Source organism: Taurulus bubalis (genome assembly GCF_910589615.1).
Source record: "Taurulus bubalis genome assembly, chromosome: 3".
In the NCBI taxonomy this organism is placed as follows: Eukaryota; Metazoa; Chordata; class Actinopteri; order Perciformes; family Cottidae; genus Taurulus; species Taurulus bubalis.
In genome coordinates, this window is record NC_136591.1 from 36957019 (window position 1) to 37029107 (window position 72089).

The 72089-nt window shown below is 40.8% G+C and overlaps 5 protein-coding genes across 5 annotated transcripts in view; 2 read left to right on the forward strand and 3 right to left on the reverse strand.

The window, feature by feature from the left end:
* Positions 1–792: 792 nt before the first annotated feature.
* On the reverse strand, positions 793–4152 carry LOC306733700 (E3 ubiquitin-protein ligase TRIM21-like; the record flags this gene model as incomplete). Its single annotated transcript, XM_079214981.1, has 9 exons — positions 793–1605; positions 1835–1951; positions 2239–2303; positions 2412–2438; positions 2544–2691; positions 2787–3020; positions 3109–3204; positions 3440–3815; positions 3923–4152. The coding sequence occupies 9 exons, from the start codon at positions 4150–4152 to the stop codon at positions 1204–1206; spliced, it is 1695 nt and encodes a 564-aa protein (XP_079071107.1). The 3' UTR covers positions 793–1203.
* A 14247-nt stretch (positions 4153–18399) lies between these two features.
* LOC306733702 (E3 ubiquitin-protein ligase TRIM21-like) lies at positions 18400–23470 on the reverse strand (the record flags this gene model as incomplete). Its single annotated transcript, XM_079214983.1, has 9 exons — positions 18400–19986; positions 20633–20755; positions 20854–20918; positions 21334–21360; positions 21474–21621; positions 21778–22011; positions 22472–22567; positions 22746–23133; positions 23244–23470. 9 exons carry the CDS (start codon positions 23468–23470, stop codon positions 19633–19635), a joined length of 1662 nt encoding a protein of 553 aa, XP_079071109.1. The 3' UTR covers positions 18400–19632.
* A 12523-nt stretch (positions 23471–35993) lies between these two features.
* LOC306733701 (E3 ubiquitin-protein ligase TRIM21-like) lies at positions 35994–43077 on the reverse strand. The gene is made up of 10 exons (XM_079214982.1): positions 43043–43077; positions 41086–41316; positions 40599–40986; positions 40328–40423; positions 39280–39513; positions 38983–39130; positions 38843–38869; positions 38363–38427; positions 38145–38267; positions 35994–37157 (listed from the first exon to the last, which is right to left on the reverse strand). The coding sequence occupies exons 2-10, from the start codon at positions 41310–41312 to the stop codon at positions 36795–36797; spliced, it is 1671 nt and encodes a 556-aa protein (XP_079071108.1). The 5' UTR covers positions 41313–41316; positions 43043–43077; the 3' UTR covers positions 35994–36794.
* Positions 43078–56402: 13325 nt separating this feature from the next.
* Positions 56403–62604, forward strand: LOC306733703 (E3 ubiquitin-protein ligase TRIM38-like). Its single transcript, XM_079214984.1, has 8 exons — positions 56403–56465; positions 57939–58520; positions 59531–59626; positions 59827–60060; positions 60318–60465; positions 60620–60646; positions 61615–61790; positions 61871–62604. Exons 2-8 carry the CDS (start codon positions 57942–57944, stop codon positions 62237–62239), a joined length of 1629 nt encoding a protein of 542 aa, XP_079071110.1. The 5' UTR covers positions 56403–56465; positions 57939–57941; the 3' UTR covers positions 62240–62604.
* A 6476-nt stretch (positions 62605–69080) lies between these two features.
* The window catches only part of LOC306734026 (type I phosphatidylinositol 4,5-bisphosphate 4-phosphatase-A-like), a gene marked incomplete at its 5' end in the record, with an annotated part of 6886 nt that continues 3877 nt past the window's right edge, over positions 69081–72089 (forward strand). Inside the window, 2 exons of the mRNA XM_079215352.1 lie at positions 69081–69177; positions 71223–71404. Of these exons, the coding sequence (XP_079071478.1) occupies positions 69081–69177; positions 71223–71404 (279 nt within the window). The remainder of the gene's footprint in view (positions 69178–71222; positions 71405–72089) is intronic.

The window sequence follows — 72089 nt, forward strand, 5'->3', positions numbered from 1 at the left end:
CAGTCACCACATGCAAGAGTAGGCTTAAGACTTTCCTCTTTGATATCACTTATAGTTAGGGCTGGCTCAGGTTTGCTTTGGTCCAGGCCCTAGATATGTTGTATATTACTAACTCTACTTCTTTCCCAGAGTCTTTGAGCTTTCTCTCCTCACAAGTTTACATGGATCGTTGTCCTGCCTGACACCTACTCCTATTAAGATAACTATTTTTTATTAGTTGCTTTACTATTTCAGATACCATTACTGCTTCTATTATCAATAGTATTATTATTAGTTGAATTGCAATTATTATTGCCAATACCATTACTGCTTTTAAAAACATTATTATTCTACTATATCTACTGTTGCTGTTAATTTTTGGTAGTTGTAACTTTTTCATCATGCCTACTACTCTCATTATATGAATAATTTCTGTCATCTGTATCGAATGTGCTGTAACTCTGTTATGTTGTTCATTATGTACACATTACTGTACTACTGTACTACTCTACTGTCCATCCTGATACATGGATCCTCCTCTTTTGCTCTCCTGAAGGTTTGTTGAAGGAGTTTTCCCCGATCCGATGTGAGGTCCCAGGACGGAGGATGTCATATGTGTACAGATTGTAAAGCCCTTTGAGGCAAATTTGTGATTTGGGGCTATACTAAATAAATTTAATAAGAAAACTACCGTGATTGAACCATATATTAATATTAAGGCGCAACCTTTACAAATTGCAAAATAAAAAAAATGAAATCAGAAGTAAAACGACAAATGAATTGATCTTAAATAGATAGTTTGACAATTTTAGATATTTCAAAATATAACTTTTATTCACAGATAAACAATTTGTATCCCAAGTGATACATTGCCCATTTAGGCTAGTAAAGTGTCATAGCTTATGCAACATTTTATGAATTTTTACAGACATATATTTACATTTATATGCCCATGAGTCTGGTATCATTTGAATGATAGAACTGTAAGAAATTTGAGAGAAGAAAACAATTCATGTTTTCAGAAAATAGTGTAAACAGCAGCCATCTTTTTGGCAGTGAAAGCGTGTGCAGCATGTGTCATTAAAAACAAAGGCGACTCATGACATTGAGCTTGTTTCATGCCAGTGTTGGTTAAATACTAGTCCAGTACAAAAAATATAATATTGAGTACATTATTTAAACTTAAAAATTAATACACTTAGCACCATAATTTCTCATGACACATCACATCACTGACTCGATGGTTATGTCCTGTCCTTTGCTGACTCTTTCCTCAAGAGGACAGATGATCAGCGGGGCGGTGTTCCTCCCATCATCTTGAACACAGGGGTTGAAGTACGGTTTGAGGGGCTCGTTGAAGTCACAGCCGCTGAAAGTGTAAATGTGGGTCTTTGCCTCTGCGTCGTAGAAGGACACCGTTCCTTCCTCGTAGTCCAGGAACACGCCCACTTTCTGGGGTGTTTCCTGGAGGTGGAGGGTGACAGAGGGGCCGGCACAGGCGCTCAGTTTGCCGCCTCTCCGCCGACAGATCGCCCAGTAACCGTTATCAGGACGCACCATGATGGCCCCCTTCCTGTTGATGGACTCCCTGGTCACGCCCAGATCCCAGTCGGCTTTGTTTCCAACCTGAACCACAATTTACGAAATACAGTCAGACATGAACGCTTGCATTAAATGAAATGCTTTCTCACAATAAAAATGCATTTGTGATTCACTTTAGGCCGATTATGTTTGAATATACATGTAGAACTTGCTAGAATCAGAGGGTGTATTATATTAATTGTGTGCAGTCTTATATTCACCTTGAAGTGCACTGTGAGCTTAAAGTTTGTGTTCCTGTTTCTGAGCTCCTTACCTCAATCACCCAATAGCGTCTTCCAGATGCAAAGCTTTGTTTCCCCAAAACGCAGACGCAGGAGTCAAACCGCTGAGGATTGTCTGGGAGTACATTTTTCCTCTGGCTGACGGTCACCTGTGGATCAAAATTATCTTCGTTACGATCATTATTTTCATCACATTAAACAATAGCCTAATTACAACAATCAGTAGCCTAGCCTTATTATTTTCCAGATCAAAGCCCCTTTGAGCCCCTTTGCATCGGATACGTCACAATACTTCAACATCTATTAAAGTAAATGCAGCACAGCATGGGATGTTTGATAGTGGAGGCTCAATCATTTTAATAAGCTCAAACTACTGTGTCTGAACAAAAGTCTTTCCAGTCCAAAAAAGTGAGAACTATTCCAAAGAAGTATTTACCTTCTTTGTGTCTGGAGACAGGACGAGCCAGCCTGAAGCAGTCTCAGGGTCCAGAGTGACATTGACTGCAGAAACAAAGAAGAAGAACAGTGAGTCAGGTCATAAGAAGAAGAACAAGGTTAAACTAGGTTATTGAAATAAGCAATGAATGTCTGATTGCACAGGTAACATACCTGCATATTGATTCAGCTTGTGTGCTTCTGCAAAAGAGAGAAGAAAAAGGTTATTTTCATGCACTGAATTTCACAACAATCTTTGGTAGTTCAATGAAGTAGATCTTATTTCTTTTCCAAAAGACTACTGACCATCTGCAGACAGTTTGTCCGAAATATCCTGGCAGATGTCGACTAGCTTGGAGAAGGCTCTCGTCACCGTCCCCATGCAGTTATCAGACTGGAATGCGACCTCAGACCACTCTCTAGTGGATGGGAGTCGACTTAGAGACGGGAAAGTCTGAAGTGGGGAAGAACGCACGGGTTTGTCATGATTACAGTTGTTGAAACGCTGACGCTGCACAGAAAGGATGAAATTCCCTTCAGGTTTCTCACCTGCAGGAGGTGAACAGGGCTCTGATCTTGCTCTAGCTGCCTCAGCTCGATGCCTCTCGCCTGCAGCTCACGGATTTCCTGCACCAGCTCCTCAGAAAGCTCCCTGGCTCTCCTCTCAGCTTCTAGCTGATTCTCCTCCAGCTCCTTCACGAGCCTGGCCTGGTTCCTCTCGATGGCGGTTATCAGCAAGCCGCAGACCTGAGCACTGCCCTGTATCTCCCTCTCTGTGATTTGCTGTCGAATGCAACGATATAAACGGTTACTTTTACAGATAAAAACAGACAAACGTGGCAGTAAGACCTTTTATTTAATAGGAACTTACTTTGCTTTGATCCACTGAACTTTTTATCTGCTCCATTTTTCCTCGTCTGGCATGGATCATCTGTTTAATGCTGGTCTTTGTGTCCCTCAAAGAAGTCTGCAAATGAAAAAAAAAAGATAAATTAAAAATCTTTTAATTTTAATGTAAATTGTTTTGATGCAGCTGAGAGAAAAGGGTTCAAAAGCTTCTATGGAAAATGTATTAGTTCATTTAGTTTATTTTTTCTCATTTAAGAGATTCAAAATAAAAAAAGAAGAGGAAAGCAAGTAAAACGACTGATTCTTTAAAATAAAATAAAAAGAGTTGAAGACTAAAAGAACAGTTTTCTCACCTTGACCCTCTTCTTCTCGTTCTCGATGGGAACTATGTTGTGGTGTCTGTGTTCCCTGTCTGTGCATTTCACACAAACAGGCTTCTGGTCACTCTGGCAGAACATCGTCAGCGGCTTCTTGTGTGTTCTGCAGTGGTGACTGACGATGAAACTGGTCGGATCCGTCCGCTGGTGTTCCTGCAGCGCTGGATCCCTCAGGTGTGGTGTGAGGTGCAGTTCACAATAAGAAGCCATGCACTTCAGACACGACTGGACCGATGGGGATTTTTCTCCGCAGCAGATGTCACAGGGAACTTCGTCAGCCACTAAAAATTGGATGAGGGAATTTTTCCTGGTTCCCGGCGGCACCACAACGTCTGCATTCTCCTCTTGAGACCTTTTGATTTGAATCAAATTCTGTTAATTCTCAATTTAATAATGAAAAAAAAATTGGTTGCTTTTGATTGCTTAAAAAAGTAAAAGAAGAAGTATTAAATAACAAACCTTTTAAAGATGGCAATGATTTCAGCATATCCAAGGTTAATCCTGAGTTTTGGGCGCACTCTGAATGTCTCTTTGCACAGCGGACACTCGTGCTTCCTCTTCGTATCCCAGAAGCCCTCGATGCAGTGGAGGCAAAAGTTGTGACCACATGGGATGGAGGTCGGGTCGGTGAAGATGTCCAGACAGATGCAGCACTTGAACTGATCCTCAACTGGCACAGCAAGGGCCATATTCACAGCTGTAAAACAAAAGAAAAGCAGTGAGTATTTGGGAATAAATAGTAGTTAAACTGTCCTTCTTGACTTTTCTTTGAGGCTTTTGGGACAAAGTATTGACTCACCTTTTTGGGTTGTCATGTTGAGCGTTCTGATCGTCCTTCTTCAGGCGCAGACTTTATATACTCGCAGACACACCTAGTTTGCAGAAGAATAGGTTGCTGTCTGTTCAGAGTTAAGCTCCTCCCCGTGACACCTTGTCAAGTTTCCTAATCAGACATTCTGGTAGGTCTGGTTCCCTTTGACTTCGACTGATTACAAACAAGATGCAACGGATCGTGCAGAAAAAAACGTCAGCTTTGCGGAGGAAGACAAACCTGTTTTGCAAAGTTCCATCTTTTCTTCCAGAAGAATAAACAAAACAAACCACACATGAAGAACAGTCACACATTAGAAGGAAAGTTTGTTTTTCAATCCATTGCTTTTTTAAATGATCGTCTTCCTAATACACAACAGATGAGATTTTGATCGCCTTGTTGTGGCGGAGAAAAACTCAGATCCTTTACTTAAGAATATATACCCAGTACAGTAAATTATATCATAGTAAAAGTACAAGCATTAATCGTAGAGTATATTTAAAGTAGCAGAAGTAAAATGTCTGACAATTCAGAAAAATGTCCTCCTGTAAGCATCCCACTATGACACATTAATATATTTTAATTTTGCATGTTAGACACATCTTTATGTTGTAAGTTTTAAGTATTTTATATAGTGCACAGAATATATGCATTATTGTTATGTATTGTTATATGTAAGTATATGTGTAGTAATGCATCCTATTTTATTTATTAGCTGATCATTTGTTTTGAAAGCAAATTCTCTTTCTAACAGTTAGTAGTGTACATTGGAGTTTTGTAGCTTTTTCTACTGAAAACTGTGCCAATGTGAGTGGGCCGACCAGCTTATGAACAATGAGCTGAAACTCTGATACCTTAGGCTACAAACCACTTGAAGAAAACATCCTAATTGGGCTTGAAAATAGTATGTGAGCTAAGTAAAATACGTAAACACCAGCATAACTTCACAACAAGTCCTGTGTTTGTTCATTTTTAAGATACTACAACCATGTAATGCGCTGCTGTTAAGAGGTCGTGGTCATTTCACATATTTCTGAGCGATCATGCTGAACTTGCTATGAACTCTCTATGAGACTCATATTTCATTAAACGCACACACACACACACACACACACACACACACACACACACACACACACCGCACGTACAGTACCTTCTGTTCGGTGTACTGTCATAAGGCATTTACCAGAAGTTTAACCCTAAGCCAATACCGTAACCCGTAACCTAACCCTAACCACGAATCCAATCAATTTTTTTTTCTCAAAATTGGAGTCATGTCTTTTGTCCCCGATTACACAAGAAGTCCCTAGTTAATTGTTCTTTAGTCTAAAATGGCTCTCTGGAAGTAGCCTAAATTTAGAGCATGCACCGTAAAAGATAGACAGACATATTCATTATATGTTACCGGAATCTTATTGTAGTCATGCTCACACGTACACACCTCTTCAAACTAACAAGTAGACTATGTGTCATCGACAATAACATCCATCTTTCTGCAAATTCAAATAATTGTAATGGCAAGAAAAACAAAAGTACGATATTCGATATAAGTGGAAAGTATGGGAATCCTTAAAATGTAATTTACGTAAAATGTTCTGTGATCTGAAATGTTTTCTTTTCTCACACTATCAATTAGTTCAAGAAAAAAAACCTGAATCACTTGGCACACGCGACTGCCCCATTAGGACACTTTTTCCGTGGTTAATGAAGTGACAGCTCATCCAAACAACATGAGCTCACTGACTAGACCAGCTGACATGTCATCACTTCTGATTCATCGTGCCGGAAGCGATTTCACCATACGTTCCATTTAGATATTGCCACATTTTCAACTAATAATGCTTCCTAACTGTCAACTGCTCAGCTATATCTTAACCCTTTAATAACAGTGTGCGAAAATCCCCCTGCGCCTATTATCAGACAAAAAACAACAACATATTATTTCCGGAACCACATCGTTGTTTAACTTCATTTAAATTGCTACAATACCGCAACCCTTGTGAGAAGATACATCTGGTGTAAAACATAATTCAAGTAACCGTTAAGTTTCAGTATTTACGTAAACTCAATTTTTGAACCGAACGACACAGTTGTTTGACTGAAACTCCTTTGAACACCCAAATGCTGTGTTCTATTATGATTTGTGTTGAGGATTCCGATTCTTTAGGTCCTAATCTTTCCAAAAAGGTGTCTTATCAGTATGTGGGCTGTTGTTAGGGCACCATAATACAGTTTGAAAAACTCTGTGAGATTTTTGAGAAATCTTGCTGATATCGTGCTGGATGTTCATAGTTATGACTTTTGCAGATATACTTTTTTCCCCAAGACTTTGCTGAACAAATACATACAATAAACACAAGTATTGGAATTAATTTGGGGTTCCTACGACAACTCAAACACAGGGAAAAAGAAAAAAAGGTCCAAAATTGCCAACATTGGCTCCAGGGTGTTTAAAGTTAACAAAGCAACACAGCAAACACTCTTGTCTACCACATCACATTTGGCAAACAGTATGTCTGATGATGCTATCTGAGCGACCATATAACCAAACAATCTTCTACAGCGTCCCAATGTTGACCATTAAAGCAAACTAATGGTATACTGGTGGTGTAAGACCATAAGCCAACAACATGGTGGTCGTCTACAACCCCTTGTGCGTATTAAGGTTTCACATTAGCAGTTTTTTTATGCTCAGACTTTCGGTCATACCAGCGATACATTTCACCTTGGCGATGCCTTGGCGATGCCAAATCACCTTGGCGATGGCTTGGCGATGCCAAATCCCCGGCCCGGATTCGGCAGGTGAACCGGAAACACCTGCAGTCACCTGTATTATCCTATTAAAAAGAGCAGTAACTTTTCGTAGGAAATCGTAAAAAATGTATGAGGATGCTGGGCTGGACCCTTCCATCTCAAATCAAATTTGGTTTGCACTTTTCCAACCAGAGTGTTGTAACCGGTTCTGACAAGTAAAGCAAATAGGGATATATCTTAAACCTGCATTCTTTTTAAAGGCCATCAGGGGGCGACTCCTCTGGTTGTATAGAAGTCTATGAGAAAATGACTCTACTTCTCTCTTGATTTATTCCCTCAGTAAACATTGTAAACATGAGTTTATGTCTCAATCTCTAGTTTCAAGTCTCCTTCAATACAGCATGATGTTCATTTTGGATATGATGGTCCATTTAGAGTTAAATAGACCATGAAGCAGGGTATGCTTTAGGGCGGGTCTACAAGGTACCACTACCAGGTGACTCTTAAATGGTAATTCTTCAAACAGACATTTTAAAACCAGTGTGTTCAGAGAACGTGGCGATTATTAAAATTGGCAATATGAATCTCCACTAAGAGACCAAGCACACATCTTTTGAGCAAACGTACAATACTTAAATCTGAAATGAAGGCACATAACAATAAACGAACCAAGAGCCTATGATCAGAATCCTAACACATAAATTCACTGTTCATCAATGAGAATCTGAAACGAGTGGTTTCCATAACCACAGATGAAGTCTCTGTGCACAAGTTACTCCAATTAGAAGATGAGAATACTATACCGTGGGCAGTGTTGGGGGTAGTGAGTTACAAAGTAACGGATTACAGTAACGATATTACTATTATAGGTAACGAAGTAAAGTAACGTATTACACTCAAAATATTGGTAACTACACTACTTTACTAGACCTCAGTAACGCGCTTTCCTGCGCTACCCAAGCCATTTTTACCAGTCCGAAAAGTTCTCTTTTAGTGGCGCGCGAGTCACACGACACTTCCTGCATGAACAATAGCAACAAGCTGCTAGCTAGCGCGGCTGCTGCTACTGCCCGCGACCCCTCTGCCCAAGTCGGGTGTCGAGCCTGGTCCCGCTATCTTCGGTGGTTTTTGGGGAGCTAGCGGAAGTTAACGGGGAGGTAGCGGAAGTAGGATGACGGGGCAGGAGCCCCAGCCGGCTACAGCGGGGAGCTAACGGGGACTCCGAAGGTAGTAGCGGCTCGTAACCCGACGTTTACGGTAGATTGTTCATGCAGGAAGTGTCGTGTGACTCGCGCGATTATTATTATTGGAAATTATATTAATTAATAATAATACATTATTATTGAAAATGTATCTTTGCAGTTAATTTGGACATTTGCTTAAAAAAATGGAAAGTAAAGTAACTAGTAGTGAAGTTACTTTTCAAATGCAGTAACTAGTAAAGTAATCTAGTTACAATTTTCAGAAGTAACTAGTAACGTGTAACTAGTTACTTTTTCTGAGTAACTACCCCAACACTGACCGTGGGTCTTTTGGGTGACATCACTTCACACCTGGATGAACTGAATTCAAAGCTGCAAGGCAATTCAGTTCAATTCAAACTACACACAGACGTTGATAGAACTGCTACTTCGATATATGGGACAGAATCAAGTTCGACATTAGTGTGATAGGAAATTCTCTCTATCTGGCCAGTGTTTAAACCAGCAACACGAGTTACAGAAACCTCAACAAAAAAACCTGGAGCAAACCCAAACAGATACATTTTTACCTTCATACAATTTAAAAAACAAACATTTTACACTTGGGCAAGTTTTTACTAAGTAATTGACATTTTTTATGACATTAGATTGTGCTCATATATATCTTGTACATGGTGGCCTGCCTTAAAGTCTAGCAGGCTAGTTGGAATGAGGCCAGAAAGACGCCTTGAACAAGTCATTGTATGGATGTGTAGGAAGATGCCTTTGTTTAGGAAAGCTAGGAAATATTATTTTAAATATGATGGACATTGTTGCCTTCTAAGTCTCATTTTTATATGATTGAATATCAAGAACTTCACTTTAATTAAGTTATTTATTTACAACAACATAAACTACCAGAGCTGTATACGGCGTCTCGGGAGTTTGTGGGGGAATATCTTCACCTGCGGATTAAGACACATTTGGTTCACTAGCGTTTGTTTAAAGCATCAGGCTATTGTGGATTCAATATGAACTACAGTGCTCATGTTCTACACATTTTGTTTTTAAAGACAAACAGATAACAATCAAGGAATCTCTGTAGCACGTAACACCAAAATATGATGACGATGAACTGCATGTTGACTTTGACAGAAGTAACCAGGTATTTATTCATCCAACTAAATAACATGACATGAATGAGAAACAGTAGACGTAAGCAGTGCAGTAACCAAATAAAAGATCTTTTTCCATTTTTGTCAGAAAAAAAGCAATGCTAAATCTTGGCTTTGTCTCAGTGTAAACTCCTCTAACCAGCGAATTATCTCACCTTGCTTCAAGTGATCATTTTGCATGATTATTCTGATCTGGATGGACCAAACCAGAGGCAAGTTATTTATTCATCTATTTATTATCTTGTCATTTGAGACCATAAAGTCCACTAAAATGAAAGCATGTGGTGAACCTGTATCGAGTGTCAGACGCCTCTCTGACAATAAAGAACGTATTGTACTCTAGATCGTAATCTAGCTGTCGGAAGTACAGTTCAGACTGTGTGACAGGGATCTCTTTAACATTTCACAATAACGTATCTGAATGATTTTATGCTTGTTGTAAAAAAGCTTCAACAGTTTGTTCGCCTGTTTTTAAGAAAAGCTGGAACATCATGTATCACTGATGAAAGTTTCAGGTGGAGCCACGATATAAAAACAGTTTTCTGTGAGTATTTTGGCTGCTTCAACTACACAATAATCCAAACAATTCATAAAGACAGTAGGGAATGGATGAGAGAAAAAAAATCTCATGCAAGTGATTAACCTCTGCAGGGTGAACCAATCAGAGTTGCAGACACTACATCATACTTTAGAAGATGTGTTGTGTGCTTTCCACCACTGGAATTTATGTAACCTCAAGTTTCATGCTTGTAATTGACACCAATCATCTTCTACTTGACAGGTTTATGGCTAAGTTTCTGTTGAGGCATACGTGCGCACGCACACAGACACACACAGACCTGCAATAACTTCACATTATTACAAAGGTGCTTTGTGTTCATGTTCAAAAAGTGAGGCAACTTTTTTTAAATGTCTTTAAATGTTGATGATTATCAAAACACTGCAATTGCGAAACAGGCACTATTGTAATCCGCCCACACCTGGTACCGAGCTCCTCGTGACAAAGCACCTCAGTTACTCTGTTGTGAAATGTTAAAGAGATCCCTGTCACAGTCTGAACTGTACATTCCAACAGATTGATTACAATCGAGAGTACAGTATGTTCCTTATTCTCAGGGAAGCGACTGACACTCGATAGAGTTCACCACATGCTTTCATTACAGTGGACTTTAGGGTTAGAAATGAGCAGATCCCTGTCACACAGTCTGAACTGTACTTCCGACAGCTAGATTACGATCTAGAGTACAATACGTTCTTTATTGCCAGAGAAGCGTCTGACACTCGATACAGGTTCACCACATGCTTTCATTACAGTGGACTTTATGCTCAGAAATTATATACACAAGTTAAAACATAAAGAAATAAATAACTTGCCTGTGGTTTTGTCGATCCAATCCAGCGGCAGTTACAGATGTAACTTGCAATTATGTACTTTTGATACAATTGGCTGCAATTCATGATAAAATAACCATTATGGAAAATGATCACTCGAAGCAAGGTGAGATAAGATAATGGTTAAAGGTGTTTATACTCTGCGACGAAGCCAAGATTTAGCATCGCTTTTTTTGTGACAAAAATGGAAAAAAGATATTTAAGAAACTTAAATGTTGTGTTTCTGTAGAACTCTTCTTTCATGCACAGATTAAGTTGGTTGCTGCACTGCTTACGTCTACTGTTTCTCTTTCATGTCATGTTATTTAGTTGGATAAATATATATATATATCTGATTACTTATATATTCTTTGTACTTTTGACTAGTATTGTCAAAGTCAGCATGCAGTTCATCGTGATCATATTTTGGTGTTACGTGCAACCGAGCTTGTCTGTTTGATTGTTATCTGTTTGCCTTCAAAAACAAAATGTGTTGACCATGAGCATTGTAGTTCATTTTTAATCCACACAAGCCTGATGCTTTAAACACACGCTAGTGCACCAAATGTGTCTTAATCTGCAGGTGAAGATAGTCCCCCATTAATGCACTATTTACTTCTCTTTGAGTAAGTAAAACAAACACATCTGTGCCCAGCTGTCTCAAAGTACGTACTGTTGTCTGCAGTAAGGGGACATACGTCACAACCATAGATTTAAGAAGGGGACATAATCATTGTGCTGTCACCCATAGCTTTGTGGACTGCAGATTATAGCCTCCAGTTTGACAAGTTGGCCCGAAGCCATCTTTGCTTTTTTGCAGAGCTGACCATATTTGGACGCGCAGAGGAGTGACGAAGAGACACCGTATATGGCTCTGGTTGTACAGCGACCTGTCAATCACAGCATACTCCGCTTTTTGGTGGACTTACTTTAGATGCACCATAATTTACTAAATTAACATCCTGCTCTATTGAAGAAGACTTAAAACTAGCGATTGAGATCATGCACTAATGTTTATTATGTTTACTGAGGTGATACATCAAGTGAGAAGTAGAGTCATTTCCTCCATTACATCTTGAACTTTGACCCTCTTGCTCATATGTCTGCTGCAGAGGATTGTGGGTCAGAATAGCCAGAAAAGCATGGTGGCTTGCATTGGACATAATATGTTTTGAGACATAGTAAATCTTTTTTTCTGGCAAGCAGTATGGTAGTATGGGTATTCAAATGTTGTTCAAAAATGAAACTTTGTCTCATCAGTAGGAATAAATTAACCAAAAACAAGGTAGGAAGGTCTGAAAGCATTGAGAGACAGATTAGTTACAATTAGATACAAATTAGTTGGTTTTAGTCTTGTGGTTTTGGACAGAGCTGAAGAAAAGCACCAGCCTAATCCTTTATATGGACTTTGTGTTGATTTCTGTTTGTTGATGCAATTTGTAATTATGTACTTATGATACAATTGGCTGCAGTTCATGATCAAATTAAAAATAAGATTTGCCAAGATTTAGCATTGCTTTTTTTTCTGATGAAAACGGAAAAAGATATTTAAGAAACTTAAATGTTTGTGTAGAACTGCTCTTTTATTCACAGATTAAGTTGGTTGCTGCACTGCTTACGTCTTCTGTTTCTCATTCATGTCATGTTATTTAGTTGGATGAATAAATACCTGGTTACTTCTGTCAAAGTCAACATGCAGTTCATCGTCATCATATTTTGGTGTTACGTGCTACAGAGATTCCTTGATTGTTATCTGTTTGCCTTCAAAAACAAAATGTGTTGACCATGAGCACTGTAGTTCATTTTTAATCCACACAAGTCTGATGCTTTAAAAACACGCTAGTGAACCAAATGTGTCTTAATCTTCAGATAAACTATAAACTGATAGTTTATATAAAATAACTTAATTTAAGTGAGTTCTTGATATTCAATCAGATGAAAAAAAGACACATAAGGCAACAATGTCGATGTTATTTAAAAGCATATTCACGAACAACACATAAGACATATTAAACACAACAGAAAGGAGCCAAGCAGACTCAAAGATTAATGAGTAGCCAACATACACATAGTTTGCAATATTTATTGCAAGATGCAAACAATGTACGCTACTTATAATGTTCTCTGCAAAAAAAAGAATGCTTTCGACGGTGGTGACACGTCATCAACATGGGACACACGTTTACCGATGGAAAACAAAGTGGAAAGGGTGCATGGCACCCAGGTGATGGGAGGCGATGTCCGTCAGTGGCACGAGTGGTGAGTATGTTTCTTAGTTTGCTGGCATGTACACATTATTGATTATGAGGATCTAGCTATCACCTGGATTGGTTTACCCACAACTGAGGTGACACGGTGGCGCATGCCTGTCTCAGGACCGAGTTAGTGACTAGCTTGCTAGCTGGCTAGCTCGATACTCATAATGTTCCAGAGTTTTTTTACATCGTTGCTCCACCTGAAGCTGTCATCAGTGGTACATGATGTTCTAGCTTTACTAAACAAAAGCATCATCACTCTCTGTTCCTACACATCCATACAATGACTTGTTCAAGGCGTCTTTCTGGCATCATTCCAACTAGCCTTTAAGGCGGGCCACATTGTGAAAGATATTATGAAGTGAAGAACACAATCTTATGTGATAAAACATAATCCCACTTTCAGGCTCTCATGAGGCCTTTCCTAGTTCAAAGGCTACTTTTGTCCAAATTGACCACGACCGGTGCGTCAGTTCTCACAATCTGCAGCATGCCAGACATTTATTAACAGATGAGTCAACTCATTAGGTCAAGAAATGACGAATAAGCACTTGATGTTGGCACCAAATTGGTTGAAATCATTGGTAAAATATAAGTTCACACATCACTCGAGAAATGCAGCCGCACTGGAGGATGAATACAATGAACTGACACATCCCAGATCAACTTACCATGGGAACCAAAAAAATTGTCAAAGGAGTGCAGTCAACATGAAACTAAGAACAATTAAAAATGAAACCCAACGTGCTGTTCAAGGTAAAGAATGTGGCAAGAGAGCAATGTCACTAATGTGTGAAGTTTCACACATTAGGCGTCTGAATACACATTCCTATGGTTCGTGGGTGTCACACCCAGGCAAACACGCACAAGCGTGTTTCTATGCACCCGTTTTTAAAACACATGATGAAGTATTGCATTCGAAAATCTGCACGGAGTCGAAAAAATAAAATCTTTTTTTTTTTTGAGAGAGAAAAAATAAAACCATATGCTTGCTTAAGATGTTTTTTGTTTTTGTTGAAAAAGAGTTGATGTGCTCAATTGGTTTGCCGAGTGAATTCTGACCGAAGTTTTTAACTCAAGCAACTGATCAGCTGTTTCAGCTGCTGGTGTTTTCTCAGATATAAATATTTATATTAACATTAAATATGGCCAATCCTAACTAATTAAAAAAAACAGTTAAACAGTTAAAATCTGCCCAATTTAAAATCAACTCTTAAGACGACTCTCCATTTTCTTCTAGTAGATGGCTAAAGCAACTTGTTGGTTTTCCGGTTCGCTCCCTCTACTTCTACTGTTGACTTCCATCATCTGACCCAATTACGCTGCAGCCAAATTGTTTTGCTCCACACCAGAGGACGAAAGCACATTGCATTTCCTAACCTATTTGTAAGTCAAAGACAAACTTAATCAGGGTGATAATATGCTTCCCTTGAAACCATTCAGTTGTGTTGGATGGAAACCAGACCATTCTACTTTTGTCCAAATTTACCACGACCGGTGTGCCCGTTCTCACAATCTACGCATGCCAGACGTTTATTGAGAAATGAAACCGCACTGGAGGATGAATACAATGAACTGACACATCCCAGATCAACCGACCATGGGAACCAAAAAAAGCTATGTGCTGTGCAAAGTGAAGAGTTGGCAAGAGAGCATTGTGTTGACTGGAGCGCTTTGTCTATGAAGGTAGTGAATCATGAAGCACAACGCTCGGTAAACATTAGTACGTTTGTAACATTATTTATTTTCAGACGTGAATTCAAAAATGTCAACTTCCACTTGTTTTCACACGGGACACAAACAACTTGTTTTGTAGATTGTAGATTGAAACACTGCCAATTTGAACTTCTTTTTTTGACAATTGATTGGAGACCAAAGGGAGGGGAAAAAGCCGATACACGAAGAATGAGGGAGATGCACAGTGGGATCCATGACACTTATGGAGTCCAGTACATTAATTAAGTCAAAAATGTATCCTACCAAATTGTGTTCCCTTAATAAAACAGAACTGCACAATTTTTCTCCCAGATTACGGTTGCAGTTTAAAATAAGTGATCTACGTTTTAAATTGAAACAACAGTAAAAACATCAGGGTATGGGTCAAACTGACGTGAATTAAAATAACTTTGATTTCTTTTCACACGGGACACAAACAGCTCTCTCCTGGGTGAAAGTCCCGTGTTTGTTGGACCCAGCTTTCCACCCTGACCTCATTTCGATGCGGACTTACACTGATAATGATGAGAAACATATTTGTTATACGTTAAAGACAAACTTAATCCGGGAGAAAATATGTTAAATTAATTCCTTCATGTTTGTGTTTTTGTATGTGTTTTTGGGTGTTGTTGAAAACACATGTGCACATCACTAGAATAATACAAAAATGTACAAGCTTGCCGAGCGTTCCCAATTTTTTTTGGTGTGATGTCTGAATACACATTATTATTGTTGGTAGGTGTTACGTTTGAAGACAAAAGCAAACAAAGACAGCCACTGGCCACAGATCAAAGATATATATATATATATATATATATATATATATATATATATATATATATATATATATATATATATAGAGAGAGAGCTAGATGAGTAGGTGTGCAGGTTGATTTACAGCAGGAGTGGAATGGAGAGTCACACCCAGACAAACACACACAAGCATGTTTCTATTGACACTTTTTAAAAACACATTTGGAAGTATTGCATTTGAAAATCTGGATGTAAACGAAAATCGAAAATCTAGAGATGGCCGAGGCAACTTGTTTGTTTTCCGGTTCGCTACTTCTACTTAGCGACCAGGCTCACTTTTGTGCGTGTTTTGTTGAAAATTCATGTGCAGACATCACCGGATTTACAAAATCTTGTCTTCACATGTATGTTGAGCTTTCCATATTAATTTCAATGTAATGTTTCATGAATGTCTGAACTGTTCTGGAGTCCAGTGCATCAAATGTTACGTTCAGTAATGTCAGAAAAGAAGGACGAATGTTGATCTATTTTAATAGTCACACATACATGTATGGAACCATAAGCCTGTTGCACCGGCTGCTCCGTTCCCATCCTTAAAAAATGTTCTGCTCACTGATTGTATGAGACACATCCTGTCTGACAGCTGCCTCTTTGTCTAACCAGGCTTACACATTAAGTCTGCAAATATGTTTGAATGTAGGACACCTAAAACAAATATTATGCTGTGAGAAGCTGCCAGCTTATGATGCACATGAGTTTTTGGCTCCATAATTGGACAATTGCGCTAATTTACACTACTTGCACCCAACTTTGAGAAACTGGACAATGATTGCTCCAATTGTATTTCAATTTCACATAATTTGAAAAGAAAGTATTTTTGTATGTCCCATTTTTCTGTTTTTGCCTATGGAGGAAACTGGAACCAAAGTCTTGAAAAAAATGGCGGTAGATGAAAAGTCAGGGGATCACCAAAACATTAGGATGTATCCTCTTACAAACATGAATGTCTGCACCAAATTTTTCCCGGAATCATCGACTACTGTTGAGATATTTCAGTGTGGACAACACACTGCCGACACTGCCATCCCCTCAGGCAGCGTGGCTAAAAATGGAAGCATATTTTATAGTTATGTATAAGCAAGGCCAGCCTCATCTCTACTGGCCAAAAGAGATACATCCCAGTTCAGGCTCCCGTGAGGCCTTGTCCTACTTCAAAAGTTTCTTTTGTCCAAATGTACCACGACCGGTGTGTGAGTTCTCACAATCTACTATCTATCTATTTAACGGAGCAGTCAGGTGATCCCTGTCAAGTTGTAAAGTTGAGAAATGTTGTGTAAGTGCTTTTTTAATACAATTAATTGACATAATCCAGATCTCCTACACCCAAAATAAATTTAAGTTGCAGCCAACATGTGTGAGGTGCTGCACATCTAGTTCCTGGCTCATCCACACGCTTAAAGCAACAGTGTATACAATGTTGGGGGATTAATTGGCAGAAATGGAAAATAATATGCATACGTATGTTTTCATTAGTGGCTGCACGGTGGGGTCCTTCTGTGTGGAGTTTGTACGTTCTCAGCGTGTCAGTGTGGGTTCCTTCCGGGTTAGGTTATTTGGAGACTCTAAATTGCTCGTAGGTGTGAATGTGAGCATGAATGGTTGTCTGTCTCTATATGTGTGCTCTGTGATAAACTGGCGACCTGTCCAGGGTGAACCCTGCCTTCGCCCAATGTCAGCTGGGATCGGCTACAGCGCTCCCACGACCTCAAACTAAGAATAATTTAGTTTTCCTTCGCTTAGAATAAAGCCATTTCCATCATGTTGCACTGTCATGTTTCTGCAGCAGCCCAGAACGGACAAACCAAACACTGGTTCTAGCATAGGTGTCAAACTCAAGGCACGTCACGTAATTTTATGTGGCCCACGGCAGCTTGAAAGGCATATGATCGTCTAAAATGAACATACAGTATATGCTGCTTTACAGTGTATAGTAACTTAGGGATGGGAATCACCAGAGGTCCCACGATTCGATGCTATTATGATACTGCGATACTATCACGATACTGCGATGTATTGAGCATTACGATATGTTGAATATTGCAATATATTGCGATTTATTACCTTTTTCCAACTGCAAATTGTCCCCAAAGGAAAGCTTTGTCAACATATTTGATCGAATAAGATAAAGTTTTCAGTCTGTTCATCTCTCTTCAAATCATTTTTGTTGCAGCAAAAAGTGATTGTCAAGCATGCCATGTCATAAATGTTGTACCTGACAAACTGAACAGCTTGTGAGCAACGGAAAGGGTTCATAAAGGGATCATAAAGTCTGTCAGAGAGCCCTCAAACACTCGCGATGTGACAGTGGGACAGCCCTAAACCCTCACGGACTTCGTGGGAGCCTCAAAGTCCGTGATTGGGATTGGGCCATGGACTTTCCCCCTAAATGGCTGACACATTTATTGGTAACACACGCCACCTGGTGGGTGATTTGATTCACATCAGCTTCAGCTCAGTCAATAGAAGGTCCCACAGCTGAAACAGAAACGTTTGACTTTAGTGACTCCTCGTGGTCATTTATAAAACTACATTTTACAGATAAAAGCTATGGCAGAGTAAATCAAGAGATGTTTTACTATCTGTTTTATGAAGTTTATTCATTTAATGTAAAAGTATATATAGTCTTTGGTACATTGAACGCTCTTGATTTTCAGATGATGATGAACTTGTTGTAAATATGTTGATACATATTGATATAATATGTTAATACCTGATATACAATCCTGTTAAAAGTACACACCATGATTCTTTTTCTTTTTTATAGTGCCCACAAGTTTTCTACAGCACTCATCTACATTGAACACATCATCTGCGAATCTTCACGGAAACAAGAAAAAAAAAGCAATAGTAATTTATTTTTGTTCAACTTTATTTATTTTGTGTAAAAGTACATACAGTCTTTGGTAGATTGAAAGCTTGCACCCTCAAAAAAAACTTCACAAATGTTGGCAAACATAAATCAATTAAGCTCAGAAATTAAAATAAAAAAAGCAGATAAAGTAAGTTATATCCCTGTTTTAGATCAGGAAAACCTGAAAACAAGAAATACCATAAATAGACCAATGCTGTCACTTTTTGTACAAATACATGTTTTCCTTTACAAGTAATTGAAACACCTCACAGTTGCTGACTTAAACTTAACTTTAACACAATGACCAACAATCCTTCATAGCTGTTTTATGTAAAGATGATTGCTAATAATCACGTAATCACGTGATCGCTGAAAAGGTAACAGCGTCAGAACAAGACAAATTATTCAATGTCACGTCTTGTGTGGAAAACTATACAGAAAAATACGAATGCCAAACATTTGTCATGAATAAAAATGATTCAAGATAAAGTAATAAGCTTGCAGTTATAAGCTTGCCTTGCTATTTTTGAATCAGAGCATTAAAATATACTATCAGATCAAATCCGGTCAAAAGTGCATTTTGTTACACCACACCCTTGTTCTCCAAAGTTTTCCTACGCTCTCTGTTGACATTAAATACATTACCTGGGAATCTTTTGACTGAAGTAAAAGTACAAATGTATTACCATCGAAACATACTTAAAGTACTAAAGTAAAAGCCGTCATTATGCAGAAAGGCCCATTTCAGAATAATGGATAATACAAAAAGGAGTAAATATGTCCTGTTTACGACTTCAAAAGAAAAAGGCAAAAAAAACTCAAAAGCCCTCAAACAAAGACCCATTATTTGTTGTCATCGGCTATTTATACATTTTTTACATGGAGCATCTCTCATCTCCAGATCATACATGGTTAAGTAAACATGGCCACATCATTGGATAATACTGTTGATGTATCTTTATAATAAAAGACTTGTTCTTTAAGATAACACTTGGTTGGCCGACCTCCTTCAAATGATCGACACTCACAACCTGTTTTCTATAACTGGCAAGAATCAGGCCGGACTATAAAGAAATGGAACAATGGGACTTTTTTTTTTTTTATCTTATATTTTCTAAATTCTGGATTTGATAATGAACAATAACAATTATTCCAATCAGATGGGTATAACTGCAACTGAATTAAAAAAAAGAGTTTAAAGAAACAGATACCGGGCCTGAGCCTCTCGTTAAAAATGCTGCCTCATGTTTCCCCAACCGGACAGATGATCAGCGGGGCGGTGTTTTTCCCGTTGTCATGAAGACAGGGGTTTAGGTACGGGTACAGGGGCTCAGTGAAGTTACACCCGCTGAAAGTGTAAATGTGGGTCTTTGCCTCGCTGTCGTGGAAGGACACCGATCCTTCCTCGTAGTTCAGGAACACGCCCACTTTCTGGGGCATTTCCTGGAGTTTGAGGGTGGCGGCGCAGGCACTCAGACTGCCGCCTCTCCGGCGGCAGATCGCCCAGTAACCGTTATCAGGACGCACCGTGATGGTCCCCTTCCTGTTGATGGACTCCTTGCACACGCCGAGATCCCAGTCTGTTTTATCACTAACCTGAAACGCAATTTACAAAATAGAGAATTAGAGACAAAAAAAAGCAATAAGAGTGGAGGTTGCATCTGAATTTATGTTGGTGTCCACCCGTAATTCACTTTGAACATTTAGCTTGGAGAAATAGTTCAGCGTCCTTACAGCCACATGAAGGTGACTTTGATATTCAGCAAACATCATCCGCATCTGTCCCAGTGCATCATATTCAAGTCACACCTTTTGGATTATCACCTCTGTGCATTGCACATGTCCTGTATACTTTATAGTGTGGAGTTCTGCACATTCCTTGGACAAACTTTTACACATGTTTTACTACATCCATTGCTCTGGTCGGCTAACAGTGACGTAGATGGGTTTATGTCTCCCAGTCATATCTAGTTAAAGCCCAGAATTCTCACTTGGGTCATAAAAGGTGCCTCAGAGGCCGACGGTCACGGACCAAACGGCTGTATTAGACCAAATAATCAAAACGTGGGCACGATTCAATTAATTGAGGTAAGAAATTGTATTATTGTACTATTTATTTGTTGGATGGATGGATCCTAATATGCGGTATGATCCAAAGCATCAAAGTTGGATGAGACTAAAACTCCCCCAAAAGACCCTTTGTCTTTGTCTTGATCAGCTGATGTCGTACTGTAGCTCCTACCTGAACCACCCAGTAATGTTTGCCAGAGGTGAAGCATTGTTTCCCCAGAACGGAGACGCAGGAGTCGAACCTGCGGGGGTCGTCAGGTGGGGAGAGTTTCTTCTGCTGCTGGCCGAGGCTCACCTGTGGATCAACAACAACAACAACAACATTAGTAATATCCACAATATACTACAAGTTTGCCACATATTTAAGTCAGTGATCACACCGTCACACTTTACCTGCTTCCCATCTTCAGACAGACACAGCCAGCCGGAAGCAGTCACTGGATCCAGAGTCACATCCGCTGGGGAAGGAGAGAGAGAACACTTATTGGAAGGCCTCACCAAAAATGCTGAATGAGACTCCAAGCGTAGGTGTCCATGTAATATAATCAGATTTCATAATCACAGATCCATGTGAGCCTTTCAAACCAGAACCAGTTTGACTTTGGGTCAAAAGTCCAATATTTACTATATAATAAATAATCAGGTGCTCTCTGCGTTGTCACTTTAAGATAGAAATATGAAAATGAACCAGAGAGTGGGCACACTTTCTTTTTTTCTTAAAAAACATTTTAGAACTCTGGATCATGTTTGTACGAGAAGTAATTTTATGGTTACTTTCTCTTCGAAACATAGACTTTATGGAGGAGGCTGACATCATTAACCCTGGTCAGACTCTAGTGTGACAAGATGATGATTTCACAATAGGAAACATACCTGCATATTGATATGCCTTGCTCATTTCTACAAAGAAAAGGAGAAAAAAAAGAATATATGAGGATTTATCTAACGTTTTTTTGAAGGTACTAATCCTAAACAAGCAGTACAACAACGGCGTCACAACTTAAGTCACCGACCTTCTGCAGAGAGTTCCTTTTCCAGTTCATGGCACACTTCCACCAGCTTGGTGAACGCTCTCCTCACGGCCCCCATGTAGCTGATCGAGTGGACTCTGACCTCAGACCAGTTCCGGCCCACCATTGGAGCACTCAGGAGAGGAAAACACTAAAACAGGAAGACAGTGGCACACAATGAGTACAAATGCTACTCGGGGCTTGTGTTTGGTTGGTACATTCAGCGGGCTATCATCTAGCTCATGTATGAATAATCATGGATGGATGGAAACATGACTAGAGGGCGTTTTCTTGTGACTTTTCTAACCTGTAGGAGATGAAGATTGTCGTCGGTGTGCTCCAGGAGCTGCAGCTCACTTCGCCTCCTCTGCAGTTCGATTATTTCATGCCCAAGCTCTTTGCGAAGCTGCTCCTCTGTCACCTCAGCCGCTTCCTGCTTCTTCTCGATCTCCTCCATGAGCGAAGCCTGGTTTTTCTCAATGACGCTCACCACCCGGCTGACGACCTGCAGGCTCTTTTGTATCTCCTGTTCTTGATTGATCTGCAGATGTGCATAAATCTGTGTTAATAAATGTGTACAGATGTGAGATGTTCCTCTATTCAGTGGCACTGTTGTGGTTGCATTAAAAAATGCTAAAGGCTCTGACATTTTTTTTGCCGTGGGTCCTGCACCACTGGCACATGTCGGCCCATGTTGGGCACTTTTTGGCCGTTTGGACGACCAAGTGTAAACCAAGTACTGGACAAATTGAAATTCAGAGGATCACCAAAGTTATTCCAATTTCATCCTCAGGGGGGCATGAATGTGCACATCAAACTGCATGTGCACACAAAATTGCATGGCAAAAGTATGGGCTTCCATACTCATGAGAACGAGGCTTTGGTGTCTTTATTCCGAAGCAGGTTGAGAAAGTGCAAGAAGCCCACAATGACAGCTCTCTTCACATACACATACTGAATGCACTTAACATATTGAAAGACATTAAAATACAAAATGGTACCTTGCTCAACTCTGCTGAAGCGTTGATCTCCTTAAGTTTACTGAGTCTGTCCTGGACCATTTCATGAAACTCTCCCTCGATTTTCTTAATCTCAGTCTGCAAAGGTTGCATGTGAACATAAATACAGCATCAAGAGCACCGTAAAGCAACTACCAGAATGCAATTAAATTAAAAATGATTTTGCAGGCCAACAGGCGTATAATATACAGTATATTGTCAGAATAAGTATTAAAACATTTAAATAAAAAAGATGAAAGTAGATAATTTTCCTCACCCTGACCTTCTCGCTCTCCTTCTCTATCGAGACCGTTTTATGGTGTTTGTGGTCCGACTCTCTGCATTTTATACAAACCGGTGTCTGATCCTTCTTGCAAAACTTATTCATGGGCTTGTTGTGATGCCTGCAGAGGTGACTGGTGGCAAAGGTGGCCGGATCTGTCAGACTGTGCCTCGTCAACACTGGATCGGTCAGATGAGGCGTCAGGTGACGTCCACAGTAAGACAACTGGCACACGAAGCACGACTTTATCGCCATTACGATTGTTCCCTGACAGCTGTCACACGGAACTTCATCGCCAACGAAAATCTGTGTTGGCGGCATCCCTCCCCTCCTTGGCTTTATTGGTGGGACTGGCTTGTATGCTGGCCGGTCCCTTATCGACCTATTGATTCAACACAGATCTGGTCAATTCAAGTCAAACATGGAGGGAAAAAAAGTGCTTTAAAGGGTGTATTTTATTATGCAAGTCATAGTTACGAAATGGACACAGACTCTTTAAACTTCTCGGTGATGTCTCTCAACCCTACGTTGATCCTGAGTTTTGGACGGGTTTTGAAGGCCTCTTCGCACAGCGGACACTCCGACTTATGGCTCGTGTGCCAGAAACGTTTGATGCATCCCAGGCAGAAGTTATGGCCACACGGGGTGGAGGCGGGGTTGTGGAAGATATGCTTACATATGCTGCACCAAAACTGCTCCTCGGACAACGCAGAGGCCATATTTCTGACAGAAGAAATTACAATATTTGACATGCAACAATTAATGTGGATTTCTTTTCCATATTACAATGTATAAATGTCTTTGGAAATAATCCGTATTTTAACGTAATAACCTACATTTGCCTAATTGTGGAGATTTCCAGGGTTGTAGTGTTACACAAGGTCTGCCTGCAGCCAGGCGTCATCCAAAACTATAGTTCTTTGTTTAAAATGTAAAGCTTAAAAAAAGTACTCAAGACCTGATCAAACTGTAAATCAGTGAAAAATGTACATATCTACAATAGAGCCTTTGATTTTACTACTACGACTAGATTAATATGCTTAAATCAGAACTACAGTTTTGCCATCAAAAGACTATTTTCCCATTCATTGTATACACTATTTATACATGGAGTACATGGACTGAATAGTTTTCATATATCCAACAGCTTTTTCGTTTCCCGTGATAACTCAAGCAACAAAACAAAATCTCCCTAATTGTATTGTTTTTTTATTGGAAACAAATGAATGAATTTATGCTTTTCTCAAAGCTTCACAAATCTCCTCTATTACCTTTTTCCACGATCAACTGCATATTTGAGTCTAGGGTTACATAATTGTTGAATTTTTTGTCATTGCCAGTTTCAATTTGTGTCTGTATGTGTAAATATACACACACACACACACACACACACACACACACACACACACACACACACACACACACACACACACACACACACACACACAATGTGACCTGCACAAAACCCATATGTATTGCCCTTATATTTTTGACTATAGCTGTTCATTGTCATTGGTTCATTCCGGTGTTAAATGCTCAGCGGCAACGTTCTTTCTGATAGCTAATTAAATTGAGTTTGGGAAATACTTTTGATGATGATGCAGTTGTATTGTTGCTTTTGTTGTTGAAATATAGAAATGTTTGAAGTCTAAATTATTAGTATAGTTTCATGATGTCCAAGCCCCAAGATGTTCAAAAAAATTCTAATATATCAAATCTTGTGCTGCATTTCGTACCAAATTCCGCCAAATTCTTGGAAAACTGTTTTTGTCCAACAAAAGGAAATTAAGGCACAACATTTCCCCAAGTGAGATCTGATGTACAGTTAAGGAGTGTTTTTGTCACAGATGAATAAGAGGAATTTTCGAGTTCCGGGAACATGCATCGAAAAGCTAGAAACCAAATGATCTCTTTGAGGGAGAAGATTGAGGTGGGAGTGTCAAAATGTCCTGTTGGTAACAAGTACTATTAAACTCAGGAATGTTGCAGTGCTGCTTTCGCCATTTAAGTGTCTTCCGTTGTTTCAACACTAATACACTAACTCCAGTAGAAGATTTTAAATGATGTAGTACTATTGTGTGCATTTCTGGGCCTTTTAAAAATACATTTTACATGGAATTGCGATTGCTCGGCCTCTGGTATCGCAGCAGTGTTTCTCGAGAGGGTCCTGAGCAATATACTTCCGCCACGTGTGAAGTCGTTCTCTCTGTCTCCATATTTGTTTTCGAAGGTACTGTTAAACGCGACGGAGAACGACTTGTGTGAAGTCGATGAATCTCTGGCGAGAAAAATCGAAGATCCCACAAACAGACTGACTCCACTCGCTGCTCCACCTCCGGACATTTTTCTTTTGAAAACCTTTGCTGGCATTGTTTACATTCATGGGAAAAGGTACTTTAATACATACTTATGACTATTATTATAACTAATATTAGGACATGGGAAAGGCGAGGCACAAGTTATTTGCATGTTGTCTGACTCCTCCATACTGACTCCTCCGACCTGGCTGTACTTCCTACATTGGCACCCAAAAAAAGCATAGAGTACTGAAGTATAGAGTACTATCTCATTGCACATGTTATCACTCTTTTCTGCTAAATAGGAATAAAGTCTTACCTGTGTGAATCGACAGACAGATACTCCTTAACAGTCGTGTTGACAGCAATAGCATGCGTGTGTGCAAAGCAGAGTCCTTAAGAAATCTTTTAGGTTCCTCCCACACTGACGTTTATTGAAAAACAGGAAATTCATGCTCTAGTTCTCAGCATTTACCCGACTACTATTTTAATTATCACTGACTGTAACTACTGTGTAATAACAAAATTAGCAATTATCACCATAACCTGTACTTTTACTTTTAGATACAAAGCACATCGCCTAGAGCTGATTATCGGAGACCAAAAAAAGAGACTTGTTTCTGTGCCTTTTTTAAAAGGTATTGTTTTACAGAGCAATGCTGTGATTTAGTCAGTCTCTGATTATTTTTGTTGTTAGGTTTTGGTGTGTTTTTCCTTGTTGTGTAATCTGTGTCAGTTGTATCTTGTGTGTGAATCGTTTACTTGCGGCCCATCTTGACCAGGACTCCCTGGCAGAAGACAGTATTTCAATGGGGCCTCTCTTGTGAAATAATGGATACAGTTACAAAATATAATACTTTCAATTTTTTTTTTTTTTGTCTTTGTTTTTTAAATTGTTTAGTCATATATTCTTCTCATATTGATATTTGATTTCCGTTGGGTCTCATTGTATTGAACACGGGCCTTTGAAAAACTAGGGTTCTCCCTGAATGTGTTTTCAGAGGTTTTAAATCAAACGAAACGTTTGAATGTTGCTGAGCGTCTGCACAACCACGACCAACAGCATCTGCACATTTGAGAAACACAATGTTTATTCTGGCCCGTTAAAAAGAGTGTATAATTGATCAACCTGGTCAATTATTGAATGTTTATCAGAACAAACTGTGACTGATTGTAACCCCCATTTCTGTCATTATTGGAAACTTTGAGAAACGTGCAATGAAAATATTTATTGTTTTTAAAATGTATTAAAAAAGAAAAGTTTCAATATCTGCACATGGCAACTAAGTACAGTATGATTATGGTTAAGGCAAGACATAATTATGACTATTATTATAACAATTATTAGAACATAAAGGAAAGTCAAGGCACACATTATTTGCATGTTACATGTTGTCAACACATTCCTCTGACCTGGCTGTACTTCATACATTGGCACCCCAAAAAAACCATCTTTTTCATTTATTCAATTCAATTCAGTTTATTTTGTATAGCAGAATCAAAAACTACAAATTTGACCCGGAGGGCTTTACAATCTGTACACATACGACATCCATTTATGGTAACTGTTAGAAAAATTGTTACTCGACATCGGTTGTAAAATCATTAATCAGGACATTTATTCTTGAAGGAACAGAGTCAGAAATGCGACGTAATGCTTAACAAATCGCACATCCTAGACATCCTATCCTGAGATTTGAGATGTGTTTCTCAAATTTGAGATGTGAGATGTGTATGACTGTTATTATAACTATTATTAGGACATGGCAAAGGCAAGGCAAAAGTTATTTGCATGTTGCATGTTGTCAACACACTGACTCCTCTGACCTCGTTATACTTCCTACATTGGCACCCAAAAAAAACAAGCAGTGGAAGTTTTGAACTAAGCCTTGGCACTTAAAAACACTTAAGGGACTTTCACGTAGAATGCGGCCATAGTGCCAATGCGCTCCGAGAATCTTTGTGTTCAATGTGCGCTGAGCCCGGTGACTGCATCCTGTGTGAAAGTGGTATTACTGTGATAATTCTATCTAGTACCGCATCCTTTTTCATTTATTCAATTTAATTCAGTTTTTTTTGTGTAGCCCGAAATCACAAATTTGCTTTGGAGGGCTTTACAATCTGTACACCAGGCTGTCAGGGCCAGCTAAGCCTTCTCTGCTGGCCTGAACAGAATCACAAAGTTATTGCTATTTTATAATTTAATAGTTTTTTTCACAAATACACTACATGTATTCTAATTATTTTTCCCAATTAGCTTATTTTCTCATTGCACAGCTCCTGTCTTCCTCTGTTGCTCTGCTTCCAGCCTGCAGTGCTGCTTCCAGTGCAGCTTCTTTTAAGGAGAGCTCTTATCCAATCATATTTCACCTCTATGTCTCCATGGAAGAAGAGACCTTCTAGATCAGGGGTGGACAAACTTTTTGGCTCAGGGGCCACAGAATTAAAAAATTTGACAGACGGGCCGGGCCAGTATCAGATGGATGGAGAGTGTTTGTGTGAACCTGTCACGGGAGGACAATGTTTAGGACCCAAATGCAGACCACATGAGAGTATGAGTATCTGGTAAAACAGATTATTGGAGCCAAAGGGAAGGTGGGGAGCCTCTGGTCCCCCAAATTTAGCTGACTCTTTAAATTGGCTGCCAACCTCTTAGCAGTAGCCGCCCGTTCTGTCGTTGACTGTTGGCTAGCATAGTTAGCATGCTTGGCGGAAAAGTGGCGGCTAATATTGTATTCTTTGAATACTGCAATGGTTTCTTGGCAAATAAGACATACTGCCTCTGATCGTACTTCGGTGAAAAAATACTTAGCAGTCCACTCATTAAAGACTCTGCACTCACTGTCGACTTGTCTTTTTTTGGGTCCACTCATTGTGACAGAAGGGATCACTGCAGGAGGATAGCAGGAGGCTGACAGACAGAACCCTATATGTCACGTGACATGAGCGCGCAGGGTGGCGCAGTTCCGTGGGTGGAATGTGGTTAGTTATGTTAGTTATACTGAGGAAAAATACTCTGCATGCAGCTGCCAGTTCATTTTACAACTCTAAAACTGTTGTAGTACAAACTCTGTCTCCGGCGACAGAAAGTGATTCATATTACCGTAATTCTTCTAAAGTTAACGCTTTACGACATAATTAAAAAGGATTCTGACCGCTAAGAAGTGGAGCTTTTCAGTGGTTTGCGGTATATTACGGTAATCGGAAAAAAAGTGGGGGAGGGGTGGAATTGACCAGCGCAGCACAGCAAGTGTTGTGTGTCGCTCTAGTTCAGCAGAACACGGCAGGCAGCGGTCCGCACGGCGCGTACAAACTGCTGTAACGCCTCTCTGTTCCCGACTTGATTTTCCCAAAGCACAGTGATGGCAACAGACTAGCATCAATGTTTCTTAGTGATTATTTATTGCACAGCGAAAAATAAATTTAAAAAAACTACCTGCGGGCCGGATTAAAATGCATCTGGCCCGCGGGCCGTAGTTTGCCCACCTCTGTTCTGGATTAACCCTCTGTGGTCTGAGGTGATTTTCTCAATTATACATAATTTCTTAAATTCCCCTTTTTTCTGTAAATATGTTTTATTGATTTTCACAGTTTTTATCTCACCAGAGAATATGATTCACACATGTCTGAGGGCTATTAAAGATTGAAATTTAAAATTTCATTGCCGACCCTACCCACCCCAATGTAGGGTTACAAGTTATGACACATTCAGGTGACGGAGATGTAGACATATCAAATAATTGCATTAATCAATCATCAAATAACAAAGTGAGAAGTTACATGTAAAAAAAATAATGATTAATAGCTAAAGAAAACAAAATGTAAAAGAAATAATAAAAAATAAAAAGGGGGGGCACGTTGCTTCCATCTCAGAAGGATCAAACGTCGAGCAAGGAGTGTTGTGAAGGCTACGACCACATTGGCTTTATTTAGTAAACGGGTACGGAATTCCTCTGGTATTAAGCCAAAGAGTGCGCAAATTGGGTACTTATCCAAAAGGTGGAGAGTTTCAGGCATAGCCAGAACATGTGTAACAAGTCCGCTGGCTGGCCTTTACATCGAGGACATAACAGAGTTATGGTCAATTTTTGCCAATCTATACATTAGTGTATTAGGCCATTCTTACATTTTCCAAGGAGAGTCGAAAAACAGAACAAGGAAGTAGGAAAAAAAAACAGTCCGGGTGCATTTTTTTAGACTCCTACAACCTTGTAAGGTTACAAAGAGGTCTTTTATTGAAATCCAACTTTGTAAAGTGTACTTATGAATGCTTTTGTAAAACGTTACAGCTGCCGCCGAAAGTGACGGTGATGTTACGGGGTTTATGTAATTATATAAACTTAACGGTACGTTCATTTTTTTCTGTTCGGCTATAACTCTTCCCACAAGGCTTTACTGTATTGTATTTCAGCAATTTAAATGAAGTTAATCAACGTTCCGGAGATCCTTTAGGTAACGTCTTTGGCAGATCATAGATTTGTGATAATTGTGAGAATGAAGCAAACGTGTCTTTTATGTATAAATTATGGATTGATCTGATCCCTTTATCAAACCATAGAGTAAATGTGTTATCTGTACAGAAGGGAATAAACATATGATTCAATTTGATGGGGAAGTGGGTGGAGGCTCATTGTAGCCCAAAATATCTCCTAAACTGAGCCCATATTCTTACTGTGTGATTTACTATCATGTTTGTACTCAAGCTATTACTAAGAAGAGGCAGGGCTGCACAGACCACTGAACCGAGGTGGTGCCGGCAGGAGGAGAATTCTATTCGTACCCAGTCCACCTTTCCTACAATTGGCCTGTTTTCAAACCAGTGAAGTAGCATGCTCAATAGTAAAAGAGAAATTGGGTAAAGCTAAGCCTCCTGCGCGCTTTGGTCTTTGGAGTAAAGTCTTGCTGATCCGACTAGGTTTGGTCCCCCATATGAAAGAAATTATATTTTTATCAAGATTATTTTTTAAAGATTTTTTTTATCAGGTTAGGAATATTTTGAAAGAGATATAAACATTTGGGTAATACTTTTAACTAGGTTAACACGACCCACTAGTGATAATGGTAACGAGGCACCGCGAGTCATATCCTGTTTGCATTTATTCAAAAGGGTAATATAATATATAAGTAGAATAGAAGGAGCGCGTGACCTCAATCCCCAAGTACTTTTAATGCCATCCCGGGCCACCTTAACTCTTCTGACACGGCCGACACGAGACTGCGTTTCGACATTGTTTACGTTTTTAAAATATTCATATCTTTGCGATAATACATCGCAGAAATATGGTTTGACTTCTACCGGAAACAGTAGACTTCCTGCTTCCGCTGCCTTTCTCCTGCGTCATCTTGCGTGATTCAGACAAGAGATAGGGGCACCGGCGTGTCATATGACGCGGTGCCAAAAAAGTACTCGTCACACGAAATCCTTCACCGTGCTTTGTTGAATCATGTGTCCGTCGACATTTTGTGAAATAAACTAACCAATGAACACTCAAGAAAATCACAAAGAACAAGCATGGAACTACACACCTGAGCTCTGTAAACACGCTGGCGTTTTCACTCATAAAGAAGAGAGATATTATGGCAAGGACGCACTTTATTACAGAGGAAGCTGTGGCGGCGATTTTGGCGACGAGGACGGCAGGAGCGTCAGACACTAAAGGTGTGGTGACGAAGAGGAATATGCAGACAGAAGGGATCCATAGATGGGTAAGTGTATTTAGCTACTAAACATTGTGTTGAAATAGCATATTTACGCTAGCAGAGTGAGCACATTTAGCTGGTCCCCGCTCCCTTCGGTGCTTGTCCCCGCTGCTCGAGTCTGGCGTAACGCAGGTATGCACGTAGTTTGTTTACATTAGCAACGTTTAGCACATTTAGCTCATGCCCAGCTGATAGGAGAACTTTTTTTTTAATTCCGTTGTAAACCCATCCGGGCCTGGTGACTTGTTGTTCTGCATAGATTTTATGGCCATTATGATTTCAGCAACTGAGATATCTGCACCTAAGTTGGTGTTTTGTTCCTCTGATACGGTAGGGATAGTCAAATTATCAAAGAAGGCACATGACCGAGGTCATTGTTAAGTTCTGAGGTGTAAAGGTTAGAAAAGAATTGTAAAAAGGCTTTATTTATGTCAATATGATCTATCAACGTTTCCCCTGCGTCTGATTGAATCTTTGTGATATTGCGGGTGGTAGCCGCTTGGTGGGCTTGCATAGCCAGTAGTCTACTAGATTTATCTCCAAATTCTTACACATTATGGATGTCTGGATTTTAAGATGAGATGTGTTGCCTCGCCAGTAGATAGAAGATTCAATTCAGTTTGGAGTCTTAACCGTTCTTTATAAAGACCTGTAGTCGGGGAATGAGCATATTTAGAGTCCACATCCAGGATCTGTTGGGAAATTTTGGTCAGTTTGGAGTTTTTCCATTTCTTGATGGTAGAGAATAAGCTATGATTTGCCCGCGGAGGTATGCTTTAAGAGTTTCCAATAATGTAGTGGAAAAGTATTCGTAGAACCTCGTGTGCTCATGGCAGAGAAGAAATACAGGAAAATCAAAGAGTTATGATTAACGGTTTAATTAAAGTTCAAATGGTGATACAGTGTACATATACTCAGCTGAGGGTCTCCGAGCTTCTGCTCCACAGACGGTTCTTGTCTCGCTTCAGCTCAAAGACCTCGAACAGGAATCTACAATCTGGTTTTCACATCCCAGGTCATTCGCCTCATTGGTTCAAATCTACGGCATGCGATTGGATCTCGTGTCATAAACCACAGGACGAACCACAGGTGGTCCATTCTCTTTGTTCCTTAAGACCAAATGCTCTTTTGTAAAACCCTCAACCACTGTCTGTGTGTAAATCTCTGTTATTAATGATCATATTTCATGCATTGCAATTTACACATAAACAATTCATTTTACATAGATGTGCAAGTACAAATGTGACAAACCAAGCTTAAAAAACACTACAGTAGCTTGAAAGATCTCTGGTGAGGAGTTAGTCACTGGAAAGAATTGTATTTGGGCTGAAATGAACTTCACAAAATTGTCATCTGAAAGTAAGAAAGGGTTGAGCCTCCAGATTCTGTTTGGAGAGGGGCGGTTTGGGAGGTCTAAATCAAATAGAATGGCACTGTGATCCGATATGATAATACTATTATACGAGCAGGACTTAACCTTAGGCAGCAGTCTATTATCGAGTAAGAAATAGTCTATGCGGGTATAGGTATGATGCACAGAGAAAAAAAAGAAGAAATATACACATTAAGAATTAAAGGTTCCAGCCCTGTGTACCTAGCCCTGTTTTACGTTGTACTATTACACACTTTGTGCATAGCTCTATCATGCACTTTAAACTCTGTCTTTTAGAATGATTGTAAAGGCAAAAACAAAGAGTATGGGGTATTCATTGGCCCAGACATCCTTGAGAGACTCTGGTGCTGCTTTTGGCTTATATAAGGAAATGTGATTGTAGAAATAAAATAATAAACAATATGTGTGTAATGTGCAAATGTGGTGTAGTTGGAAGAATAGTTGGTTAAGGTTACTGCAATCGACCTGGACAAGGGGAACACAATCTCACACTGCAATTGACCTGGCCAAAGGGAATATAATATCACGCTGCAATTGGATGATTATGCATGCAGGTATGATGAAGTTTTAAAACTACAATTCTGTTAAAAATGAAAAAAATATGAATTTGCTAAAATGTTATTAATATCATTAATATCCTCAGTCTATTCTTTATCAATGGTATAATGTGAACATGTTTTAATCTCACTATCTATGCTGTGTTTAAAAGTATGTGTGAAATGTATGTGTAAACAATTTAATATCAGTTCTTGTTATTGTAATACCCCTTCTAACCTATGTGTTCTATCTGTAGTTGTACCCCAAATTTGCCACTTGATGGTGCTAAATGGTTATTCTCTTTAGTCCCACTGAGGAGTATTCTTCAAACCTCTAGAGGTGCTATTTTATTTAATATAAAGTACCCTCCTTGTCCACTCTCTTACTTCCTTTGACTTAAAACCTGTGGTGTTAGTTTTTACCTTCCCCTTTTTTTTATAATATTAACACATTAACAACTGAACTTCTCTACGTATATTCTCCTCTAATTAGTTATACTTTTCTTTTCTAGCTTTTTTGCTTCTCTCAGCGCACACGTCGTCCCTTAAATTCATTTTTTACGTCTCACGTCTTATTTTCCTATTTCTACCTAAATAAGATTCGATCAAACAGGTTCTCATTAAATACCTTTCTCTTAATGAAGCCTCCGTAAGCAGAGAGGAGGCGATAGTCAGCGGCCTGTCGGAATGCTCCAGTCCCAGCAGAATCACGTCAGGGTCACCAAATTGAAGAAATATACACAAATCCTGTGAGGTGGTGTGGGGAATAATGTCCAGAGTCCAAAATGAGTTATACTAATAATTATCAAATGAAAGAATGATGACAGAACAGCTGCAGGCCCCTCGATCCCCAACAAACTCCAGACTCGCAGGTCTTGTCTAGTCATGTTGGGAATTTAAAGAGACCGTCCTCTTGCACGTATGTGTTAGTTACAGTCTCATTCACTGAGCTTAAGGCCACTCATTTGTTAACATCTCCTATTATAATACCAGGGCTCTCAAGTTTTTAAGACAGGTAAGAGTGAGATATCCTCCTCCTCCTCGTCCTCCTCCTCCTCCCCCACCCCCGGCCGCGCCTCCGTATGCCCACAGACCAGCTGCCTTCCCCCCCATATTATTATTATTAGCTTCATTTTCATTGGTTGCTGGATTACATTTCACCCAGATACAACAGATACGTTTTTCTGATTGGCTATTCGTGTAGCCCATTTCTTTTTTTGATTGGCTGATGAGTCCAGGGGATTCGGGGGAGACGTGCTTGATTCCTCCATGGTGAGGGCAGCGCGACCAGGTCATGTTTGTGCGCTGCGGCACATTAAATAGCCGAGAGTTTTTTTTCAGCGTGAGAAATATGATGTGTGGCGGGAGGGCGTGACTTAAGACCGAAATGCGTGACAGTCACGCTCAATGCGTGACACTTGAGAGCCCTGTAATACGGGTAGATCAAATCAAGCGTTCTGGTTGAGAGTGAGTCACAGGGTGTACTTTATTCAGCCATAAAGTACTGTACAATCTTTTTGCATTTAGAGCGTTCCATATCAGTGCGCACTTAAAATAACAGGTAGATTTAAAAACTGAAGTAAAAGTACAAAAGTATTACCATCGAAACATACTTAAAGTACCAAAGTAAAAGCCGTCATTTTGCAGAAGGCCCATTTCAGAATAATGTGTATGATTTAATTTAATTATTGATGCCTGAGTGTGTTCATCACTTTAATGTTGCAGCTATTAGCGGTGGAGCACATTTTAATTATATGTACTGCCAACTTGTGAATTGACCCAGAGGCAGTGGCGGCCGGCCCATAGAGGGCAACGGGGCTTGGCCCCACCCACCTTGAGCCACCAAAAAAATGTAATTATAAAAATTTAAATAAATTATACAAATTGTCAATATGTGTGTTTTTGAGCTATGGAATATACCTAGTAATATTTTTACAATAGGATATCTGTGCCAAATATATGCTTTTCCTGCTTGTCCTATCCTGCTAATACGCAGTTTAGCCAATCACTGATTAAAGAAATAAATGAATGACATACAATTTATCCAATCAGCGCCATAAAAAAGACTTCCGGGAGGGCTATTCTCATCAAGCCCAAGGCTGCGCGTTCACGTGTCTCTGTCTCCTCGGGCAGACGAGGCGCGCGACACCCATGATAACAACATGACAGCAGCGAGCAGGAAGCCACTGGTTTATACGCTAACTCTGTATAATCTTTCCTCCAACACCCGTTTGAGAGAAGACCTTACTACAGGTAAAACACCTGGTACCAGTCGTCCGAAAAGCAATGCAGATTTCTTTCTGTGCCTGTGCTGATTCAAATACTTCTTTTACACTACTGTGTAATGTTGCACAGTGCTAAAAAGGTAGCGCGGTACCCGTACATTAAAAACAATATAATTTTGCATATTTGTAGTATCGATACTTTATTAAAATAGCGCGGATCAGAGCACACTACCTGCTCCCTCTCTCTATCTCATACAGAGATGGGCTCAAGGGGGCGGGGCTACAGCGCACACAGACACAGTGCACGCCTCACAGAGTGATCGCTGGGGAGACGAGTGCCGACCGTCTCGACTTGTTGGAACAAAGCTCTCCCAGTTGATATTATGATGATATGATGACGTGTAGTCCAGTAAAGCAGCGTGTTTTTAGTTAAAAAGTTTGAAGCTGTAGTTTGAAGTCAAGTGTTTTGTATTTATTTATTTATATTTAAAGTATACTTTAAATAGTTAATATATTGTTCAATTTGAAGAAAAAAATCTGCCTTGGCAATAAAAAAGTACGGTTCAGGCACCGGTATCGTTTTAAAAGTATCGTTTGAGCACCGGTATCGGAAAAGAAAAACGATGCCCATCCCTACTTATAATATACTGAATTGTCCTTATTATGTCAAAGTGTTGGAATACATGTTAAATATTTAACTCCAAATTAGTAATGCGTGATACCTTTTTTTGCATTGAATCATACTGGGATTAGATGGCCCCACCAAAAAAATTGCCACCGGCCGCCACTGCCCCGAGGGATAAACAATGTCTTAATTTCATCCTCAATAATAAATCGTTATTATTTGCTGATTGTATTTAAACAGTATAACGCTTCTTTAAACCGATACCCCTCCCAGTGTGGGAAAGGCACTGGAAGTTCAGCATTGCTCAAAACAGTGGTTGCCGTTGTATCTCTTGTTTTAGGCATTACATGTCGGCCGTATAGCAAATAAGTGTGTTACTTTAGCAAGTAGCAAAAATAGTATTCTAATGTACATGTAATGAATTACTCCTGTAAGCCTGAAGAGCTCGGAAACACACTTTGTTTGGAATGTACAACATACAAACCAGTTTTATTGTTTGATTTATGTTTACAATAATATGAAGATTACAAGAAACAATAATGGATAGTTCAAAAAGGAGTAAATATGTCCTCTTTACGACTTTAAAAGAAAAAGGCTAAAAAAACTCAAAGAAACTCAAAAGCGCTCAAACAAAGCCCCAATATTTGTTGTCATTGGCTATTTATACATTTTTACATGGAGCATCTTTCATCTCCAGATCCATTCATGGTTAACAAGTAAACAATCATTGGATAATACTGTTGGCGGATCCCCAGTCTCCCCATAGTTTGCATATCGAAGTGTCCTTGAACAAGACAGTGAATCCCTAACTGCTTTTCTAAGCAGCCCACTGCTCCTAAATTGATATGGATGGGTTAAATGCAAAGAGCAAATTTCATGTATGTATGTAATATGACTATGTAATAAAGTTTAGTTTAGTTTGATGTATCTTTACAATAAAAGACTTGTTCTTTAAGATTACACTTAGTTGGCCGACCTCCTTCAAATGATCTGCACCACAACCTGTTTCCTACAACTGGCAAGAAGGCCGGACTATAAAGAAATGGAACAATGGGACAATTTATTTTTTATCTCATATATTTCAAAGTCGTGATCATAAAAAAAAAGAACATTTACAATTAATTCCAAATCAAAAACAACATAATCATGTTGTTATTGGCCTGAGCTTACTCAAATAGCAATCAGATGGGTATAACTGCAACTGAATTTAAAAAAAGAGTTTAAAGAAACAGATACCGGGCCTGAGCCTCTCGTTAAAAATGCTGCATCATGTTTCCCCAACCGGACAGATGATCAGCGGGGCGGTGTTTTTCCCGTTGTCATGAAGACAGGGGTTTAGGTACGGGTACAGGGGCTCAGTGAAGTTACACCCGCTGAAAGTGTAAATGTGGGTCTTTGCCTCGCTGTCGTGGAAGGATACCGATCCTTCCTCGTAGTCCAGGAACACGCCCACTTTCTGGGGCATTTCCTGGAGTTTGAGGGTGACGCAGGGGCCGGCGCAAGCACTCAGACTGCCGCCTCTCCGACGGCAGATCGCCCAGTAACCGTTATCAGGACGCACCGTGATGGTCCCCTTCCTGTTGATGGACTCCTTGCACACGCCGAGATCCCAGTCTGTTTTATCACTAACCTGAAACGCAATTTACAAAATAGAGAATTAGAGACAAAAAAAGCAATAAGAGTGGAGGTTGCATCTGAATTTATGTTGGTGTCCACCCGTAATTCACTTTGAACATTTAGCTTGGAGAAGTAGTTCAGCGTCCTTACAGCCACATGAAGGTGACTTTGATATTCAGCAAACATCATCCGCATCTGTCCCAGTGCATCATATTCAAGTCACACCTTTTGGATTATCACCTCTGTGCATTGCACATGTCCTGTATACTTTATAGTGTGGAGTTCTGCACATTCCTTGGACAAACTTTTACACATGTTATACTACATCCATTGCTCTGGTCGGCTAACAGTGACGTAGATGGGTTTATGTCTCCCAGTCATATCTAGTTAAAGCCCAGAATTCTCATTTGGGTCATAAAAGGTGCCTCAGAGGCCGACGGTCACGGACCAAACGGCTGTATCAGACCAAATAATCAAAACGTGGGCACGATTCAATTAATTGAGGTAAGAAATTGTTTCTTGTGCAGACAAAAGAGTAAATGGCCTCAATATACTTTTATTTTCTCTCAATGGACACTACAAAACTGTACAGCTTTTCATTTTAAAAACATATATTGTACCTATTTGTTTCATAGCTTTTCACAATTTTATGTTTAAAATTTCTATTTAATTCATCTTTCTTGACTGTTGCAGTACAAGCTTTCATTTTTCTTATCTCAGGCCCCTTAGTTGGATGGATCCTACTATGTGGTATGATCCAAAGCATCAAAGTACATTTCTTGTTTGTGAAACACTACTGGGCATTTTGAACCACTTTAAACATTTTAAAGATCTCAATAATTCAATTAAATGTATTTGTATCACCCCAAATCACAAATGTGCCTCTGAGGCAGCACATGACATCTTCTGTCCTTGGACCCTCCCATTGTATGAGATAAAACTCCCCCAAAAGACCCTTTGTCTTTGTCTTGATCAGCTGATGTCGTACTGTAGCTCCTACCTGAACCACCCAGTAATGTTTGCCAGAGGTGAAGCATTGTTTCCCCAGAACGGAGACGCAGGAGTCGAACCTGCGGGGGTCGTCAGGTGGGGAGAGTTTCTTCTGCTGCTGGTCGAGGCTCACCTGTGGATCAACAACAACAACAACATTAGCAATATCCACAATATACTACAAGTTTGCCACATATTTAAGTCAGTGATCACACCGTCACACTTTACCTGCTTCCCATCTTCAGACAGACACAGCCAGCCGGAAGCAGTCACTGGATCCAGAGTCACATCCGCTGGGGAAGGAGAGAGAGAACACTTATTGGAAGGCCTCACCAAAAATGCTGAATGAGACTCCAAGCGCAGGTGTCCATGTAATATAATCAGATTTCATAATCACAGATCCATGTGAGCCTTTCAAACCAGAACCAGTTTGACTTTGGGTCAAAAGTCCAATATTTACTATATAATAAATAATCAGGTGCTCTCTGCGTTGTCACTTTAAGATAGAAATATGAAAATGAACCAGAGAGTGGGCACACTTTCTTTTTTTCTTAAAAAACATTTTAGAACTCTGGATCATGTTTGTATGAGAAGTAATTTTATGGTTACTTTCTCTTCGAAACATAGACTTTATGGAGGAGGCTGACATCATTAACCCTGGTCAGACTCTAGTGTGACAAGATGATGATTTCACAATAGGAAACATACCTGCATATTGATATGCCTTGCTCATTTCTACAAAGAAAAGGAGAGAAAAAAGAATATATGAGGATTTATCTAACGTTTTTTTGAAGGTACTAATCCTAAACAAGCAGTACAACAACGGCGTCACAACTTAAGTCACCGACCTTCTGCAGAGAGTTCCTTTTCCAGTTCATGGCACACTTCCACCAGCTTGGTGAACGCTCTCCTCACGGCCCCCATGTAGCTGATCGAGTGGACTCTGACCTCAGACCAGTTCCGGCCCACCATTGGAGCACTCAGGAGAGGAAAACACTAAAACAGGAAGACAGTGGCACACAATGAGTACAAATGCTACTCGGGGCTTGTGTTTGGTTGGTACATTCAGCGGGCTATCATCTAGCTCATGTATGAATAATCATGGATGGATGGAAACATGACTAGTGACTTGTGACTTTTCTAACCTGTAGGAGATGAAGATTGTCGTCGGTGTGCTCCAGGAGCTGCAGCTCACTTCGCCTCCTCTGCAGTTCGATTATTTCATGCCCAAGCTCTTTGCGAAGCTGCTCCTCTGTCACCTCAGCCGCTTCCTGCTTCTTCTCGATCTCCTCCATGAGCGAAGCCTGGTTTTTCTCAATGATGCTCACCACCCGGCTGACGACCTGCAGGCTCTTTTGTATCTCCTGTTCTTGATTTATCTGCAGATGTGCATAAATCTGTGTTAATAAATGTGTACAATGGAGATGTTCCTCTATTCAGTGGCACTGTTGTGGTTGCATTAAAAAATGCTAAAGGCTCTGACATTTTTTTTGCCGTGGGTCCCGCACCACTGGCACATGTCTGCCCATGTTGGGCACTTTTTGGCCGTTTAGGCATTTTGCTTGAAGATGAAAATACAGATGGGAGGTGAGATTTCCACAACGTTCCATCTTGGCATGCTAACATTTTCATAATCAGTGCTAAACGCACAGTGCAACTGAGGCTGATGGGAGGAAGACCAAGTGTAAACCAAGTACTCGACAAATTGAAATTCAGAGGATCACCAAAGTTATTCCAATTTCATCCTCAGGGGGGCATGAATGTGCACACTAAATTGCATGGCAATCCATTATGTAGTTGTTGAGATATTTCAGTCTGGACCAAAGTGGTGGACATCCCTGCAGCCATAGTGCTAATGTGGCTAACAAAGCCCTTAGTGGCCTTTGTGTTCTGTATCTGGGAACACTGTTGCCTCACGTTCTTACTAAACCTGAGGATTCAACACCTGCTTTAATTTGCATCCTGAAATATAAATTACCAGAGTGAAAAGGAGCAAAAGTATGGAAGCCCATTTCCAAAAGTTAAATGGGAAATGGGCTTCCATACTCATGAGAACGAGGCTTTGGTGTCTTTATTCCGAAGCAGGTTGAGAAAGTGCAAGGTGCAAGAAGAAGCCCACAATGACAGCTCTCTTCACATACACATACTGAATGCACTTAACATATTGAAAGACATTAAAATACAAAATGGTACCTTTCTCAACTCTGCTGAAGCGTTGATCTCCTTAAGTTTACTGAGTCTGTCCTGGACCATTTCATGAAACTCTCCCTCGATTTTCTTAATCTCAGTCTGCAAAGGTTGCATGTGAACATAAATACAGCATCAAGAGCACCGTAAAGCAATCACAATGCAATTACATTGAAAATGATTTTGCAGGCCAACAGGCGTATAATATACAGTATATTGTCAGAATAAGTATTATAACATTTAAATAAAAAAGATGAAAGTAGATCATTTTCCTCACCCTGACCTTCTCGCTCTCCTTCTCTATCGAGACCGTTTTATGGTGTCTGTGGTCCGACTCTCTGCATTTTATACAAACCGGTGTCTGATCCTTTTTGCAAAACTTATTCATGGGCTTGTTGTGATGCCTGCAGAGGTGACTGGTGGCAAAGGTGGCCGGATCTGTCAGACTGTGCCTCGTCAACACTGGATCGGTCAGATGAGGCGTCAGGTGACGTCCACAGTAAGACAACTGGCACACGAAGCACGACTTTATCGCCATTACGATTGTTCCCTGACAGCTGTCACACGGAACTTCATCGCCAAGGGAAATCTGTGTTGGCGGCATCCCTCCCCTCCTTGGCTTTATTGGTGGGACTGGCTTGTATGCTGGCCGGTCCCTTATCGACCTATTGATTCAACACAGATCTGGTCAAACATGGAGGGAAAAAAGTGCTTTAAAGGGTGTACATTAATATGCAAGTCATCGTTACGAAATGGATACAGACTCTTTAAACTTCTCGGTGATGTCCTTCAACCCAACGTTGATCCTGAGTTCTGGACGGGTTTTGAAGGCCTCTTTGCACAGCGGACACTCCGACTTACGCCTCGTGTCCCAGAAACGTTTGATGCATCCCAGGCAGAAGTTATGGCCACACGGGGTGGAGACGGGGTTGCGGAAGATATCCAGACATATGATGCACCGAAACTGCTCCTCGGACAACGCAAAGGCCATATTTCTGACAGAAGAAATGACAATATTTTACATTTCTTTTCCATATTACAATGTAAAAATGTCTTTGGAAAGAATCCATATTTTAATTATAGGGCTGGGCACGTTAACACTTTATAAATGCGTTAACGTGGCAATCCATTAACGCCGACAATGATTTTATCATGCGTTAATAGCATTGGTTGGGTCTTAACACTGCTACACTTTTAAATGGACATTCTCATTTTAAATCTCTTCCAGACAGCATAGTTGATCAAAGCAAAGCTATTTGCAACCACTGCACACTGTAATTGTCTTATCACCGGAGTACTACGAGCCTGAAGTACCACGTTACACAGCATTGATGCCGCCACTACACACGCTTTGACTGTCATGAAAACAGAAGACGTGCGCGGAACATTTTATTCATGTTGCACAGCAGTGGAACGTTTCCAATAAAGTCAACACACATAAATATGAAGCTGCTGCGAGACTTCTGCCGTTGGAACGTGTCACCTGCGTCGCGCACTCTCTCCAGCGCTCTGTCACAGTGTCTCTGCAGAACAGTGCATTAACAATGTCCTGACAGACAAATGCAGAACAGTTGTGGGTCTTCAAACACAGTCCAGCAAGTGCTGCTGAATTAGAACTGCAACAAATTGAACATGGACAAAAGAAGGAGTCGCTTGTCCCTAACAGGGACCCTTACTACTGAACAGACTGGTTATGTTGTTCCCTGATAAAAGACAAATGTTTCTTCTGGTACCTGTTCAGAAAACAAAGGAAAACTTATAACTTGTAAACTTATTCATATACTGTATGTTAACATGCTGTTGCTCTGAGAGTGCCTGTTATATTGTTCTGATAACATTACTTTCATTATTGAATTTTGCGCATAATGCGATTAATCCCTGTTAATCACAGAAAAATCACGAGATTAATCGATTACATTTTTTCAACTTTGCCCAGCACTAATTTTAACGTACAGTTATAACCTACATTTGCCTAATTGTGGAGATTTCCAGTATCGTAGTATTCATTGTATTACTAATTGTAAAAGGTCGGCCCATTTTTTAATGTATCAGCTTGTGATCTTTTTTAATGTCTCCTTTTGAGTCTAGATCGATTGTTGAATTGTTTGTCATGTCATTGCCAGTTCCAATTTGTATGTATCTGTATATACACACACACACACACACACACTCTGATAAACTCAATGTTATGATGTTCACGAAAATTCAAATATATAAAATCTTGTACTGCATTTCGTACCAAATTCATCCGGACAAATCCTGTACTTTTGAACTTTTGCGGACTCTCAGGTACCAAATTTCCCCAAGTGCGATCCAAGAACATTTATAGGTAGAAACCAAATTATCTCTAATTGGGAACAGATTAAGATGGGGGTGTCCAAATGTCCCGGCGCGGGTTGGAAACAAGTCCTGCTTAACTCAGGAATGTTGCAGCGCTGCTTTCAACATTTAAGTGTCCTCTCACAGAAACTCCAATAAAACATTTTAAATGGTGTAGGAACGACTTATGTGAAGTCAATGAATCTTTGGCGAGAAAAATCGAAGGTCGCACAAACAGACGGAGATGGACCCCACTCACTGCTCCACCTGCGGCCATTTTCCTTTTAAAAACCATTGGTCGCATTCATGGGAAAAGGCACTTTAATACATTGAAGCATAGAGTACTAATATCTCATTATACATGTTATCACTCTTTTCTGCTAAATAGAGATAAAGTCTTACCTGTGTGTGTCGACAGACAGATACTCCTTAACAGGTGTGTTGACAGCAATAGCATGCGTGTGTGCAAAGCAGAGTCCTTAAGAAAGACAACATCTTTTAGGTTCCTCCCACACTGACGTTTATCGAAACTGGAAATTCATGTTCTCAGCATTTACCTGACGACACTGTTAAGTATCACGGACTGTAAATACTGTGTAATAAATAAGTTAGCAATTATCACATAACCTGTATTTTTACTTTTAAATCCAAAGCACATCGGCCTAGAGCTGAACAGGACACCAAAACAAAACAAAAAAAGACTCGTTTCTGTGCCTCTCGTGTCTTTTCCTGTCCAATCCCTGCGCTTGGAAACAAGCTGCCAGACTTATTTAACGTGGAATCTTTACCCCTCACTCGACAAGTTCACATATATTTAAAAGGTATTGTTTTACAGAGCAATGCTGTGATTTAGTCAGTCTCTGATTATTTTTGTTGTTGGGTTTTGGTGTGTTTTTCCTTGTTATGTGATCTGTATCAGTTGTATCTTGTGTGTGAAACATTTTACTTGCGGCCCATCTTGACCAGGGCCCCATTCCTCGTACCTGATTCAACAAAGTCAACCAAATGTTCTATTATCCTATTATATATTAGCTTAAATTACCGAGATGATTGACGTCAGTCTATGTCGGTTTCTCTAAGGCTGAACTGCCCTCAAACAGTCTCGTTCATTTGAACCAGACGTCAGTCATCTGGATAATTGCGCGCGCTCGTTCCTCTTCAAAAGGTGAAGGAGTCAAACACAGATTACATGATCGCTATAATGATCAGATCAGAGGAAGAGTGTCTCTTTTCTCTGTGGAGGAGCAGGAGATGATCATGACTACATATGATGAATTTAAGACCATAATCATGGCAAAGTCTAATGGTGCGTTCACTTCCAAAGCGTAGCGAATATTCGCAACACTTCCTGTTGTGAACGCAGCATAACGCCGCCTCCGCTGGTCGGGTTAGAGTCACATAAGCGTTGCAAAATATCAGACATGTTACATGCTTCAGTGTTAGGAAAATGTATCGGCTAATTTTAAGTGCCTCATCACCCGATCAGATTGTATTTATTTAAATGTGCCTGCTGGCAGTAGTATATGAATGAATTTATACTTGTGAGGATATACAGTATGTAATGTATGCGCATATGTATCATATATGTGTATGTACATGTATGTGTAGATTACCATATAACTAGGAGTTTGAATATGTGTATGGGCGGATCAGTATGTATGTATTATTCATAATCAGAAATTCAATCAATTGAATTAGTGAAAAGAAATTGTGTGTAATTCTCTGTATTCTTATCGTGAGTCCACCTTAATAACTTTCTACAATAATGGTATGTATGGTGTACTAATAACACTGTCATATAATTATGAGTGCTTTCAACACATCCATAAGTTTCATAAATGTTACGAACCGCAAGCCATGCAGCGGCTTTCCCGATATTCTCCACATCGCAGACACTACAAACATGTACCACTTGCAAAAAAGCTCAAGGCTGTGATCTAGTCTGCATACAATATGTCAGACAGTCAATGCTCGGCTGCGCCTGTGGTGCTCAATGTCCGCAGCTCGAGGAGCTCTCGTAAATTATTCCTTGTCGGCAGAATTGATAGCGCTCGCACAGGAAGTCATGATGATGTGAGAACGGATCTTGGCGATCTGGAAGAACTCTCTCCCTATAAAACTAATATAACTAATATCGCTCCTTCATCAATGAGGAAGGGAGCTGCCTTTTTTGTCCGGTGGGAGTGGCCAGTTTTTCCAGTAAATTGAAGTAAGCCTGCGCTGGAGCAGGTTAAGAGATTTCGATGTGTTTCTATGGTGATTTATCCAAACTTGCTTCATGGAACCGAAAAGCCTGACATGCGTCATCCTATCCTGAAAATTATCCAGCTAACTCAGTAAACCAGGTACGAGGAATAGGGCCCAGGACACCCTGGCAGAAAACAGTATTTCAATGGGGTCCCTCTTGTTAAATAATGGATACAGTTTAAAATATAATACTTTCAATTTTCGTCAGCAAAACTTGAGCCTCATTAATATTGCTGAGACAATTCCAAGGTTGAAGTGCTTATCTTAATGATCCTCTCATTGCTTTGATTTTTTTTTTATTCTTTGTTTTCGAAATTGATTAGTCATATATTCTTCTTATATTGATATTCATTTGATTTCCGTTGGGTCTCATTGTATTGAACACGGGCCTTTGAAAAACTAAGGTTCTCCCTGAATGTGTTTTCAGAGGTTTTAAATCAAACGAAACGTTTGAATGTTGCTGAGCGTCTGCACAACCACGACCAACAGCATCTGCACATTTGAGAAACACAATGTTTATTCTGGCCTGTTAAAAAGAGTGTATAATTGATCAACCTGGTCAATTATTGAATGTTTATCAGAACAAACTGTGACTGATTGTAACCCCCATTTCTGTCATTATTGGAAACTTTGAGAAACGTGCAATGAAAATATTTAATGTTTTTAAAATGTATTAAAAAAGAAAAGTTTCAATATCTGCACATGGCAACTAAGTATAGTATGATTATGGTTAAGGCAAGACATAATTATGACTATTATTATAATACAATTATAATACAATTATTAGAACATAAAGGAAAGTCAAGGCACACATTATTTGCATGTTACATGTTGTCAACACATTCCTCTGACCTGGCTGTACTTCATACATTGGCACCCCAAAAAACCCATCTTTTTCATTTATTCAATTCAATTCAGTTTATTTTGTATAGCAGAATCGCAAACTACAAATTTGACCCGGAGGGCTTTACAATCTGTACACATACGACATCCATTTATGGTAACTGTTAGAAAAATTGTTGCTCGACATCGGTTGTAAAATCATTAATCAGGACATTTATTCTTGAAGGAACAGAGTCAGAAATGCGACGTAATGCTTAACAAATCGCACATCCTAGACTGCTCTATGAACGGTCGGAGAGTCTCCCTTATATACATAAAATACAGTCACAGAAGCTCTCATAACATCTTGCACTGAACCTTCCTCCCGTCATCCCATAGATATGTTTTAAGCCATAAGAACAACAATGATGTGCATTGCCTTCAGTCCGGAACATACAGATATAGCAGATCACTTGACTCCTAAACTGAGCTTGCTTGGTGTAAGAGAAAGTTCACACCGGAGTCATAATTAGGGTAAAGTTCACCCAGGAATCACAGACCATAAAACATCATATATTTAGAGGAAATCAGTTTTTCTCCAACAGTAACACTGACATGAATGCTCAGTGCAGTCACCATTGCAGGGAGTACAGTACGGTGGCCCTAAGGCTCAAAAACACAAAAACACATTTCATAAAACACAAGCTAGCATGTCTGAAAACAGGACAAAAAAAAAGAAGTATTTTGTGCAAATTGTTGCTGTCGAAGCTGCCCATAAATGTTACGCTACTTTATTCAATGTCCATGACTGCCTTTATCCAAAGTGCACATTGCGGTGAAAAGCCGTTGTGGCCCCAGCAGACAAAGAGTCTCAGAGGGCATTGGCGCCGTGGATGCATTCTGGGTAAAAGGCCCACACGTATATGTTTTTAGGTAGTAATCTTCCACTCCTTGTAATAGTTGTAATAGCAAACAACCTGCACCTCCCTCTATGTACCGTGCAGTAGTTGTCTTTTGTGTTCTTTTGTGTTCCAAAATGTTCCAAACTATAATTAACATACAGTGTAATTCAAATGTAAAATTAATTGCATCCGGAAAGAAGACCAGAACATAAAAGACCAGAACAGTGGAAAGTGAGATCACTTAAAACAATAACATGAATTAAGCAGGATGATATTTAACTATTGTATTTAACAATTAATATACTGTAAGTGACCACAGTGGCCACAACGCTGCATTCACATGGAATCAGGCAGGCGGACACCTTCTGGAATCTACTATCTACTACAATGAATCTACTATTTCATGTAATTATCGTATGCGTGTAGCTTCCTTATTCCTTTTTGCAAACGTAAACAACGTTCTCTTTGTGTAAGGGAGGTAACTACAGGTTAGGTTGCAAATTCTCTGAATGCTTGACTGACTGGCTATACATTTAACCTTTTACACAGGAACATTTAACTTGGCAGTCAGTGAATGGCAGGCTTGGGTTGAATAGACAGTAATTAATAAGATAATAAGCATCCTGGCATTGCAGGTGCGTATTACTGGGTGGAGCACAAAGCAGTTGTTTGTATTCAACCTCCCCGGCCGATTCAGGTTAACGATGTCACAATAGATGCCATCACATCTGTCAGCTCCTGTAAGGCGTGAAGCCGTGTTTGTGCCAGTTCTTCACAAACAAAAGAGTTTGGGTTGTTCTAACTCTTCAAACAAGCTTTTTTTTCACACATTCCTGACAATCAATGTGTTGTGGTTGTTGTCACTTCTTAGTTCTCCCCCATTGGCTCTCTTTTGGGAGGAGGAGGAGGGGGGAGCTGTAAAATAATATGCAAAAACCTGTTGTCAGCTCCGATTGCGTGGTGAGTCATAACCATCAGAGGAGGAGGTGTATAGTTTTAGCCGCTTCTCTTCTACAGCCCAGTTTTAAGTGCCAACATATGGACCCAACAAACCAACGAAATGTTCACTTGAAGTAACAGTGCTGAGGTGGTGCTTTATCAAGCAAGAAACCTTCCTTTATTTGCGAAAAAGCGTCATCTTTCCCAAATCTTAATCATAGCAAAATTTAAGAAATTGAAGGAAGGACAAAACAGACACGGACAATTTACAGACCAGACAACTCTAGAGCAGTATACCCTGCTTTAACTTATATTTTACTTGTAATGGACCAGAATTTACGAAATGAAGTGGTGCTATATTTTTTAGCTTTTGCAGAAAAGTGATTTAAGAGACAAAATTCTCACTGAGATGAGAAAGGAAACAAATAATACATCTTCGGCGTAAATTTGCTCAGTGAGAGTATTCCTTTTTATTGTTTAACGAGAAAAAAATAACCTGTAACCCTGCACGCCTAGAATTATTGAAGGAAGAATGTCAGCGCCATCATCTTTCATATTTTTGCCACTCCCATTTCCAAGCCACACAAGGAACGCCAGGCTTTGGCCAAGCCGTGTAATTAAAATGTACAGGATGATCATAGAGGCCAGTGAGCACAAAAAGACAACAGACAAAAGATATTTTGTTCTTTCTTTTTTTTAAAGGTAATTTAAACCAGCCCATATTTTAATTAATAGGTCCATTATTAGCCGAATCAAGAGTTATGTTCCGAGTGCTCTTGCTCTCTGGGCCCGTGGAAGATCGTCGGAAGATCCGGAGAATCTAAAAGGAGCATAACTTACTAAATGAACATCATGCTGTATTGAAGAAGACTTGAAACTAGATATTGAGATCATAAACTCATGTTTACAATGTTTACTGAGGGAGTAAATCAAGAGAGAAGTAGAGTCATTTATATAGACTTCTAGACAACCAGAGGAGTCGCCCCCCTGGTGGTCAGTAGAGAGAATGCAAGTTTAAGGCACTTCAGCTTTGGCTTCACTTTTTAGAACCGAAGATTTATGATTCAGCCACATTGATCTGCGTTTTGACATATGACCTCTGGTGGAAAGGAGGTCAAAGTAATGTAAGTTCAGAGAGCTGGCGCCATCTCAACCACGGAGCCAGCACAGACGGAGAATGGGTGGCTCGTTACTTCGGCATCGGAGGAAAAAACAACAACTATTTGCTAGATGATGGACGGCAATAATATTGAATACTGTTTCCTGGTTGAAATGCATCTCTGAATGTGAAACAACCCGTATTTCTAACCCTAAGCGCCGAGGGAGATGCTATCATATTACCAGGTGGAGAACACTTCTTCACAAATAACTCACTAAACGTATCAGTCGCGCGATCTGAACCACGAGAATCTCATTTGATGCATTGACATATGTACGAGCAGCTGGAACTCCTACATGCCACGTGCATTGCAAGAATCATTACATAAGAAAATAGACACAATGAGAGTTTTGCTTCATTGTCCCTGCACAGTTTAGTTTTTTTGTGTTCATCCTGTGCCGTCCAAAAGGTGTTTTTTTTTTTTACCCCGTCCTTCGCCTAACATGGAACAATAAACACTTTTGCAGATGGGCAGATTGCAGGTCTCTACTTTCAATGCACCCTGTGCTAAACATGAAACATTCCAGCTTTTGCAACAAAAAAAAATCTATTCAAGAGACAAAAAAGAAATGAGATGAGAAAGGAAACCGTGAGGGGGATTCCAAGTAAATGAGCCTCTTAGGGTATCGTGGGAAAATAATACAGTCTTTGACATGAATTTGCAGTACTTCTTGTTCTCGTTAATGAGAAAAAACAACAACCTGTGACCCTGAACTCCCAGAATTATAGAAGGAACAATGCGAGCGCTATCATCTTGTCAATATTTTGCCACTCCTATTTCCAAGGTGTGTAATTAAAATGTACAGGATGATCATACAGGCCAGTGAGCACAAAAAGACAACAGCTCTTTTTTTCATTTATTTTTTAAGGTACTTTCCACCAGCCCATATTTACATTATTAGGTCCTTAAAGTTATAAAATGCACTAAAAGCCGAATCAAGAGTTATGTTCCTAGTGCTCTTGCTCTCTGGGCCCGTGGACGTGGAAGATCGTCGGAAGATCCGGAGAATCTAAAAGGAGCATCACTTACTAAATGAACATCATGCTGTATTGAAGAAGACTTGAAACTAGAGATTGAGACATAAACTCATGTTTACAATGTTTACTGAGGGAATAAATCAAGAGTAAAGTAGAGTCATTTTCTCATCTATACAATCAGATTTCTTTTTAGCAACAGAAAGTGTCGCCCCCTGCTGGTCAGTAGAGAGAATGCAAGTTTATTTAACTTCATTGTTTTGCTTCATGCACCACTGAGCAATGTTCCTAATATATAACTTTCTTATTTCCTCATGCGAGGCGGGGCGCCACATTCCAGATGCAGTGCATAACATGCTCAGTGTCTGGTCTGTCAGGGAGCGACAGCCAATGAGAGCGCGAGACACCGGCTGAAGAGGAACAGTAAAGACGAGTACAACATCAAACAAGCACGACTTTGTCTGGGTCACGTGGGTTTTCGTGACAAAACGTGGTTATTTATAGCTTGGTTATTAACCAGTTATGTCTCATGTGTGGCCTGTGCTGAATAAGCCATGTGATGAGCGGATGACAGCGAGTCTTCAGGCCTTTGGCATAACAGAAATGAGTCATTGGATGCAACCATATGCAAGGTTCTATAAAATCTCAGAGAAAGTTTTGATTGAATGATTGAGCTCTGAAAAAGCTGAAGCTTACGCTTCTTGTTGACTTTTTTGCAGCTGAGTTTGTTGCAGATGGTAATAACGATAATTTAACTGTAAGGACAGATTTAAATCTGTTTGCACTGTTGCTGTCGTTGATTGTTGTTTGTCTTGTCTAATGTCTAATGTCTAATATATGCACCATCCGTCTAACTAAATTCCTTGTTTGTGCAAACATTCCTGGCAATAAACGGTTTCTGATTCTGATTTAGATGTAATGCTTTTGGAGACGCGTACCAAGAGAGAATGAAGGTGACCTTTAAATTGGTTGTTTGTCTGGTGCTTCTGCCAGAGGTTTGTGGACGTGATGTGTCTCTTCAAAAACTGACTTGTTTTGGCCACAACCGGTTTACATTCTCTACATTATTACGCTTATTAAGTCATTCATTGAATTGAACTGATTGTATTAATTTACCCAGACAATGTATGAAGTGGTTGAGTATAGTGATCATGTATGCAGACTGTAATAAGGCCTGATGACATGTAAATGGTACATAGCGGTAAATGGGTTACTTGCAGAGCTCATTTCCAGCAATCGAAAACCCAAAGCACTTAAAACACAGCATGACATCATTCACCCTTTCACACGCATTCATACAAGCTGCCACCGGCCCCTCGAGGTTTACATGTGCCACGTGCAATACGAGAATCATTACATAAGAAAATAGACACGGTGTGAGTTTTGTTTCGTCGTACTGCATTTCTCAGGCAGTTTATCATTATTTTTCTTCATCCTGTGACGTTCCAAAGATGTTTTTTCCCGTCCTTCGCCTAAAAAGGAGCATTAAACAATACATCTTTTTTTTGTGACTGAATGCCAGAGAAGTCAGCGCAAAAACTCAGACTCAGAAGTGACTGCTGTGTGACTGTATCAGGGGGTTGGTACAGTCCAAACACACCACATATTGAAGAAGACTTGAAACTAGAGATTGAGACATAAACTCATGTTTACAATGTTTACTGAGGGAATAAATCAAGAGAGAAGTAGAGTCATTTCTATAGACTTCTATACAACCAGAGGAGTCGCCCCCCTGGTGGTCAGTAGAGAGAATGCAAGTTAAGGCACTTCAGCTTTGGCTTCACTTTTTAGAACCGAAGATTTATGATTCAGCCACATTGATCTGCGTTTTGACATATGACCTCTGGTGGAAAGGAGGTCAAAGTAATGTAAGTTCAGAGAGCTGGCGCCATCTCAACCACGGAGCCAGCACAGACGGAGAATGGGTGGCTCAGACAAAAAAGAAATGAGATGAGAAAGGAAACCGTGAGGGGGATTCCAAGTAAATGAGCCTCTTAGGGTATCGTGGGAAAACAATATAATCTTTGACATGAATTTGCAGTACTTCTTGTTCTCGTTAATGAGAAAAAACAACAACCTGTGACCCTGAACTCCTAGAATTATAGAAGGAACAATGCGAGCGCTATCATCTTGTCAATATTTTGCCACTCCTATTTCCAAGGCGTGTAATTAAAATGTACAGGATGATCATACAGGCCAGTGAGCACAAAAAGACAACAGATCTTTTTTTCATTTATTTTTTAAGGTACTTTCCACCAGCCCATATTTACATTATTAGGTCCTTAAAGTTATAAAATGCACTAAAAGCCGAATCAAGAGTTATGTTCCTAGTGCTCTTGCTCTCTGGGCCCGTGGACGTGGAAGATCGTCGGAAGATCCGGAGAATCTAAAAGGAGCATCACTTACTAAATGAACATCATGCTGTATTGAAGAAGACTTGAAACTAGAGATTGAGACATAAACTCATGTTTACAATGTTTACTGAGGGAATGAATCAAGAGAGAAGTAGAGTCATTTTCTCATCTATACAATCAGATTTCTTTTTAGCAACAGAAAGTGTCGCCCCCTGCTGGTCAGTAGAGAGAATGCAAGTTTATTTAACTTCATTGTTTTGCTTCATGCACCACTGAGCAATGTTCCTAATATATAACTTTCTTATTTCCTCATGCGAGGCGGGGCGCCACATTCCAGATGCAGTGCATAACATGCTCAGTGTCTGTCAGGGAGCGACAGCCAATGAGAGCGCGAGACACCGGCTGAAGAGGAACAGTAAAGACGAGTACAACATCAAACAAGCACGACTTTGTCTGGGTCACGTGGGTTTTCGTGACAAAACGTGGTTATTTATAACTTGGTTATTAACCAGTTATTCTCATGTGTGCACCATTGACTCATGTTTTGTGAAAGCTCTGTATGAATGCACATACCAAGGTAAACGTATACTTATTGTAGTAGTGGTATACTTGCTGTAATTAATATTATATTAATGCATTTATTACATAGCTTTGTTGATTACTCGATTGTGGTTGGGCTTTTTTTTAGAACTTCTCACAAATCCCGAGGGAGGCTGGGGACATGGAACCCGAGTGGACCATGTTCAAAGCCTCTATTGTGGACGCGGCTGCTCGGAGCTGTGGCCAGAAGGTCATCGGTGCCTGTCGTGGCGGCAACCCGAGAACCCGGTGGTGGACACCGGGGGTGAGGGAAGCCGTCAAACTGAAGAAGGAGGCCTTTCGGGCCTGGCTGGCCCAGGGGTCTCCTGAAGCAGCTGACGGGTACCGGCAGGCCAGAAGGGCTGCAGCTGCGATGGTCGCGGATGCTAAAACTCGGGCATGGGAGGAGTTCGGGGAGGCCATGGAGAAGGACTTTCGGTTGGCCTCAAGGAAGTTCTGGCAAACCATCCGACGGCTCAGGAAGGGAAAGCAGGGCCTACCCCAGGCTGTTCTCAGCAGGGGGGGGGAACTGCTGACCCGGACTGGGGACATCGTCGGGCGGTGGAAAGAGCACTTTGAGGAACTCCTAAACCCGGCTAACATGTCCCCCGGAGAGGGGGCAGCGCCGGAAGACTTTGGGGTGGTTTCTCCCATATCCCTGGCAGAGGTCGCTAAGGTAGTCAAAAAGCTCCTTGGTGGCAAGGCGCCAGGGGTGGATGAGATCCGCCCTGAGATGCTGAAAGCGCTGGACATTGTTGGGCTGTCTTGGTTGACACGCCTTTTCAGTGTCGCATGGGGGTCGGGAACAGTGCCCATGGACTGGCAGACCGGGGTGGTGGTTCCCATCTACAAGAAGGGGGACCGGAGAGTGTGCTCAAACTATCGTGGCATCACTCTGCTCAGCCTCCCGGGAAAAGCTTATGCCAGGGTGCTGGAAGGGAGGCTCCGACCGCTTGTCGAACCTCAGATTCAAGACGAGCAGTGCGGATTCCGTCCCGGTCGTGGAACAGTGGACCAGCTCTTTACCCTTGCAAGACTACTGGAGGGGTCCTGGGAGTTTGCCCAACCAGTCTACATGTGCTTTGTGGACTTGGAGAAGGCTTTCGACCGGGTCCCTCGGGGGGTTTTGTGGGGGGTGCTGCGGGAGTATGGGGTGCCGGACCCGTTGGCACGGGCTATCCGGTCTTTGTACGCCTGCAGTAGGAGCTGTGTTCGTATCCTCGGTAGTAAGTCAGACGCGTTCCCGGTGGGTGTTGGCCTCCGCCAGGGCTGCCCTTTATCACCGGTCCTGTTCGTGACTTTCATGGACAGGATATCTAGGCGCAGCCAGGGGGCGGAGAGGATCCGGTTCGGGAGTCTCGGGATCGCCTCTCTGCTGTTCGCGGATGATGTGGTCCTGTTTGCCTCCTCGGATTGTGACCTCCAGCATTCACTGGGGCGTTTTGCAGCCGAGTGTGAAGCGGCAGGGATGAGAGTTAGCGCCTCCAAATCTGAGGCCATGGTGCTCTGCCGGAAACCGGTGGATTGCTCCCTCCAGGTGGGGACAAACTGCCTACCCCAAGCGAAGGAGTTCAAGTATCTCGGGGTCTTGTTCACGAGTGAGGGTAAGGTGGAGCGGGAGATCGACAGACGGATCGGTGCGGCTGCAGCAATAAAACAGGCGCTGTACCGGTCCGTCCTGGTGAAGAGGGAGCTGAGCCGGAAGGCGAAGCTCTCTATTTACTGGTTGGTCTATGTTCCAACCCTCACCTATGGTCACGAACTCTGGGTCGTGACCGAAAGAACGAGATCTCGAATACAAGCGGCCGAAATGAGCTTCCTCCGCAGGGTGGCCGGGCTCACCCTTAGAGATAGGGTAAGGAGCTCGGACATCAGGAGGGAGCTTGGAGTCGAGTCGCTGCTCCTTCGTGTCGAAAGGAGTCAGCTGAGGTGGTTCGGGCATCTAGTCAGGATGCCTCCTGGACGCCTCCCATTAGAGGTTTTCCAGGCACGTCCAACTGGTAGGAGACCCCGGGGAAGATCGAGGACACGCTGGAGGGATTATATCTCCCGGCTGGCCTTGGAACGCCTCGGGATCCCCCAGAATGAGCTGGAAAGTGTTGCGGGTGAGAGGGAAGCCTGGGTCGGCCTGCTGAACCTGCTGCCACCGCGACCCGACCCCGGATAAGCGGCTGATAATGGATGGATGGATGGATGGTTGGGCTTTTATGGCCTGTGCTGAATAAGCCATGTGATGAGCGGATGACAGCGAGTCTTCAGGCCTTTGGCATAACAGAAATAAGTCACGTTCAACTTGTTTGTTATTATTATAACTTAATGCAGCGTTCCCAATCATCAGAGAAACATAATGTCTGCCAGCCTGGTGTTTTATTGCCACCAAGTGGAGCAGTCAGGACGTTGCAGGAAATGTTTACAAGTATATTTCATTATTTCGAGGTGGTCAAGAAGTCAGACATCAGAAAGCTCTCGCTGACTTGCAGAGGGAAGACCATCTTGAACTCACCGTTCTGTATCATAGCAACGCAGGAGAAAGTCCGTTAGTTGGGGTTCCTACTTGATACACACATATATAAAAACTGGAAGTAAGCTTCATGAAAAAGCAGGGCGCAGGGTAAATACTGCATTTGTTGGGGACTATTTTTAGACGGGGATTTATACACTTTTGGTGCATTCTTGAGCCTTTACAGCAGCATGAAGGTGTGCAAGTCACCCAATGCTGTGTGGCTCATGAGCCATAAATTACATCAAGGTTGGGCCACACTTGATGTAGGAGTTCTTGTGCTCGACCTGCAGAGTGTTAAAAATCACATATAATACCGCTACTCTGAGGCACAGTGGGGAGAAAAGAGTTGGCTCACTGTTATGGTATTGGACGGTGGTGTTTGGCTAGCAGCTAACAGCTAACTGAACTACTAGTACACACACACTGCTGACTACATTACTGCCACTATGCCGCTTCTAGGCTGGCAGAGATACTCGGTGAGTTAAATGTAGCTTTTGGTAAGACTGTTTGTTTTTTAGTTTGAATGAAGTGTGTTTTTGACGCCTTGCTGGTGTCTAGACTGGGGTGGTTAGCCAATTGTGGGTTGTATTCATTTTAATCACACAATAGAGCAGTGAGCGATGCAGACACACCTGGAGGAGATCCGCTCTCGAGTGCATTGTCATCTGCTACTAAAGTCAGTTAAGCACATCCTGTTGGTACTTTATGGACCCGTCACATGATCTTTGATCTGTAGACGAGCCACCACTGGTCCGGTTCCAGGCATTATCCGACTGTGTGTTTATCAAAGAGCTGTGATCTGATGTGCCCTTCCTCGTGGCCTTTATCCAAGTGTGACAATGCTCTGAACTAAAGCATGTGACAGTAACCGTAAATATGTCATGTTTGCAATGCCAAGCAGAGCTGCAGCATTCCTCAGTTCAGGCTGAGGTTTATGTGTCAGGTGTGTCGTGCATGGACAATGTTAACCATTGGACTTAAAGCACCCCACCCATGAGGCAAACACACTCCCTTCCCTCTCTGGGAGCTACTACTGTGTAGTCCCGTGATCCCATAAGCGCACACACATGCACACGAATGTCACATGCTGCAACATGTGACATTATAGTAACTAATAGTGGGGTTTGCTGGAAATTACAGTAGAGCGGTGGCACTGAAAACGTGGCCGGGCTCAGGAGAGGGAGGGAGAGGGCTGATGAGTAACTGTGTTGACGTTACATGTTCCTGCTTCACTGATAACCCTGTTAATGCATTCACACTCATTCACACCCATTCACACAGCAGCAGAGTCACCTGCTCCGTCACAGAGGACCGAAGTGTGACTGCACGGCTTCAGCCCAGAGAAGTACGTATGAGAAATATTCAATAACGGCAGAAAGGAATATGTTTTCTTGCAAAAATGGAGATGCAGATGAATGAAAGTTTAGATAGCTGGAATCTAAAAAGGAGAACAGCACTTTTTTGGTAAACTGTCAAAGTATCCATATATATGTTCACATTCACTGAGGTATGCTGCTTTTGAAATGTTTCTTAACATTCAGTGTTGGCTAAAAGGGGTTTTTAAGTTGCTGTTGTCTCTCATTTGTGCTGGAGAAGTTGTTTTGGTTTTCCTTCTTCGTGTTGGAATGAGCCAGAAGTAAAGTTCAAATGTACAAACTGTATTTTCATGGCTATGGTGGGATTGAATGATGAGCTGAGCTATATATTTGATGGTTTGGCTGTAAGGCCTTAAGCTTTACCTCCTTAATAAGGGACCTATTGTACTTCATCATTACAGTGTTTGGAATATTTAATAAAACAGATATAATAGGAGTTTCAGAGGGGATTTTGTTACGTTTGGACCGAGCTATTTTTCACTGTTCCCAGAATTTGTGCTAAGCTAACCGGCTGAGAGTGGTGTCAACCTCCTCTTCTTACTCTCACGTGTCTGAGTCAGCAGGTATCCTGCTTGTTGCATTGCCCTTGAGCAAGGCAGTGAATCCTTGTTCATTTATTTTCTGTTTCTGCCTCTGTTTTCAGTTCCACCAGCTCTTCATTCGCTCAAACTTTGTCTCGTTACACTGTAAAAGAAAACATTGGGAAAACTTAAAATATCAAGGCAACATGATGCAATTCTTTTCTTTTTTTAAGTTTTCTCTTTTTGACTACAGTAGTTGACTTAACTAAGATTTCCAAATTTCAACAAAGGTATTATTTTTGACCTAATTATAACATTCCTGTGCTAGTTGTCTTTTTTTTTACAGTGTAGCGTTTACTAAATAGGACTGAAATACTTATTTGATAGAACTATTGAAAGAGAAGTTCTGTTATTTCAACTTACAAATTCACCATGTGAGTTTAAGTATGAGTTTACATTCATTTGATTTCATCAGACATTTCTTAAGTTTTCAGATTTGTTTTCATAGCAAGGATTAATAATGACATAATTTCTAACTGTAATATAACTGTTAGAGTTGTTTTCCTTGGTAACAGGGTGTTGGTGCACCGGTTTAATTGTGTGGCTTTTTTTCCTGTGGGAAGTGAGGTGGGCGTGTCTGTTTTCTCGGATAAATACACACAACAATGACTAATACACCAAGCTGATTAAACAGTGCAGGGTGTAAAGTCCTGAATTTCAAGACGTGTATGTTATGTGAATGTTTCTGTTGAATAAACGGTGGAGGACGTGTTTTTACTCTCAGAGCTTTTATGATGGAAGTTCAGTACTCTTTCTACCCGTTTGTGTTTGTTCTGTACTTACATATTTGCATGTACTTCCTCTATCAAACTGATCACTTAACTTCCTTTTTTACTATTTTATTATTCATTTATTTCACAGACAATGGCCTCCATGTTGCCAGAAAAACAGTTCCGGTGCACCCTCTGCCAGCAGGTGTTCACCGACCCGGTCACCACACCCTGCGGACACAACTTCTGCCAGGCCTGCATCCAGAACGCGTGGGACAGCAGTGAGGTCTGCCAGTGCCCCGCCTGTGACAAAGCATTCACCTCCCGGCCTGAAATAAGCGTCAACACGGCCTTCAAAGAGCTGGCGGACACATTTCGGCAGATGACGGTCTGTTCGGCGGCCTCGCCGCTGTGTTCAGCCAAACCCGGCGAGGTGGCGTGTGACGTCTGCGCTGCGACCTCCCTGCAGGTCAGGGCCCTGAAGTCCTGCCTGGTGTGTCTGACCTCGTACTGCGAAGCCCACCTGGAGCCCCACCGGAGAGTCGCCACCTTGATGATCCACAAGCTGATCGAGCCGGTCACCAACCTGCAGGACCGGCTGTGCAAGAAGCACCAGAGGCTGCTGGAGATGTTCTGCAGGGACGAGCAGAAGTGCGTGTGCCAGTTCTGCACCGAGACGGAGCACAAAGGTCACCGGGCGGTCACGGTGGAGGACGAGAGCGCGGAGAGGAAGGTATATGGAGGCCTGGAGCACAGCCCAGGATACAGGATGTGTGAGAAATACGTTTACAAATGAAAAGTTCCTTTTTGGTAAGAGTTGTTGTGTGAGCATACGTTGCTTGGGTTAATAATACAATGAGGAAATGAGTCTTTATTGACCCCTAAAGGGGAAATTCAGATGTTGCAGCAGCACAAAATCAGAAATATGTACAGACAGATCAGGAAGCGCAATAAGAACAAAAAGAGGTGTAGAAGAGCAATTAAAGAATTTGCAGAGTGAGGAGGTAAAGTGAAAGTTACATTTAAACAGGGTACACCAAACTAATATATAGATAGATATTTTTAGTGTAATATGCACAGTTTACAGTGTTACTCCGTCCAATGAAAAGCTTATTTTGCTAGATCCTCCTTCCACACAGAATTACAATAACTTAAAACTTAAGGTAACACTTAGAACTAAAATTAAGAATTAAGAATACAAAACAAGTGCTATAAATGCTAATAGTATACGAAAATATATAAAATAAGGCACAGAAATATGAGAACAGTATTGCACAATCAGTTTCACTGAATGTATATATATATATATATATATATATATAATGTGATTAAGTGATCATTGTTGTCTGTATTAATATAGCAATATACATACAATATATTAGATAATGTAGTAAGACAGTAGATTAACAGAATATGATATGATATAGTATAAACTTTGTCATTACAATAGTATAACATTATACACTATAACATACTATGGTGACCCTGCAGATGTATTTAATGGCAGGGGATCTCTACATTTACATTATAATCATCACAAACAACCCAAATGACCAATGATGTCACCAAGAGAGAGACACGAGTTTCAAATAGTCCGTCTGTAATCTCTATCTTTGGGCATTGAAATCTGGATATTAACTTCTGCATACGCGTGTGTCTAATAGTCTCATTTGCGTGTACTGCAGGTGACAAGCTTGACACGCCTGCAAACTGAAGGTTTCCGTTCCTCTTCTGCCCGTTTAGGTCCGCATGAAGAAGACTGAGGCGGATTACCAGCAGATGATCCAGGAACGCCTGAAGAAAGTGGAGGAGATCAAAAGCTGTCTGAAGCTCAGCAACGTGAGTCCCGTGATGCAAATGTTCGTCCCCGACGCAGAGAGTTGGGATTGTTTGTCACCGTATGATCACAAACTACGTCTTAGTGACTCTTTAAAAGAGGCAGGGAATTAAATTAAATTAAATTAAAGGAAGTTTGAGGGTGGGAAAAAACTTCTGACTGCGATTTTCATATTTATTTTTTGATTTATCCCCTTGTCCAGACGAGTGCAGAGAAGGAGATGAAGGAGAGCGACCGGCTCTTCACGTCTCTGATTCGCTCAGTCGAGGAGAGACGAGCGGAGGTCAACGCCGAGGTCAAGGAGATGCAGAGAGTCACGGAGAGGAGGGCGGAGGAGCTCGTCGACGAGCTGCAGCAGGAAATCTCCGAACTGCAGAGGAGAAGCGCTGAGATGGAGGACTTAGGAGACAGCGAGGACCACCTGAACGTCTTACAGGTCACAAGCAACCCTTAAACTGTGGAGAATACGGGGTCACCCCGAAGTACCACTTGAATTTCATTAAACTGAAAGGTTATTATGTCATGTTTGGCCAGTGACGCCAAATATACAAAAGATATACCTCAGATTTAGAGACAAAAAGGCAGAAAGTTTCTTACATCAGTCAAACTATGCTCTCCTTTAAAATCAATGCACTACTCAGAATTCATGCAGGGATATTGAAACGTCCTCTTCTCCGTGTCTCCCTCTGGCAGAAGTCTCCCTCTCTCATGGTTCCTCCTCCCACCAGAGAGTGGACGGAGTTCGGCGTGAACCCTGAGCTCTGTGTCGGGATGCTGAGGGCGGCGCTGTCCAAGCTGGACCAAACCCTGACCCGTGAACTGGACGTCCTGAAGAAGGAAGGTAAAGGGAAATGAAAAAGTCCTGTCTGGGTAGAGCATGGCACCATAAAACTAATCATGAAATATTACAGTCAAACTTGTGACACCTTTTCATTCATTTTTCTCTAAAGTGTCATGATTTAGTTTTTAACTGACATTTTTTTATTTGTCTTCAGAGATGAAGAAGATACAGAAATACGGAGGTAAGACCTCTCTCAACATATTTATGTAGTTTCAGAGTCAGTTTCAGTGTTTGGCATGTTGGATTGCTTTATAATAATAATAATAATGTTAAAATAATATGGTTGGATTTTAAACCTTTTGATTTTGCTGCCCCCTTGTGGTTGTTTGACAAAAAAAGGAGAAAATTAGGCTGAAAGCAACACACAGACAATTAACACCAAGATTGTCTCTCATTTATACAAACAAAGAACAAGATAATTCATGTATTTATGTGTGATGATCCTTGTTTATTATTATTTATGGCAGCAGTCGTCTCACTCATTAATTTGATTAATTCACTTCAGTACCTTTTACCTTCTAACTAAGAGATGCCAACATGTTCAAGTATGGTAGTCGTAGTATTAGAGAAGAACATATTCCTGTGTGAAAAAAATAATGAATAATGTGACGGTCTTTTTGGCTGCTCGCAAGACCCAAAATTAAAATATCAGTGCAAAAATACAACACACGTTGTATATTATACAACAAAGTATATTTGCAATTTACAATATTTTCCAACCACCACAACAAACGTCACCCTGCAGGGAAATAAAGATTTCATTGCATATTGGGAGAGCAAGATGATTATTTATTGTGTATTAATAAAATAAATTATAATGTTGTAGGAAGGCTGATCAATCTGTATTAGAGAGACTGGACTAGTGATCTATAGACGTATCCTCAATATTGATTATGTGACGATATTGTAGGGTTGATTTTTGATAAATGAACGTACTGTTTATTATAGTGGATATAATCTGGGTAAAGGGAAAACGTTGTCACATTACTGTAATGCAACCTTTAAAACCTGGAACAGACCGCACTTGTGCCATAATACGACATTAAAAGTCTCAGACGATATCTGGTCTTATGTCACGATATAGATATAATATCAACATATTGCCCTCCTGTATCTTGTTTACATTTAACTACATTTTCATCTCCCTAGTTGACTTGTTCTTAGACCCGGACACTGCCCATCCAAACATCGTCCTGTCAGCCGACGGAAAGCAGGCGGGCCGCGGCGACCTGCTGCACGTCGTGCCGGACAACCCCCAACGCTTCGACCCCGTCATCTGCGTTCTGGCCAAGAGAGGCTTCCTGTCCGGGAGGTTCTACTTCCAGGTCGGCGTCTTGATTGACGGTGGATCGATTGCCGAAGTTTCCATGTTCGGTGCCTCATATTCTCTTGCTTTGTCGTTCAGGTTGCAGTGGGGTCCAAGACCTTCTGGGACCTCGGCGTGGTCAAGGAGTCCGTCAACAGGAAGGGGATGATCACCTCCAACCCGGAGAACGGCTATTGGACGGTGCGGCTGAGGGCCGGGGAAGAGTACCGCGCTCTGGACTCCCCCTCGGTCCTCCTTCCCCTCAAGCACAAGCCGCAGGTGGTCGGAGTGCTGACGGATTACGAGGAGGGGGCCGTGTCGTTCTTCGACGTGAAGGCCAGGTCTCACATCTACACCTTCAGCGGCTGCCTGTTCTCCGAGAGGATCTTCCCCTTCTTCAGCCCGGGTGTTTTCGATGAAGGGAAAAATACAGCGCCATTGGTGATCACAGATGTTAATCATCTTTAACCATATTCGTGAGACGTAGACTTGAGGATGAACCTTTGATCGCGTTCCGAAGAACTTGCAGAACTGATTCAGTATTTGATAGTTAGTCTTGTCTCCTCGGTGTCTGGGTTTCTACTGTGCGTACACCAGCAGTTCTGTAAGATTATACCTCCCCACACCCTCAACACAGAACCTTTTAGCACGACTGCAGTTGCTTCTGAACTGCAGAAGTTCAACAGAACAATGCCAGTTTCTAAAGAAATATATTGGTGCACTGCATGCTAAAAGTTGCATTCAAAGCTACAAAGACAAAACACATAATCTTTGTTGGTTTTTCAGATCAGTCACGACGGCGTGATCGACGACTTATGAGGGCCAAGCCCGTAGAGTCCATATCACAAAGTACTATGGACTTTGTGGCCACATCTGGGCCCAAACCACCTCATGCCACCACGTACAGACATGGTGGCATGAGGTGGTTTGGGCCCAAATGTGTCTTTAAATTACAAAAACATATTAACTCACGAGCAATAAAAATAGTTTGGATTTATTTTGTAATTTGGTTTCATTTGAAATCAGTTCTGTCTCCTAAAAAAATACACATATATCGGGCATTAACTTTGACCCCCTGAGACCTTTGAGCAATGCATAATACTACAAAAGCCAGTATGACATATTAGTGTTGCATTGTATTTTCAATGCACACTTTAAACTGGATTTAACATTGACAATGTCAGATTAATGATTCCAGCTTTAATGATAAAAAAAAATGTATGAGAATAATGTCGACATCTGTGTTTCTATGGTGATTTGTTTATGAAATAAAGAGGCTTGTTTTACTCTGGACCCAGAAACCTTCTCTGTTTTGCAAAACCTTTGCATCAGTCCAAACAGACCGTCCATGTTTCCATGTGCTTTGCATTCTTAGAGGACACACGCCAAACCATGCAGGGAGGAAGAGGATGGAAATATCTAAACACTGCACTCCACTCCATTATTATAAGTCACTGTCTGTGAACAATAGGATCTCATCCCTGCTCATCATATTTTGGGCAGAAGCCCCCATAACGCGACCTGCCAGATGGTTTGTTACACAGAATCATTTGAGACGCCGTCATTTGAAACAGTTTGGGAGCAAGTGGGTTAAGGCAAAGCAACCACTTTGGCTTCAATAAGTACGGTTGTGAATGTAACTTAAGCTATAGGATAACGTCATATGACGTAGTTGTGTCGCATTGAAATAACATCAAAATCACTGAACTTTTAGTTTCTAACATTGGCCTTCAAAGTAAAAGTCCTGTGACCCTCCCTCCCACCTTGAGCAGATTTCCTCACTCTTTATATTATACTTGCTCTGAGCGTATTATAATGACGGGCTGGTTTTTCTTAGATGTTAGTTGAGACGTCGAGGGCCACAGCCCCAAGGGTCAGTATTTGCATCCCTGGCAGTGAGGCCAGGCTGCTGTGCAGCTCACGTTTCCTTAAAGCTGCATTCATAGATTGTGTTTGACTATTTGTGAGCAGCAATACAAGTTGCACAATGACATATTTTTATAAAGCTGCAATGACTAATGTGTTAGCGAATGGATTGCCTATTTACACAAGACACATTTATTATCGCCCCCCCTAAATAGACGCTCCACTTTAACGTCTACATCCGTCTACATCCCTTGATACATATTTTGCACATTTCTGCACAACACTACTACTTGTAAAACTGCATGGACAAAATATAAATGTAAGTTTTATGTCTTATCTTTTATATCCATTGTTACAATGCTCATATTGATCAGTGCAGCATTTAACTATGTCTGCTGATGCATTTTGTTTAACAGCAGGGAGATTATATATAAAACTCTACTTTTGTCTGAATCAAAGAGAGCTAACTGACAGAAAAAAAAGATTTAGGCATCATCGTGTGAATTATCAGTGAGGGGATGAGATACAGGGGAAAAAACAGGCATGCCTCCTGTTTTGAATATGCATGCAGTGTTGCTTTAAAAGGCAGAATCAAGATGCAAAGAACAAGAGAAGACTAGTTGGGTTCTCTTGATAGAGATCATCTGCTTTCTCCGTCACAGGTGAGTTATATTATCATCACAATAATATGATGACATTTATGGTGGCTTGAATTACCGCTTTTTTCCTTAATTTGTCTTGAAGATATATCTATATATATATATATATATATATATATATATATATATATATATATATATATATATATATATACACATATGCGTGTTTCTATGTATTTATTTCATTATATTTATTTTGTTATTAGTCATTAATTTGTTTTGTCCATACATTGATTATTATAGGAACTGAAGACCATGGAGTGGAGATTTGTTGGCATGTTGGTTCTCTCAGGTGAGCTATGAGCATCAACAATATGTTCTTCTTCTCAATCCGTACCAACAGTTTATCTCACATGACTATGCAAATAAACGGTGCGCTCTGAAGCCTTCACTTTGCATGGCGCATTGGGACTCAAATACTGTACCATTTGGGGTTCTTGTACTATACTGGAGTGACATTTATTTAACAGCTGAGTTACTTTTCAGATTAAGATTTTACATTAAAAAAAGCAACAACATATGATACCCTTTTAAAATATCAGGCGGCTACATCCGGTTCAGTTATCTCACAATACTGCTGTACTTTAACATACATGTTTAAATACTTGTTATTCTGGCTGTATATATAATACTGCTATTGTGGACTATTTTACTGTTTTTATTACTGTTTTACTGTTTACTTATATTACTTATTTTTTATTTTATTTTACTATGGGTCTCTTGCTGCTGTAATCCTGAAATGTCCCACTGCAGGACTAATAAAGGATTATCTTGTCGTATCTTATCTTACACTTTGAATGCAGAACTTTTACATTTGGTGTTTTTCGTAAATTCTCCTAATACTTCTTCAACCCTTGTCACAGGTCTGTTCCACTTCACATCCTCTCTTCAACACCGTCAGTACAACTTCATCAATAAACCCAAAACTTGGCTCGATGCCCGGCTGTACTGCAGAGACAAACACACTGATTTGGTCACCATCAACGACGAGGAGGATCTGCAGAAACTCTCTGGTCTGATTAAGTCCGGGGTCTCGTACGTCTTCCTCGGTTTGTACAGAAGTTGGGGTTGGTCACTGTCGAACGCCGACGACTACAAAGCGGGAGAACAGACCTTCTGGAAGTGGACAAGGGGTGAACCCTTAGAGAAACCACATGATTGTGGGAGCATTGGAGAGACTGGAGACTGGTTCGCTACGGACTGCAGCCGCAGTTTGAACTTCTCCTGCTACGACGGTAAGCTCGTGATTATGATGTTGTGTCGGATGCTCTGGGGTCTAAACACTGTGATACATTGAGACAAAAAGTGGAAGAAAGTTTGACAAAGAAATTCATATCATTGGCAGCTTGTTGAGTTAAGACATGGGTCACATGCAGTCACATTTGTTTATGTTGAAAGCTGCAAATATATGAATTTTAGTTCAATAAATTACTTGTGTATGTATATATTAAAGGTTTGTTATTCTACGCAAAAGATGGAAATATAACATTAATTATTGAATTTATGGGTTTTATGTGTTTGTTTTTTTACAATATATTTAAATAGCATCAGAAAGTATCATGCCTCATTGTCAGAATACCTATCAGGTCTTTCTTTCGATCATTTTATTTTAAGTTTATACTAGTTACACATTACCTCAAACTAGACAACAAAAACAAAACAAATAATACATAACAGCGTAACAACCAACTATACGAACAATCAGACAAGGACAGAAAACATGAACATAAATCAGACATAAATCATCATCCTCCAGATTGTATCACATTAGAGTGTGGCTCCATTCAACTAATACATTTTATATGTGACAATACAACATTAAACTGATACATTCTGCATCCCTAAATGAGATCGTAACCATCATCTAAAGTTTCCAACCCTCCAGCGACGGACTAAATGTTTCTCCCCATTTGCAGAATCCAGAACGGTTCCCTCTCAACGGTTCATTCTGGGGAACCGCACCATGGATTGGCTCGCCGCTCAGACTCACTGCAGGGAGCGGCACACGGACCTGGCCCGAGTGAGGAACCGGCTCGAGAACGAGGAGCTGCAGAGTATGGCGACGGAGGACCCGGTCTGGATCGGGCTGACGGGGACGTCCTGGGCGTGGTCCGACGGGAGTGAATCCTCGTTCACGCCCTGGAGGCCGGGGCAGCCCTCGCCAAATGGACTCGGTGATTGCGCCGTGCTCGAGGTCAACAGCAAACCTCTCGGAATGACAGCACAGGATTGTGCTAAAGAAATGCCCTTTATCTGCTACACTGGTAAGCAACGTTTCATAATGTCACGTTTATGAACGAATATTATGTCGAGGAGCTTCATTATTTACAATATCAGGACCCGTCAAGAGTGCATTATCACTCTTATACCATGCAGGCTGTGTTTTCTGGTCAGTGTGAGAAGAAAAGATGAATACCACCCTCATGCCTGTGCAGTGTGTGAAGGAGAGGTACCGTAAGTCCTTCCTTCCTGCTGCTGCCAGGCTGCACAACCAGCTGAGCTCGCAATAGACCACAAAAACACTTTAATCACTTTAACTGGTGCAATATAAATACATTTTAAATACTTGTTTTATTCTGTCTGTATATATATAATACTGCTATTGTGGATTATTTTACTGTTTTTATTACTGTTTTACTGTTTACTTTTATGTATATTACTTGTTTTTTACTATGTGTCTCTTGTGTGCACTTTACCTGTCTGCTGCTGTAATCCTGTGGGACTAATAAAGGATTATCTTATTTCAGTAAGCGGCAGCCGGTTAGCTTAGCTTAGCTTGAATACTGGAGACGGGAGGAAACCCCTAACCCGGACATTAGATTGGTATCAATCTTCTCATTTAAATTTTGAGAAAGAATAAACAAATTCACCCAAAATCGATTCTTTCAAGTTTAATTAAATGAGGAATAATAAAACATACATCGTTCCCTCTTCTATTCTGACCAGATGCAGTGAAGAAACACATGGTGCGGCTGAAGCTGACTGTCAACTCTTCTGTGAACATGACGGACCCGGCTGTGTTGGAGTCCATCTTGAAATCGGTAACTTTCATGGTTAACCTTTGAGGAATTCCTCACAGCTTGAATAAAGTCATAAAATTGCACCTGATGTTCAAAACTCCAATCGCTCCAGAAAGCAGCGATGACCCTCCAACCGAATGATGGTGTTGCACATTGAAGTTGTCTTTTATGTCTCCGTAGATGCAGAGCAAGCTGAGCGATAACGGAGTAACTAAAGATGTCAAACTGAGCTGGAGGAAGCTCCCAGAGGAGGAGGAAACCGACGAAGAAGAGGAAACAGAAGAGAGTGAAGCTCTGTGTGGCCCGTAACTCACACATCTCATTATATTGTGTGTGTGATCCTCTTGGCTTTGTTTTGATATCTGCATAACAGATACTTCTTATTTTAATATTGTATAATGCCAGTTTCTTCTTAAACGTTCTGTTACTGAAGATTCTAATAAATGCTAGTTTATGAAGTGTTTATTATATCCATTGTGTTTTTAGTTGATGTAACCACTAGATGCAAAAATACAATATTACATATTGTTTGCTGTGATAAAATCTTAAAACTTTTTGCCCAAACACAGATGGATTTTATTTGTCCAAGCAGTGACAACATTTGCAATACAATTTGCATCCTGATCAGTGACAACACATGTATCTGTGTAATTAAAAAAAATAAAAAATTAGAAATATGTTGTAATTTGTCCGAATATCCATCTGATTGGACCTCTGGGGTGTTGCTCATGTTTTTTGGGACATTATAACTGCATCAAACTAAATATGAAATCCCTCCTGTATCGACTTTACAATCGTCACAAAGCTGAACACAGGGCTGTTTTTCGGAGCATAACCTGAAACATCCACACATAGACATTAACATTCAGACAGGTCAGTGTCTGACTGTCTGAGTTCAGCACCATGGACAGAGACAGTCTACTCAATGTGGGTTATTTACGTTTTCCTTCATGGTTCCTGAGGGTGTTCATCATCTTTGCTGTCTTATTGTCCTTAATTGGCTTTCTTTTCATTAGTATTGCTTTTTCTGTTTTTACCATGTGTCTTTGATTGACATTAAACAGCTTGGGACACTGAACAATTCTGTCTAATGATCCATGCAACTTGCCACAATATCATAATTTATCAAATTGCTTGCTGCTACATTAATGCCCAGAATTTGAAATAATAATAATAATACTTTAATTGTATATTGCGCTTTTCTATATACTCAAAGACGCTTTAGGACAGAGTCAAACAGAACAAAACAAAAAATAGAAAGACACAGGAGCAAACAAAACCAATAAACAGAACATGTTTGGAAGTGAAATGCAGCTCTTTAAATGTACTAATGTAAAATAAGAGTTTAATTATGTTAATTATGTTTTTTTTATTATACATTGGAACAATGAAGGCTCTGAAAAGGTGTGTAACACCCAGTAAAGGACGATGTGTATTAGTGTTGGAACGCGGCCCCGGCTGTCTAACGGCCCAACGGAAGCCCGTGAACCCGCCCATCCAAACCGAGCTCGCTCATTGGTCGAGCGCGCTTGTCCATCGCGACCGTGACTCAGATTCCCCTGTCACGTGACACGATGTTTTCGTTACTTCGCTTCCGCCCTCCGTGTTCTCGCCGTGTCATGTGGACGTCTAATACCCGGACCCACTGAGTGACGGGCTTTTTTTTTTTAGAGGGGGTCGAGATCTCCTCAGCGACGCCATCAAGAAACATACCAGGATTCCTTCTTCACGGGAAGAGACTCTCCTCGAGGCCGCGTGGCAGCGATGGAGGACGGGGAGCGGTCGCCGCTGCTGTCCGAGCAGCACGACGGCACCAACGGCGTCTCTCCCGGCGGCAGCCTGCACGGATACACGGCTCAGAGTACGTCACTGCTCTCCTCCCGCCGGGCCGCGCGTTTTAAGGAGGGTCATGACCGACACATTTTAGTGTTTAATTGTGTATTTATGTTGGAGAAAACCGTCAACTAGTGCGCGAGCGAGCTACGTTAGCTATAAATACTGAAGTTACAATAACAAACAGCGAGATTTAACTCACGAAAATATACATATGACATATTTTATGTGTTTTTATTCAAGTTTAGCAACGTTTTTATGCTGCCACAGTGAAGACACACACATGTGTATTGTAAGCGGAGGTGGAATAAGTATTTACTTAATTACTGAGGCAAAAGTACAAAGACCACAACTTAAAACTTAATAAATCAAAATATGTACGTATTATGAGCAAAATATACTCATGCAAGCATTGTTTTTATACGAGGGTTTTATGGGTATTACTGCTGCTTATGTTGCATTTGATTGCTGTAGGTGTGTGAGATTGTGCTAATTTTAAATGCTCAGAAAAACAACACTTCATCCTCCAGTTGATCAGAAACATTCAATTAAAAAAACAGGAAGGGTGTGAAGAAGTAGAATCTGATGAGTAATGAAAGCTGTCAGACAAATGAAGCGGAGTAAAAAGTACAATATGTACCTCTGAGATGTAGTAGGAGTACAATATGTACTTCTGAGATGTAGTAAAAAGTACAATATGTACTTCTGAGATGTAGTAAAAAGTACAATATGTACCTCTGAGATGTAGTAAAAAGTACAATATGTACCTCTGAGATGTAGTAAAAAGTACAATATGTACCTCTGAGATATAGTGGAATATAAGTATATAGTTACTCAAGCCAAGTAAAATAGAGAAAATTACGTCGTTAATATAGTAAGTCACGTGAAACTGAACTCAAATGTCCGGTTTGATCGAGGAGAACCGAAACTGATTAGTGGTGAGTTTCGTTAGAAGTTTGCTGTTTGCATTGTGGACAAAAAGGTCAAAGTTTAGCCAAACTTTCTGTTTCTCTCAGCAAAACAGTTTGAAATATGACCATCGATTTGCATTTATTATGCTATTATTATTATTATTGTTATCTCAGTTCACATTCAACAAAAATAATCAACCTTTATGCGATTTTAAGTATGTAATTATTCCACCGTTATATTTGTTGCATCCTGCTCTTTTACTTCTTTTATCGTTTCTTAATAACTGAACTTAAATCTTCTCTTCCCACCCTTTCTCCTTCCTTTCACGTGTTACACAAAGTGTGTCCTTTGGGTGTTACTCTGATAATGTCACGATAACTGATGTAATTGATACGCAGTATTTACTGACCAAATACATGACTCACTGTAAGCAGATAAATTGTGGATCAGTATATCAGCTGGAATGAGTTATGGGGGCGGAGAGTTCTTTTAAGGACACCAGTTTCCGTGAGTGCAGCTGTTATCGCCACTCTAAAACAGGCTTTTATTAGCGTTGATAATATGCAGATTTAAATCGATCAACTTTGGTTTACAAAGCGTGATTTATGTTTGCGTGTTTTGGCTTCGCGAGCTAAAATATATTTTTCTGGGTTTTAAACAAACTGTGTTAACCTTGTAGATGACGTAAACAATCGTGACGCTCCTCGAAATATATGACGTTTGCTTTTCTTTTTTGTTACCCTGGAAGTGATTGTCTTGTTTCATAAGATTGCATTTTTTATTTATGTTGTAAGTGGAGGTGCTCTTCGTTTCCGTCGAGGCTTCGCCTGCAGAAAAATAACCCTGGATCCATAATTTTGTTTACTTATTCTTTACCCAGACGCTCTCTAATTTAAATTTAAAGTAACGCCCACAATTCTTGTACATCTGCTTGTGTGTCGACAACATCTAACACTCGGGACGTTTGGTTTCTTGTATAGATAAAGAGTCTACAGCCATGTATTTTTGCAGGTATTCAGACATACACTAAACTAATGGGACAAATTATAATTTGGGTTCTATTTTGGTATCGGGGGGGGGGGGGGATCATTGTGTTGGTATTGGTGCCGAAACTTAGATAAGTGAAACTAAACTCTCTCTCTCTCTGTCTCTCTCTCTTAGCTTTGGCGCCGTTCCCCAGCTCGGTTGCCGCCGGCGAGCCTCCGCCCCCTTACTCGCCACAGGGCAGCCCGGACAGCAGCAGCGCTCCGGTCATCAGCTGCCGGGTCTGCCAGAGCGCCATATCGGTGGAGGGCAAGACGCACCAGCACGTGGTGAAGTGCGGCGTCTGCAACGAAGCCACGGTGAGCCACGCACAGGTGGAACCACGCACAGGTGGAACCACACACAGGTGGAACCACGCACACAGGTGGAACCACGCACAGGTGGAACCACACACAGGTGGAACCACACACAGGTGGAACCACACACAGGTGGAACCACGCACAGGTGGAACCACGCACACAGGTGGAACCACGCACAGGTGGAACCACACACACAGGTGGAACCACACACACAGGTGGAACCATGCACAGGTGGAACCACACACACAGGTGGAACCACGTACAGGTGGAACCACGTACACAGGTGGAACCATGCACAGGTGGAACCACACACACAGGTGGAACCACGCACAGGTGGAACCACGTACACAGGTGGAACCACACACACAGCTGGAACCACGTACACAGGTGGAACCACACACACAGCTGGAACCACGCACAGGTGGAATGTACTGCTGTAACCAAACATTTAGTCCCACCTTGTGTCTCTGTTTGAAAGTGTCTTGTGGAACACTTCTTTTACCTTTTGAACTAATACAAGATGCGGTTCAACGTTCAAAATACTGACTTTGTTTATTTAAAGTATTATAAATACGGATTTTCATCCATTGGAACACTTTCTGTGTTTTGATTCCCGTCTTTCTGCATCACACGGTCAGCTTAGAACCTTTGTATTGTATGTTTAAACATCTGTCATCCCTGAGTT

Bases quoted from the DNA above. Each gene is read 5' to 3' on its own strand.
- LOC306733701 (XM_079214982.1), bottom strand. From the start codon at position 41,312: ATGGCCTTTGCGTTGTCCGAGGAGCAGTTTCGGTGCATCATATGTCTG. The intron at 38,870-38,982 runs GTCGGTGACTTA...TTTTCTTTGTAG, and splicing joins AAAGGAACTCTCTGCAGAAG to AAATGAGCAAGGCATATCAA. The intron at 37,158-38,144 runs GTAGGAGCTACA...ATTGCGTTTCAG, and splicing joins AACATTACTGGGTGGTTCAG to GTTAGTGATAAAACAGACTG.
- LOC306733703 (XM_079214984.1), top strand. From the start codon at position 57,942: ATGGCCTCCATGTTGCCAGAAAAACAGTTCCGGTGCACCCTCTGCCAG. The intron at 59,627-59,826 runs GTGAGTCCCGTG...CCCCTTGTCCAG, and splicing joins GCTGTCTGAAGCTCAGCAAC to ACGAGTGCAGAGAAGGAGAT. The intron at 60,466-60,619 runs GTAAAGGGAAAT...ATTTGTCTTCAG, and splicing joins GGACGTCCTGAAGAAGGAAG to AGATGAAGAAGATACAGAAA.